We start from the raw sequence: 60,948 nt of genomic DNA on the forward strand, positions 1-60,948 counted from the left end.
CTTTGAACTTTTAAGCAGTGACAAAACTAAAAGACCATGGAGACTTTTCACATTGGATGGAAGGCATTTTGCATTATGGGATGACCAAAAGCCTTTGGGAGCCAGGGAATAGAATGTGAAGATCTGAATGAGAATGGTTCCCATTGGCTCATATCTATGAATACCTAGTCCCCAGTTGGTGGAACTGTTTAGGAAGGATTAGGAGGTGGGGTCTCATTAAGGGGTGGGCCCCTGGGGATACGCTGTGATGCCTCAAAAACCCACAGTCCTCCCAGGCAGTTTTCTCTGCCTACTGTTTATGGATCGAGATATGAGCACTCAACTGCTCCTGCCATCACGCCTTTCTCTACCATTATGGACTTTAACCCTCGGAAACTCTAAATCAGATTAACAGCTTCCTTTCATGAATTGCTTTGGTTGTGCTGTTTTGTCACAGCATTAAAAGAGTGACTAAGGCAGATTGTGACACAGATGTCCCATTTACAGCTGAGCACTCCACAGCCCCTTGACACATCGATAGGTTGCAGGTCTCTCTATTAATCAGCATCTACCGCAGAAAAGAAACTTCTCTGATATGGGACGGCATTTTAAAGGTGTTTTTTAAAATAGGCTAGAGGTTGTCTCGAGTTAGAGGAGGACAATAGGGACTGGGAGCTGTGTGACGTGAGAGATCTTTGTGGGATTACAACAATGTCCTCAAGCAAGATTGTGGCGGTGGTGACACAAGACTGAGTTTTACTGGAAACCATTAAACCGAACAATTAAAACTGATGAGCCCACGCAAGTCACAGCTCAGTAAAACAGTGTGGAAGCACAAGCTGCATGATAACCCCCCTCGCTTTGTTTCTCAAGCTTGCTTAAGTTTGTGTGTAACTATTTGGGATCCCAGATGTCTAGTCTCCCAGCTCCCGTAATAAAAGCAATTCTCAGGGAAATACTAGCTTCAGTCTCCCAGCCTCCGACACTGCTACAGAAATAATTAGAATTATTATATACATTATAAATATATTTATAAATGTAATTATTAAATACAGAATTAATTCCCTAGTCTTAGGGCAACGGAGGAGTCTTGAAGGTACACTGTGGCGTTAGCTATAGCTGGCAAAGGTGCAATTCACCAAGGGGGTTGCTGAGAAAGCCTGAAGTGGTCATCAGAACAAAGGCCTTTAACTGACAGCTGCATGTCACACAGGGTCATCCTTCCCTGTGCAAGTGTGTCTGAAGCACAGGGACTCAGGACTCAGGACTCAGGGCGGAAGAGAAAACTATCTACAAAATGGCAAGGAGGTGGTCCAGAGTAGAATGTGAAACTCTTTAAATAAAAGTTATCCCCAACCATTTCAGAAAACATCCTTTTTTTAAAAAAATAAAATCTCAATAAATATCAAAGAGTCAAAAAATATTCAGCTATCATGTTATGGTCACATGACTACTGAATTAAGAACCAATAGCTTAGAAAGCTCCTCACTTCCATAGAATAAGAAACACACTTATAAACAGTACCTGAGTAAAAGAAAGGACTACTTGGGACAGTAGGAAACAGACTCACTGAGTGGGGACTACGGTTGAAGAAAAGTTTTAATCAGCTAAGGTATTACCATAAGATGCCAGAAAAAGAAGAGAGTAAGTCCCAATTAAATCAGTAGATGAAAATAATAAAAACAAAAGATACAAATGAAACAAGGAAGTAGACAAACTAGAGAAAAATTAAGTCTTCTTTTTTGCACTCTATGCACAAAGCTTAATTTTAGTTTTGCTTGTCTATTTCAGCATATATCAAGAATCAAAAGTAGCTTAGAAAAAAACTGTCAGGAGGTGGGACTATAATGAGAAGTTCATGCGCACAAAATCAGATGGTAGTCATCTCTGCAGGAGACTGGGAGAAGACTGTCTGCTCTGTAAAAAGGCAGGAAGGAGGTTCCTGGGGTAGTGGACATGTTTTCTCTCTCTCTCTCTCTCTCTCTCTCTCTCTCTCTCTCTCTCTCTCTCTCTCTCTCTGTGTGTGTGTGTGTGTGTGTGTGTATGTGTGTATTATCCATGTGAACACTGAACAGCCTGAACAGCCTACTCTCTGGCCATTTTGTCATGTGTTCACACCCACCAGTTCTAAAGGTAGAGGAAAGAGCCATGTCCTAAGTCGCACATGCAGGGTGCTGGAGTACTCTGAGCTGCAGGCTTCAGAAGTACCCCCACTACCTTCAGTTCAAACTAGTACAAGCCCCCATGAGGAGAGCCACTGTGGCATAAGCGTACAGTCTCTCTTGTGACAACAGACATGTAAGAAAGCGGCTGCTTCGAACTCACCTCCTTCAATGAGAGCCCAAAGGTCTTGGGACAAAGATTTTGGAATCTATGTGCATTACTTAATGATTAAACGTGCTACCATTGCAAGTTTCTAACGTTTGCAAGCAAGGATGGGCATTTCTGGTCATACTCAAAGCTAGAGACAAAAGAATCTGCCAAGGTTGGCATTCTTTTCAGACGTGCTTACCGCACGGAACAAACTCCAGCATTGCACCTGGAGGTTTATCTATTTATTCCAGCTCAAGTTCACACCCTGAAATCCAGTCCATTGTATGAACCATTGGCTTTTTTGTTGACAGAAAATCCATTATCTGTACTGGGAATTTGTCTTCAAGTTAAAGAGTAATCCCCTTGATTCTCAGAATTCTTGAAACACAGGCACAGCACATCCCCACTGCTTTAAGTGAACTTTTTGTCAGTATTTTCTTGGATTTTTTTCCCTCACTGTTTAAAGAGACCAAGATCCAACTCCAAGGTTACACAACCCTTGAAGCTGTCCTTGCTCTTCTCAGGCTGGTGGTTCTGACCTACCGTGGCCATACTCAGACACTCCTTCGGTTCTGTCTGCAAGTACCGTTTCCTATAGTCTGAAGTGAGAAGTCTCTGCGTTTGTCCTTTCTAACAAAGTCTGTTAACTTGTAGCTATTTGTATGACTTAATTTCTTAATAAAGAATATTAAAGTAGTCTCAATAAATGCTTACTGGGATACTTTGTAGGTATTCATGAAACAAATTCAAATTCTGGTTTAAAAAACTTTCATACAATTATCCTTAGATGCCACCTAGTCATTGGCTGTATCTAGTCATTCTAATTATTTTTATTTGGTTCTTTTTGGTTTTGTTGGAGACAGAGTTATCCAGGAACTCCTTCTGGGGATTAGCCTGGCCATGAACTCACAGAGATCCACCTGGCTCTACCTCCAAAGTACTGGAATTAAAGACATGCAACACCATGCTCCTCATTTTTTAAAAAAATTCTTTAGTATTTTATGTCTATTGGTCCTTTGTATGTCGTCAATATTCCTGTAAGACGTGCGCATATTCAAGCAAAATAAAGTCTTTATCACAATATAACCTTGAAGCTGGCTTTTCTTCCTGTGTCAAGCATAAAGGGTGTACCATTTATCAGTCTCTGGGGAGGAGGAAACCACAGAGAAGGATAAATAATGACCTCAAAGTGGGCATGAGTCAAGGTAAGATGAATCAAGAGATCAAAGCATAAAACGCGGGTCCTGAAGGCTGAGCCTGACCTTCCGCTCACTTGTTAGCAGTTGAGAAGGTTGGGGCACCACATTTACCATAGTCCCTCAGTGCTGGTAAAAACATCGAGTGTCTGCAAAAATCGGATAGAGCGAATCTGAGGGACTGCTGGAAAACGGGTTTCATCGCACCTCTCTTTCTAGCGTCTCCTACATTGTGCCTGCTCCCTCTGTGGTCTGCTCCCTGTGGTGACCATGCCTGGGTGGAGCTGCCTGGTGACAGGAGCAGGAGGGTTTCTGGGCCAGAGAATCATCCACTTGTTGACTCAGGAGGAAGAGCTGCAGGAGATCAGGGCCCTGGACAAAGTCTTCAGACCAGAAACCAGGGAGGAATTCGCTAGTAAGTAAACCAGAGGCTCTGTTTGTGTGACGGCTGCGAATGCTGACTGGGCATTGAGAGGGCTTGGTGTTTAGCAAATATGGAGCACTTGGGGCCTAATGCTTCTCCCATGCTCACACCCATCAGGAAGACTCACAATGACAGAGCATAAAACACACCCTGCCACGAGGCCAACGTCTGGTTTGTCCCAGATCTACAGAAGGTGGTCATGGGGGCAACTGATGACCCTCCAGGCCTCTGGCCTTCTTCCCATTTGGAAATATCGCATCTGTTCTCTCTTTTTTAAAGTGCATTATAGATTTGTAGATTTGTACTATCATAGATTTGCCTACATTGCTACAGCGTAAGCAATGTCACGGGGTTGAAGACCTTATCGGTAGATTGCTGCCTTCCTACTGGTCTTGGTTGTTCCTTTTCTCATTTTGTTTTACAGAGGAAGCCATTTAGCTTTCTCCCATTTAATTGGAACTATATATATATGTAGAATCTGCAAGTGAAGGAGAGACAGAGAGCAGAGAGACGACAGCAGACAAAACACACAGAGCAGTATAAAGGACAGAGTCAGGGGAGGGCCAGCAAGGTCACAGGTGCTTCCCCTGAATTCCTCCGCTGCCTTTCGCCACCGCCCCTCTCTGTCCTTCGTCTTGACAAAAAAAAAAAAAAAAATGCCTGCTGCAGACTTTGCAGAAGGAGCAGCACGGTAATTCTTGGCTGTTATCACGGTCCCTGGGGCAAGGCCAAGGTCTGGTTTGAAAGTGTAGCAAGATAACCCTGCTGGGAAGTAGAAAAAGAGACTCAGCCAGGAGGACAGCGTCAGGGATGGGTGTAGGTTGCCCACGTCATGACGCTCGGTGCTTGTAATTCAGCTGATGGCATGACGGTCAGTGTCTCCTGTGGGTGTTAGAGAAGCAGGCAGATACTGCCTGACCCACTGCCCTGGCTTCATGTCTGCAATGCAGTCTCTTAGACGGTGGCTTGTGTGCAGTGCACACTTCTGACAGCTGCCACATGCTGACCGTCGTTCAGTCATACCCATCACTGGTGCCCGTTCTGAGATCTCTCTTTGCCGCTCAAGCTTCCCCTCGTAATTGAGCTGACTCTCCACTGGGACTGAGCACAGACCCAGAAAGCATCAGTCCTATCAGGGCAGGGTTGAATTCTCCATCTTTGTGCCTCCCGCTTCTGGGCCCTCCTCACTGGAGCTCTGGAGGACACAGTCTGAGGAACCTGTTCCTGGTCCAGTTACGCTTACGTCTTCATGCCTGGACATTCACAACCTGAGAGCCCTGTTACAGCTTCCCACGCAGGACTCTACCTCTGCTTCTCCCTCAGCCCAAATCCACAAGTGACTCCCCTTCTCTGTCAATCAAATCCTACTTCTCCCTTTTTACATTTGGCTGCCACCACTTCTCTGGTTGCTTTAATGAGTTTATGAATTTCCGTAACTCTGTTTTCATGTGCAAAGCACAAATGACATCTTACTGATCAGATTCATTTCTACAAAAGGATGGGGGTGGAAACGACACTCCCTCCTTCCCTACAAATGCTGCATTCTGACTGCTGTGCATTTATTGTTCCTTCAGCAGAAAGGCCTCCTCCCCAGGACCCCCTGGCTCTGACTGCCCTTGAAGGCCAGGGCCTACTCTGTCAGGAAACTTCCATCCCATGCAGAAAGGTTTCCCAATGACCTGCTTTGTGCTCCTCAGAGCTGCAGACAAAAGTCAAGGTGACCGTGCTGGAGGGAGACATTCTGGATGCCCAGTGCCTGCGGAGAGCCTGCCAGGGCATCTCTGTTGTCATCCATACTGCGGCCATCATTGATGTCTTGGGTGTCATTCCCAGACAGACCATCATGGATATCAATCTGAAAGGTACAGTACCTCAGGAAGATAAGGAGTGAGCGGGAAAATGAAAACAGAAAAATAGGTTTGACATGGGCGGGGGCGAGGGGGAGCGGGACCCTTACTTTGCTGTCCTTGCTCACTTTTTTCAGAGAGCAGAGCCCATAGCTGCTAGTCTCGGTATTTCTTTAAATTTTTATTTTATTTTTAGTTTGTGTTTGCATGCATGTCTGAGCACCATTTGCATGGGTGGGCTGCCCATGAGGTAAGAAAAGAGCATCAGATCCCCTAGAATTGGAGTTACAGAGGTTGTGAGTAGCCATGTGGGTACTAGGAATTGAACTCAGATCCCCTGAAAGAGCAGTCAGTGCTCTTAAGTGATCTGCCATCCTGCTGACCCTTAGTCTCAACAGTTTCTGTGAGGAAAACAGGCTGAGAGGGAAAGGAACATGGTCAAGGCCCCAGAGACAGAAAGAGACTGAAGATTTAAAGTCATACTCCTGTCCTTTCAAATGCCAGAAAAGCAGCTCTCCTCCTCCACGCCAGCACACTGGACTTCAACTCCAAATCTTTCTTTTCCATCTGACCCCCTTACAGGTCAGATTCAGACCTGACTGGTGTTAGATAGCTCAGCTTGCGTTATTTTAGCACTGGGAGAGCCGCCCTGTCCACCTGAAGGAAGGTGTCCCTTGCACAGACTATAGGAAAGCTTCTCCACAGATGTCGGCAAGGAAGAATGACCCAGCACGTCCCTGGCCACTTTGCTTACTTAGGAGCCATTATTTTCCGTGTCTTTAGCACTAGCTTCTCAGGCCACTGTGGATCTCCTCTGGAGGACGTGGGTAATTTCCTGTACTCAGTGGGCCTTTCTACATCATTTAAGTTAAATTTAAGTTTGAGTGAACCAGGAAAGTTTGCATAGGATTTCTCGGAACTGTTCTCACTCTGAGCACCGAGGACCCATCTCTCTTTGACTATCACACTCTCTGCGAAGTCCCCCTGTATGTTCCTTATGCTGATTTTTCATTTAATCACTCCAATACTCCTTTACAAAAGAAAATGATGGATTTAGAATTTCCAGAAACATCTAAAAGAAATCGTTTCCAGTTTAGAATCCAGCTCCATGTCCCTGACATGACACACACATCCCTGTAAGAAGGTGTCAAAAGCCTCAGGTATTCCTCAACCATCTCTCATGTATAACAATTATCTGTTGCATTTCCCAGCAGGAATATGAAGTAGCAGGGATACTGATTAAGGCATTATTTTACTAAATCATTGTCACAGATGGGGAAAATATTTCACAATGAATGCTACCCACCCCCTCCCAAAATTTAATCATCTAAGTCCAAATTTAATTAAGAAATATATCTAACTTAAGATAATGAAGTGATTTCTCCAGGAAATCAAGTTGCAGAGGGACTTATTAATAAATGGGTGAATGGTAAGAGCCATATTATCTCCTGGCCCAGGACATTCCTTCCTCGAGGGATGAAGTCCTTGCCTCTCCTCCCGGATCTGCAGGTCTGTACTATGTCTATAGTATTCTGCCATTACAGGAATGACCAGCAGTAGGAACACATTCTTTTTCAGTTCCCCAGCAGGCTCGACAGAAAATAATGAAATGTAACAAACAGCAAATTCTCGTTCTTAAAGCTATGTTGCCAAAGTACACCGTAGGAAGCCTTTCTTCTTCGCCAGAATCAAAGTTCGCAGGCAGAGACAGACAGAGCCCTGTAAAGGCTGGAGGGCTAGAAACCATGATGAGCAGGCAGCACATGTCACCCTTTTCCTTTTTTGTTGCTCGTGAGTCCAGGCCCCTGCTGATTCAGGAACAGCAAAGAACGCAGCAGGGAGCTGGGATTAGGGTGGAAAGGAACAGGAATCATGTGGACTCCATGGTTGATTTCCTGACCCTGACAGCGTGTTGTCTGTGCTTAGGAACCCAGAACCTGTTGGAGGCCTGTGTCCAGGCTAGTGTGCCAGCCTTCATCTACACCAGCTCGGTTGATGTTGCAGGGCCCAACTCCTACAAGGAGATCGTCGTGAATGGCCATGAAGAAGAACAACGTGAAAATACGTGGTCTGATCCATACCCATACAGCAAGAAGATGGCTGAGAAGGCCGTGCTGGCAGCCAATGGGTGCATCCTAAAAGATGGTGGCACTTTCCATACTTGTTCCTTAAGGCCTATGTACATCTATGGAGAGAAAAGTCCATTTATTACTATCACAATTATCAGGGCCCTCAAAAATAATGGTACTCTGGATATTTTGAGCAAATTCTCCATAGCCAACCCAGTATATGTAGGCAATGTGGCCTGGGCACACATTCTGGCTGCTAGGGGCCTACAAGACCCCAAGAAGTCACCAAACATCCAAGGACAGTTCTACTACATCTCAGATGACACTCCTCACCAAAGCTATGATGATTTATATTACAATCTGAGCAAGAAATGGGGCTTCCACCTTGATTCCAGCTGGATCCCTCCTCTGCCCCTGCTGTACTGGTTTGGCTTCCTGCTGGAAGTTGTGAGCTTTCTGCTGCGTCCAATCTACAACTACCGGCCTCCCTTAAATCGTCACATGATCGCACTGTCAAATAGTGTGTTCACCTTCTCCTACAAGAAAGCTCAGCGAGATCTGGGCTATGAGCCGCCTGTCAGCTGGGAGGAAGCCAGGGAGAAAACTTCAGAGTGGATCGGGTCCCTAGTGGAGCAGCAGAAGGGGACACTGAACACAAAGATTCAGTGATGTGACAATGGCAGGGACATGGCCCTGGGAGCCATCAGGAAATATGTGTCAGGCCCTCCAGAAGGGACAAAGGCACAACCCAGGTCTTGTTGCCTTCTTTGATATAGAGATCAACCTAGTGCCTTTTTCAAGTCTCCAGAAGCTTTGCCAGTCACTGCCCTAGCCCCAGACTTTCTCCCTTTGGCACCTGCCCTGTGGCATGGGAGCTGCTGTGCCTTAGCTGTTGTGACTAAAGGCTTTGACGCTTGCAATTTCCTGTCACCTAGAGCTCAGTATTGGTTTCTTTCCACTCTCAAGTCCTGTGTCACATCCTGCCTTTGAGAAAACCCCATGAAACTCAACTGAAACAGCAATAAATATTGCAATGCCTCGTGTGAAGACAGCGTCTTTCTATTAATTGGGCGTTGTTATGATTTCCCTTCCATAGCCAGGCTTGGCCCATCCAGATCACAAATGGAACCTAGACCTGGCGTTGACTCATGTGGGCACTGACTACATGACATTACCTCAATTCACACTTCCCAGACGGGAAGCAGGTATTCCCATTCCCACGTCATATATGAGGGATCTTCCTCTCCATCCCCTGATGGGATGATGGAACGTTCACTTCACCCGAGAGACTGACGTGAAATGTCTCATCTTCCCACTAAACCTTGCAGCCCATCCTTGCTTTCTATGGGGACAGCATCCCTGAAGAGAGGGGTGACTCTTCTTTGGAAGAGCTCCAACTCTCTTGGCTTCCTTTCTGCCTACATAAACTGACACACAAGGCTCCCCAGAACCTTGAAGGGTACCTTGGAAACTGTGTACTCCTTAATAAATGGCCCTGGAGAGAGAAGGGCAGGAGAGGGAGAGGTCCTCTCAGCCACCACCTCCAATGTCAAGGTCCTGGAAGCTTGTAGAACACACCTGGATATATTTGTGACAGCTATTTTAGTCATTAATTACCCCATATTCTACCTTCAAACTTACACACTAAGGACAACCCTAAGTTCCTGGAAGGTTAATAGGAACAGAACAGATTCAATCAAACATGTGCTCCTTCTCAACCTAGAATCTGAAAGCTATTATCCCAACTCCAGAATTGATTCACTCCTGTCATCTTGCACGTCTCCATCACCCTTCCGCAGGGACTCCTCTGACATTGTGCCTTTGGCTTTACTTCCATTTCTCCCCTTATCCTTTTCCATATTCTCCGAGGAGAGGAAGCCAGTCGGGAAATGACTAGTAACCTAAATATGAACACAACTATTAACTAACGGTTAACCAACAGTTGTCAGCTACTTTAGGTAGAGGTAAATACTCCTGAACATAAGCCTTTGAAACACAAGTAAAATACAAGAAGGGGCAGCAAAGACACAGGAAAATGGAAGCTGCCCCAGCCTGTGAGTCCCCTTCCCTTTTCCCCTGGATTATGCCGTCTGTGGTCATGGAATAAGAGAAGCATAGGGAAGTGCTCCCCCACTGGTTTAAGTGTGGTGTACATATGACTGAAGGAATAGAACTGAGCAGAAGGTGTCCGGGAAAGCTTCAGGAAACAGGTAGGACTTGGAAAGATGAATCAGGTGGATCCATGCAGGGTGGACAGCCTGAGAGATGGTGCAGAGGAGGAATGTGGGGGTGGGAGGGGTAGAGCCAAAATGAGTGAAGACACTGGACACCACTTAAGCAGGGTTTGTTGAGAGATAGTGGATGTCCTGGGTGCCAGTCAGAGTCAGGCACTAAACAAGGGTGGCTTCTGGGAACCTAGCAGAGTGTCCAGTGGATGATCTGTTTAAGAGGTCATTTCCAGGAATGTGGTAGAATATCAAGGGCTTGATTTTGATCTCCAAATACTGGAGTGTGAGCTTTGGGAAGCTCAAGGAAGAGGGTGGTGTGGAATCATCTTTCTCGGAAAGATGGTGATGTGTCTGTTCTTTTCATGTTGCTTTGACCCAAGAATACATTTTACCACATTTTAACCTACTACATGTTTTCAATCGACTGAAGATTCTTTTTAAAAAGTCAATTGGGGGGGCAATGTGAAGTATATAAACTAAGAAAGCCCATCTGTGGGCTGATCACTTACCTCTGGCCTCCAGTTGCATCTCTGTTCCTAATTCACGGTATAGTTTGGAGACAAAACATGAGATCTGGTCTTGGCTGTAGACAGGAAGGCATATAATGCTTGAGAAAGGTCATATCTGGACAAAGACTTAAAAGCCCTTGCCATTGGGCTGCATGATGGTAAATGGGTGGGATTTCACCATTGTAAAAGGAAAAATAATCCAGGTATGCTGTGGGATGGTCTTTCTATATGCTGTGAATATGTGTTGCTCTCATTGGTTGATAAATAAAACTGCTTTGACCCATGGAAAGGCAGGATAGAGCCAGTTGGAAAATCCAAGCAGAGATACAAGAGAAGAAGAGCAGAGCCTGGAAGATGCCAATCATCCACCAAGGAAGCAAGACAGGTAGAAAATGAGGTAACAAGGCACAAACCAGATGACAAAGCATAGATTTAAAAAATGGATTAATTCAAATGAAAGAGCCAACTAATAATAAGCCTGAGACATCAGTCAAGCATTTATAAATAATAGTAAGTCTCTGACTGATTATTCAGGGACTGGGGCAGGAGAGAAACCTCCCATCACACAGTTAGATGTATTGGAGCCTACAAAGGCCCATGTGAGAAGTGTGTGATCCTGAGGCAGCAATGAAAACAAGTCTGAATCTTGCCAGTGGTGGTGCAAGTCTTTAATCCTAGCACTTGGGAGGCAGAGACAGGTGGATCTTTGTGAGTTTAAGTCCAGCCTGGTCTACAAGAGCTAGTTCCAGGACAGGCTCCAAAGTCACAGAGAAGCCCTGTCTCAAAAACAAAAACAAACAAAAAGAACGAAAGAAGAAAGAGAGAGAAAAAGAGAGAAATAAAAGAAAACAAGCCTACACAAAGCAGAGATTTCAGCTGCAGAATTGGATGAGAACCCTGCAATGGCATAAGGGACACAGATGTTTGATCAAATTGGCGCTCCAAAGTGTATCAGTTAAATCCATGTAAATCCTTATAAAGCTTAAAAAGTAAATTCAAACACAAAAGAACAGAGCTAGGCAGGGAAACTAAACTGAATGCTGAGAGAAAGGAGGCAGAGTCAGGAGAAGCCCTGGAGCTGTAACCAGAGACAGACACACTGGAAACTTGCAGGTAAGCCACGAGCCTCATGGTAAAATATAAAATAATGGAAATGGGTTAATTTAATATGTAAGAGTTTGCTAGGAATATGCTATAATGATTTGCCAAGCAGTGATTTAATTAATGCAGTTTCTGTGTGATTATTTCAGGAGTCTGGGTGGCCAGGAAATGAACAAGTGGCCTCTAACTACAGATGTTAATATAAAAATGCTAAGAAGAAAGAAAAGGGTCACTATGTAATAATTAAGGTAAAGTTGTAACCTGAAAATCACAGGAGGCCAAGGCACACAGACTTATAAAGCAAAAGCAGTGAGCAGACCTAAATGTCTTCATGGATTTGCTCATTTCTTTGAAGTGTTGCAGTCTGTTGCTAAGTCATCTGTAATTGTATGCAGTACTTCTGTAGTATCATTTATAGTATCTCCTTTGGCATATTCAAGCACAGCACAATTTGGTGGAAAATGTCCTGGTAATAAATAACTCAACTCGTGTGTACAATAAAGCTTGGGACACAACTGCACCGAAACTCCTTGAAAAGTTCATATGACATCCACCATAAGGATGGGTTCCATAGACTGACTACATGTGACATCTTCCATAAAGGTGGGTTCTGTAGATTGAGAAGCTCTTGATCAGGGTCTGGGGGAGAATTTGGTGTGATCTCAGCCACACAGATAGTGCAAAGGTCACCAGGTTATTAACCACAGCCTCTCCCAACCTTCAGGTAGAAAACAGATCATATATCTTTTCCTTTGAAGAGGCAAGCCTGTGTGTTTGACATTCAGAGTCATCCTAGTGCTCATTTGTGAGCACAAGAACCTCCGTGCCTCCCCCAGTTGTGAGCCGCCATGTGTATTCTGGGGATCTAACCTGGGTCCTACACCAGAGCAATAAGTGCTCTTAACTGCTGAGTCATTACTCCAGCAATTTTAATGTACTGGGACAATAACTTAGGTAACCCTAAAGTCAAAGAGATGAAAGCCGTGCTGAAACAGAATGTCTGGCTCTCATTCTGCTTCCAGTTGCCTCGTGGAGCCAAATGGGAAGAAACTCTTAATCAAAAACAATTTCTAAGTATCTGTTAATACAAGGTAAATCTTTTACAACTAGCTTAGTTAATGATGTCAAGAAAACTGGAAAAATTACTTTGAGTGAGCTAACCCATACCCAGAAAGACAAATGCTACATGTGTAGGGTTCAGAACTAAATCTTTAGATTTGTGTGTTTAACTTGGAGTAACACTTTTGGCCACTGAAAGAGAGGAAGAAAGAGAGTAAGTATGTAGGATATGGGTCATAGAACACAGGTAATATGAAAGGGAAAGGATATAATGAAGAGGAAGAGTTAAGTGAGAAGGGGATTAGGAGGGTAGAACAGAAGATCTTGGGAAGAAATAATTAATACTAAGATACTTGAAAAAGTCATATGGAAACCTGCTAATTTGTGTATATACAAGTTTGTTGCTCTACTCAGGATAATGCTGTTCCTCTCAGGAAACACAGATTGCCAAATTATGCTATTGCTCCTGGTTGCCCATCAGAACTTATGGTAAGACCTTATTGCTGTATACACCATACCCTTCAGTCATAGGATACGGAAAAATTAAGCTGGCACTATCCAGAAAGCTTCCTGCCTGCTGGCTAGCTTTCATAAGGTGTCATGAAGTCTACAGGGAGAAAGAAAGCATTGCCATTCCTGTACAACTGTGAATGCTGTTAGCTACAATAATAACCAACCTGGAAACATATGTATGCCTTTGATGCAAAGCTGGTGCAAATGGTATGGGAGTAGCCAACAACATTCTTGTTAGATATAAGGACCACACCCAAGCAAAACTGCATACCTTGTCCTGCAGATCTGATGAAGAATCCATGGTTGTAACATGAGGGGGCCTGCTTGTTGGGGTTTCTGTCCTGCCCGGTACCCCAACAAGCCAGCAAGCCCCAAAGAAAATCACACAGAGAGCTCCATAAGTTATAAAATTGATTGGCCTATTAGCTCAGTCTTCTAATTTGCTCTTGTAGCTTATATTAACCCATTATTCTTGTCTATGTTAGCCACATGGCTCCATACCTTTCACAGCCAGGCAGATTACATCCTGCCTCTTCAGTGGTCTGCACAGGAGTGGGGGGAATGGGCTTCCTTCTTCCCAGAGTACTCCTGTTCTCATCACCCCGCCTCTCTACTTCCTGTCTGGTTGGCTCGCCTATACTTCCTGCCTGGCCAATCAGCATTTATTTCAAACATGATTGACAGAATACAGACAATTCTCCTGCACCACGTGGTTCTGGAGCTCATAGGATTGGGGAGAAGCTGCTACTATTACTTTGCTAGATAGACATAGTATTAAACTGTTCTCTAAATACATATCTCTGTACTCAAGGACGAGTGCAGCCCTTAGTCCTCATCAGAGAAGTTTTGCTGTGCAGTGGACAGCAAAACAGAAATTCCCAACTGGTCAAAGTACAGAAAACAGGTACTCAGCTCTAAGTGGGACATCTATGTCACATGCTATCTTAGAGTTTCTGTTGCTGTGATCAAACACCATGACCAAAAGCAAGGTGGGGAGGAAAGGATTTACTTGACTTGTACTTCCAAACCGTTACTCATCATAAAAGGAAGCCAGGACAGAAAGTCTTAACAGGGAAGGAACACAGAAGCAGAAGCTGATGCAGAAGCCATCTTCCGAAACCTCAGAGAACACTAGGGAAGAGGCCACAGAAAGAATATAAGAGTCAAGGTCAGTAAGAAACCAAGCCAAACTTTTTCCTGGACGTGACAGGGCTATTGTACTTATGATGTCATATCAGCTGTGCTTGCTTCTACAAACCTACACGAGATTAAGTCAGTTAACAATCACATCTTGGAATGGGGAAGGGCTCAGTGCCCTCACCTCTAGCTGAGAAGCTTTTGCCAGCTGATGACTACTAGGAAAGACAAAGTCAGCTTTCTTTGGGGATGTGCTCCCAGTAGCTTGACTGAACTTCGGTGGGTGGCATACCACCCATAATTATATGGGCAGTACAAATTGGGTGGGTAGGGTTTTTTCTAAGAATATGATATTGGAAAGGGGTGGGGAATAGGGAGTTAGAGCCTGAAGAAGTTGGGTAGAAGAGTGGGGATGAACATGATCAAAATACATTGCATACATGCATACAGTCCCCAAATGATTTATTTAAAATAGTCTGTTTTTCAAAGAACGATTGAGAGAGTCCAAAACTATTGACATAGTTTCCTGTATTTTTCAGTATTGATTATTTAGGATACAGTGTACATGTGTTCCGTTTTTCCACTACAGATTCCTGAGTGTCATTTGAAACGAAATTTAATTAGGAAGGAAAGTTGGGAGCACTTGGAATCCTGCATCTGGCACAGCTGGAAAAGCTGGGAGCCCCAAAAGCAGGAGTGACAAGACCGAACTGGCAGCCAGAAAGAAGCATGCAGCTTTCCTGGCAGGAGGGAGCCCCTGCTCACTCACTTAACCCCAGCTGCCCAGCCAGGCAGCTACACATTCTCTCAACTGCCAGAATGGAATTCAGGGCAAGATGTTTTCCTCCTCAATTCTAGATGATATTTAGGGCATAAGGTCATGGTGGTTTTCTGGTGTTTTCCTCCCCCCATATCTCTTTCTATTCAACTGGTCATAGCAAGGACATGTTATATAAACACAGATGTTAGGACTGCAAAGTTTTTTTTTTATTTTTTGCAACAGGGAACAGACATTCTGCAGGCGTGGTAGGATGCCCACCACATCACAAGGAGCACACCTGCTGGACTTTACAAGGGAGTTATCCAAACCAACCCGGTGCTGTCTATGTTGGCTATTTTGCTTAGAAACCTAGCTATAGCCAAATTTTTTTCTTCACATTAACAGATAAAAGAGTTAAGCCTAAATCTCTATTCCAAATTGTGTGATTAAATTACTCTAAGATCAAATTTAAATAATCTCCTTCTGAAAAGAACTCTCCTGATTTTTTTTAAAAAAAGTAGATATTCAAGGTGGTGATAAAACAAGAGAGATTTGTCTCTCTGTTGACTTCTTCCCCACTTGCAATATTACATTCTCTTAAATGTGTAGACATTCCTGAAATATTCATTGGCACAGAAGACAAGAATAAGGATTTAAAGGATTTTAATAGTCTCTGTCTCACATTTTCTTTGTCCTACAAGATTAGTATACTCGAACTTTCAAATGAATTAAAAACTCAAGATTTTAGAAACAGTGAACTATCCACATGGCTCTGTGGGGTTAGATGATATATCTTCTTATGCATTTGAAATTGTCAAATCAGAACATTTAGCTCATAACCCAAATACTGGAATGATTACAGTCATAATCTAACATTCTACCTGGTGTGTAATGAACATCTGTCACAGGTTCCAAGCCCTACAGGAGAGCCCTACGGCTTGCTGGTCCACAAGCCTGATGTAGTCAGAGAGTTAAAGAAAAATCAGAGATCCTATTTCATAAACAGGATGGACAACATTTGGGGTATACCAGAGGCTAAACTGCATAAGCCTATACCCATGCAAGCACATTCACATACAATACACAAGCACATGCACACACAAGTGTAGTCACATGAACACAAACATATTAAGGATTTCTTCTAAATTTTGAAAGGACAGAAAGGACCCATCAAGTAAGAAAAAGAGAAACTGGGATCACCGTTTGCGGTTGGTGTGTTTGCCCAGGCTCTGGCCCTGCCTCTCCATCTGAGGTTGTCCTTCCTCCTGAGGCTTCATCACAGCCTTAGTTCCCCAATTGAGGTTGGAGGGCCACCCAGGCTCTGGCCTGAGCTCTTCTTCACCATTTGAGGTTGGAAACCTTACTCATGCTCTGAACCTTATCCCAAGTTTCCCTGCCAGCCCAGGAAGTTAGATGGTAACCCCATAGTCAGTCTCCCCCAAACTCTTGTCCCTCACAGTTCTTCCTTATTTGCAATACACACATGGTCAATGTAGTAGGCCACCTAGGTTCCCGTGGTTCACAGCTTTGTTTTGTTTGTTTCGTTTTTGTTCACATGCTATAGTCTATAAGTTTTCTCTTCCAAAGAACACAGACTACTTTACACTGTAGAACCTTGGCGTGTCGACCTCCTTAGTTAGAGATAAGCTTGCTCAACATTGTTTTAGTACATATAAGTACCTCCTTCTCTTTAGTCTACTTCTAAGCAGAACTTCTGTATCTCACCCCTTCCCTTTACTTTTGTGTCTGCCATTCCTTCCTGTGCACAGTCCCCTTCTTTACCTCCAGTAGAGCAGCCTAATACCAACCACTAACACTAATAATATTGAGAGATTATTTCTCTCACAATAATCCATATACACCATACGACGGGACTGTCTTCTATTTCCTATTTCCTATAGCATTTTATATTATAGAATGACTGTGTTGTCAACTCACACTCTGTGGTGTGTTTATTGCTGGACCGTGACTATAGTTGCAGACAGTACTCAACTTCAGTAGGTGTCTGGGGATACAACCTGGTGCCATGAACAACAGACTAACAGAAGAAAGTGTCACCTCAAGCCCACCACAGCCTAGTTTTTTCTGAACACTTTTCCATTAAAAGCAGAAACTGAATTGAAAAACAACAAAAATTTTATCAACAATCTGATCCCAGATAGGCAGGTCCCAAGGTCTTAAAAGCACGTGAAAAACCAAGACAACTTGTTGAATTATGGCTATGATACTGTGTAGATATGAAAAATAGTAAGCATGCTGTCTTTGAGGCCCCTGGATGTTGTAAGGAGGCTGCTTGTTTGTCTCCTGACTGCTCAGCCCTGAAATAATAAAGTTTTGGCATTTGTCCCCAGCAGGGCTACATGGCTTCTCTCTCCTTTGCCTCCTTTCTCCCAGCATTCAGTTTAGTTTTCCCCATCTAGCTAAATTCTGACCTGCTATAGGTCCAAAGCAGTCCTTTATTAACCAATGGTATTCACAGCATACAGAGGGGAATCCCACATCACCTAGAGAAAACTGGTGCTGGCTAGTCCTATAGTGTACTATAAATGTAACTTTTATGTACTATCTTATATATTAATTTATTAGTCTGCATCTCTGATGGAAGCTGAAAACTTGATGCCTATAGCAATGAATTCATTACATATTGATCTCCATGAGTTCCATGGAATCCAAAGATAAGAGACAAGCATTTATGATAGCCTGTTCTGGGTGACTCTGGGTGACTAACATCTTAATTGGTATTTGGACATGCTTGACCCCCATGATGAGCAGAGGCCTCATAGCAAATCAGAAGTAAGTACCAAGCTCCCAAGCTAGAAGGAACCCCAGCAGTTCTTCTGGGATATGCACCCTAGGTTTGACTACTTGAACCTTAAACCACACTACATCCTTGTTATTGGGGGCTTCCCAAATCATTGCTGGCCCGTAATTGACCATGTGAGGAGAAATATTAAGTAGTACACATGGCTGAACAGAAACACTCCCCTAGCTTTAATTATTTATCCATTCACAAATATTATGACCTGAAACGCCGTCTTCCCCTGGAATTCCTAAAATTAATTGACTAATGTAGCTTCGTCTTTTTGACTCCTTATGCTATAAGTATTATTATTGGTGTTTATTATTTCAAATATGTAATTGATGTATTTGCAGGAGTTGTTGCCTAACTTCATTTATTTTTCCCTCTAGATGTCTGTGTAAGATATGTTGGTTAATTAAGAGTAAGGCCGATGGTCAAAATGTAGTCACTTTGCTTTATTTTGGGAGCTTATCTCTACATTTCTACCTGTAGATCACCAGCATCAAGGTATTGACTGTGAAACTGCTTCAGAGCTGAGCATGGGTCTTGGTGGTCATAGCTGCTGTTGCTGATCTACAAGAAAGCTGTAGGGCTCTCAGACCTAGAAGGCACGGGGTTATTTTAGAGAAGAGAGGAATGAAAATCTCAAGAGCCCAAAGCCTTAGCCTGTAGTAACCTTCGGAATTCAAGACCATCTCAGCGGTGTGAAACAAGCTTCACTGTTGATAGTAATGACTGATATCCCAAATATAGTAGCTTAATATTTCACTATATAGAATGTTCCAATTATATCAGAAGATTAAGCAAACAAGAGGTCAAGACATAAAAACACAAAGCCAAGTGTGCTGGGTAGTTTTTATGTCAATTTGACACAAGGCTAGGACCATGTAGGGAAAGGGAATCTAAATTAAGAAAATGCCTCGATAGCAATTGGTCTGTAGTCATGCCTGGAGAGCATTTCATCAATTGAGAATTGATGCAAGAGGGCTCAGCTCACTGTGGGCAGTGCAACTCTTAGGCAGGTAGCCTGGATGATGTAAGAAAGCAGATTGAGCAAGCCGTGAAGAGTAAGCCAATACGCAACTCTCTCTTCCATGACCTCTGCACCAACTTCTGCCTCCAGGTTCCTCTGTTTGAGTTCTTGTCCTGACTTCCCTCAGTGATGAACTATGATGTGGAGCTGTAAACTGAAATAAATGCTTTCCTCACCGTCTCGTTTTTAGTCAAGGTGTTTTTATCACATCAATAGAAACCCTAAGACCCCAAGAGCGCCCCAATTCATCTGAACAAGTTACCTCAGAATTGTTCTAGCCAAAAGGCCTTGAGAGTTCTTAAAGGAACTCAGCCACTGTAGGTGTCAGGGAAGAAAAATGTCCAGTTGAATAAGAACAGTAAGAAATGCTACATCTGTGGCCATGCAGCCTAAGAAGGACCTGTGAAAACTGGGCATGAGAAGAGCCACAGCAGTATGCCTGGCATTAAAAAGAAACAAACAAATTCTGCCCCTTCAGAAGAGAGGAAGTTAACAAGAGCCTGCTGTATTACAACAAGAATTCGCTGACTTGCTTGCCATAAGGTTCTCTGAGGTAACAGACAGCAAATGGGACAGACCCAGAGGTGATCAATTAGTGTGTCCCAGGAGCCCACTGGTTCCCTGTGCATTGTCTGGGGTCTGAGCCAGGCAGGAGTCAAGGGGAGCATTTTTGAAGTCTGTCTAAAGGGCAGGTAAAGTACGCTGAGCCTGTGAATGGATGACAGAACTGTGATGGAGGATTTGGCGGATCTCTGACAGAGAGTTAGATTCTTATTTAGTCAGAGCCAGAAAATATTAGTTTTGTCAGAACATCCCGGGAAGAATTTTATGGCGGTCAAGAAAGAATTTGCCTGGAGTGACGGGGAGCATGCGTGTCACCGAGACACGTTCTGTAGTAATATTTCATTTGTGTTTTGCCAGCTCAAGCTTTCTGCTTACTCAGTTAATACTATTTCCTTCTTAGGTCTCTGAGAAAGCTAAAGATTAGATAGTTAGAGTTGTAGTTTACCAGACTCAGAAAGCAAGTTATGATAGAAAGACTTTGGACTTCACCAAGATAGGTGGAGTATTTTCTCTGAATTTGTCAAATGCAAATGGACTAGAATTGTTGATGTACTTATTGCCTGTATATATTGTTTCTAGTCATTGTACTTATTGTATATAGTTTTTCTTACATTAGTTATACATTTCCCTTTTTAACATTAGACAAAAAGTGGAAATGTAGTGATAATTCCGTTGTATTTTAATAAATGAAGCTTGCCTGAAGTTCAGAGAGTAAAACAGTCGCACTGATCAGCCTTACAGACCAGGCAGTACTGACACACACCTTTAATCCCAGTAGCCACACTAGCTTGCCATGGAAACCAAGAGGTAATGGTGCACGCCTTTAATCCCAGCACTAGAGAGGAATAGAAGATGGGAGGAGACAGTTCTTAGTCACAGTCTCATTCTGAGATGCAGGATAGCTATTTCGGACTGAGGAAAGAGCCAGTGGCTGGCTGTTTTGTTTTTCTGGCCTTCGGTTTGAACTCCAACTTTTGTCTCTGGGTTTTTATTAGTCGTGCTACAACATTCCACCAGGACAGTTTTAAAAGTGGAGGTTCTGTGTCATGGACCTTTATACTTAGTTATTACAACCGACCTCTAGGGTGCCCTTTAAAGGGAAAGTATCAGTACTTCCTTGACTGGTTTAGTGCTCTGGTAAGGGCTCTCTTTCTGCTGATTTCAGCCGTTTTCTGGAAAGGAATGCTGACCCTTCCCAGGTGAAACTCATTAGTAACCCCATGGAGTTTGACAGCCACTGGATTAGTTAGTAACACCTAGTAAAGTCCCTTTGAGAATGACTGAGACCAATCACTTACTGACTCTCCTGTAGGGTACATAGGGCCCCTAACTGAATGATTTCAGTCTGGGAGCCTTAGTAAGGGCCTGGTATTATTTGTTTCAAAGTATCATAACTGTTTGCTATTGCTATTATTCTTTCCTATTGGTGTTCAAGACCAAGTTGGTGGCCAATCATTAACCTTGAATTGCTAATTTAACCATAGCTGGGGGATGGGGGTAACCTATCGTCACCATCTTCAGGGATGGGTCAAAGTCTTATTGACCATTCAGGCAAGAGAGACCTTTTCTTCGATGATTCCCCTCTTCCCAGGAAATTCTGGTTAGTGTTCACCCATTAGTGCCTCCACGGTATCTGTTCACACTGGAGTTTTTAGAGGCACCTGCCCACCCCTGGGTTCTCACTGACCTTCCAAAGCTAAGCTCCAAGTGTTGGCATTCTTTTTTTTTTTTTTTGTCCCTATCACTTAGACATCCATACTTGGACTGTAGAAGGACTTTGACAAATCTTTAAGTGGGGTTGAGAGGTTTTCGTTATAACTTCTGTGTAAATTTACATAAAAATAGATAGAAATTAGATTTTAAAACAGTCATATAAGTTGCGTATTATGTGTTCTTTTGCGAATTTTTCTTTATTCTTAAGATTTCATTTGTGTATACAGTGAAGAATGATCACATTCATCCCCCATCCCCTCTCCTCAAACACTCCCCAAGCATCTCTGCCCCAACTTGCCCCTTGCCCCTCCCAACTCTGTGTCCTTTTTAGGATAATATCCACATGAATAAGTATGGAACTATCCATTGGAGCAGGAGACATATATCCGTGGTCATGGTCATAAATCTCAGTCTGCAAACCTTCTCCAGCCTCTAAAATATACCCAAAATGTGAAAGGGGATGGTGCAAAGAGAGCCACCAGCCCTCTTAAGATCTCTTGAAGCCTAGTGCCCCCCCACACTGTCTTCCAATCAACAGAAACACAGCCAGCTGTAGCCCCCTGCTGGTCCTTCTTGGGCCTTCACAGCCCTCTGCCTGACTCCACCCTTAACCTTGACAACAAAGAAAGAGCTGACCATCATTATTCTGGCTCCCCACAGGTTTATGGGAACCCCTTTCTGTAAGATGTTTCGGTTTCATTTTAAGTTGAACAAATCTATTTTCTTTTGTACCTTTTAATTTTAGGCAGGTCTTTGGGCTGTAGGACAAGATGTTCTCTTTAGTTCAAGAGTAGCCTTTGGCCAAAAGAAGCTCTCCTCGGCTGGTTCCGACAAAACAAGAGATGCCTAGGTTTTAGTGTTAGTTTGTCACAAAGGAGAATCACTCAACGAAGTGCCCTGATTACCTTGACTGTTGTGGGAAGCCCCACCCTGATTGTGGGCGGCACCCTCTGGTAGCAGCCCAAATAAAAAAACGTCCTGCCCTGGAGGAGCATCTGGCCCATTGCTGGCTTTGGTTCCTTCTTGCATCAGAGTTGATTGGCAGTGCTGCTGCTGGCTCCTTTGTAGATAGCAGAAACCATCTTTTCCAAGCCTGCTTCACGAACTAGGGACCTGCTGGGTCTCAGGAACCTTCCACACTTCCAGCTCCAGGTTGGGACTACTGGCACATCGGCCTTGAGGCTACGTAAGTACTGTTTTTCTCCCCACAGCGACCAACAGCTATTGTAGGATCATTCAAACTGCTGAGGCATTTAGCCTCAAGAACCAGGTAACCACTAGTTCCTGAGGTGTGACTTAACTGTTGGTACTCTTTTAAAAGCTGATTTAATAAGTTCTGAGAGATAGATAGATAGATAGATGATAGATAGATAGATAGATAGATAGATAGATAGATAGATAGATAGATAGATAGATAGACAGACAGACAGACAGGCATCCTCTTGGTTCTGTTGCTCTATAGAACCCTGACCCAAACACACCACACTATGCTATTACTAACTGCCAAGCATGCTATTTGTGAATGGTACTATCCCCCATCAATCACAGCATTTTATAACCAGAACTTCTAAGTTAAAAGCCTGGACTGGAGCAGCCACCCTAACATACCAAGTAATTGCTAAAAAGCAGAGGGGAGAAAAAATCTCTTCGACATGGCTCGGGGCCGGGGAGGAGGGCAAAGAAAAACAGATAATAGCACTCGGTGACCCCCAAGTTCATCTTCACGGTACTGCTATGAGCTCAGAATAAGCAGAGGAAGAACTGCTATAGGAGCCATCGGTACACAGAGTTACAGCCATGCTTGTCAAGATGTGAGCTAACTGATCATTGTCTCGGGCCAGCTTCTGCAGTGTTGCCCAAGGAAGATCGCCTTGCTTAAGGTGACAAGGTGATTCTCAGAAATGGATTGCTCACTGTCATGGGTCATTGCCCTCCTCTTTCGTTGATATATAATATCAGGGTATCAGAGAAAATTCAATATATTAGAGGAAATAAATATATTGATATGTCCTGAAAGGTGCCTGGTAAGGGCTAGAGACAGCCTTTCTTCCATTCCCTATTTTCTTCCTGTAGGTCCCATTTCACAATCATTTATTAAAAGTTATCACTGAAATGTAGAGACAGCTACAACATCTGAGGAGTTCTGTGCACAGAAACACACAGACTAGTAAAAAGGGGTGAAACCTTGGTCATTGTTAGCAGAGGGTGCTGGCTCAGGCTGATGCAGACAGAGGATCCCTGATGTGGGAGGAAAGGACCCAGAGCAGCGGGTCAGACTGATGCTAGATGGAGCTCAGAACAACAACTGGGGTTTGACCTCAGGCCTCCACCGTCAGCAGCGCCTCCAAGAAAAATGACACAAGCCCAACAGGGGTTATCTTTCTGTCTCCTGGTCACCAAAAGCACAATCCATTAACGGGAAAGGCACTAGTAAGAGACAGTGGAAGCCGAGGTGTAACATGAAGGAATTCTTTCATTGGCATTGTCCAAATGGATGGCGACAGTAGCTGGCTGAGCAGAGTGATTTGGTTTTCAAAACTGCACAGTGACGAACACACTAGGGTTAGTACAGGGCGCATGGCTGCAGAAGGCAGGCTCTGCCTGGTCAAAACGGACACCAGGTTATCCTCCAAGTGGGTGAGCAGCGTAGTGGACTGGATTGAAAAGTGCACTCAGGTCATTAACCTGGCACTAAAAACATTTAAATATAAGAGTCGAGAAGGTCACAAACTTGAATTGTTTAAACTGGCATTATATGATAAACTGAACCACTTTTTCTTGATGTTGATTTCGTGGTATTGGTTGAGGAGGGAGTGGTCTCTAGCTGAGCTGTGCTCCCTGGTGAAGTCCTCCTAGCGTAAAATGTGCTGCTGAATTCTTAATGGAGGCTAACTGGAAACGGTGGTGGGATGAAGGTTCACAGCAGCTTTTCCCAAGCTCCTTCCACTTTTGCTGCTCCTGTGGGAGCAGAGGGTGAATCTAACAGAGAAATCTTTCTCCAGCCTGGTGTGCAAAACAGTCGCCATGCAAGTCAGAGGTTAGAAAAATGGCATGTGTGTGTGTGTGTGTGTGTGTGTGTGTGTGTGTGGTGTGTGTGTGTGTGCGTGCGCATGTGTGTGTGCGCATGCACATGAGCGAGTGCACACAAAATATGTGTGCAAGTGTGTGACTTTCTTGCTTCTCATATCACTTCAAAGATCAGCTCCCAATGCACCAAGATTACTGTCTGAGGACCAGGATTCAAGCAACTGAAAGTGGTGTGCTAGGGACAGTGCCCATGGGAACTTGTACCACACTTCCTCGGGCTCTGAGGGGGTGGTTGACACTGGGGTTAACAGCGATTGCTGCTATATTGGCTAGTGGTCCAGATAGCCCACCATTTCGACAAGATGTAGTTAACCCTACTACTACGTGGGGGAGAGGTTACTTATTAGGCTACCATTGCTGCCTGCAATCTAGATGAGCCAGTGGCCTCACCTCATGCCCCTTCCAAGCCTGAAAATGTTTTGGTGTTGGGAAACTGGGAGAAAAAGGAGGAGCCCCTGAGAGAGCAGAAAGGAATAACTGGGTTCTAACATGAAGGGGAACTTACCTTAGATCTCCACCTCCAGCAAATCTGGGTCATAACCCAATGACACCAGATTTCTGGAAGGATGAAAGTGTAAGCTTGCCAAAAACCTTGCTTTGTAACCTGACGGCGAGGGAAAAGGAAGTGTGGTGGCTGATTCTGGCCTTCGAAAATGTCTTCACATAGCATAAAGCACAGAACATACTAAATAAAGGTTAAATGGAATTCCATTGATATGGCACATTCTTGAGTACATTTCTGTTTGACATGAGGGATTTAGAGATTTGTGATATATATATATATATATATATATATATATATATGTATGGATATAGATATAGATGTCTGTGGATTTGCTATTACCACCTAAATGGTTTTTTTTCTCTATGGTACGTGATTCAAATTTCACTCCAAAATGGGTTGTACCTCCTTATGGGCAGAGCCTTCCTAGCCCAAATGTCGTCTGTCCCACACCCTCAAGGAAGAAGTGCTGAGGTATTTCAAAAGACAGATCTTACGAGGCCACCTATCCAGTCAGACAACACTTGGATCCTCTGAATCCTATCTCGCTTCAACAAAATTGTCCATGGTTCAAGTGACACCCATAAATGAAGTCTTCAAAAACAGATGCCCAATAACAGGCTTCCTGTGTTTCCAGGTCACTGGACCTGTGCAGGTCCCCAGAGGATATTCCCCAAGGGCATAAAAACTCTGGATCTCTTTCGTTGGGCCTCACCTTTTGTAGCCAACAAAGTAAACATTTCTCCAAGTTCCACGAACTGCTTATGTAACTTGATTGTGTGCAGCACGTTTGGGGCCCTTTCTGAAGCACACCCTGGGCTTGCAACAGGCGTCTGGGAAAGCAGAAATCTTGGGACACAACCACGCCCTGAAGGTCTTACAGTTTTGTGGTATACATTGAAACGCATTGCTTAGTGCTGTGGAGAAACCTCCCCATGTCTTGCCATCTGAGTTATGAGAGGTTGGTGGGAGAAACTGGGCTTGAGTAATCACTGACTCTCTCTTTCCAGTCACCTCCAGAATCACCCCACATCACCCTTGTTCTCACTGGGTCTGCTTCCTGTGGTGGCCATGCCTGGGTGGAGCTGCCTGGTGACAGGAGCAGGAGGCTTTCTGGGCCAGAGGATCGTCCACTTGCTGGTGCAGGAGAAGGACCTGGAAGAGGTCAGAGTCCTGGACAAGGTCTTCAGGCCAGAAACCAGGGAGGAATTCTTCAGTAAGTCAACTTGAGGATCTGGCGTTGTTGGGTCCACAGGGGCTGCGCAAAGATGGAGGACAGACCCATCAAAGTCTATTAAACCAGAAGCGAACTTTATTCCAGAAAAAGATTTAAAGAAAAAAAAATCTCCGTGGGGCACACAAAGCTTCTCAGCTAGCTGAGACCACAGTTGGAGATGGATTTGTGTGACTGTGGCAATGGGCTGTTTGTGAACTCCCCCTTTTCATAGCAAGAAGCAAGTACTAGGCATGAATAGAAGAAGAATTTCTACAATCTTGAGGTGAAACTCAGATACAAGTTGCCTTCTTTACAGCTTCCATTAACAAGGTTTTTCAGTTAAACTGATATTTGTACTTTGCCCATTGTTTCTCTCTGGCACTTTCTGATGGTGTTTACCTATGCTCTGCCCCTCCCCTGATACTGACAGCTGTGTTTAACAGGGAAGGGTATGGGATAATGCACAGCCAAGAAGTCACGTACATTCCATTAAAGGTGAACTTAGCTCACATCAGTTGTTGGTCAAGAGTGGCCCAGGGGTTATCTAAAAGCCGGCCCTGAGTTTGCACAGGGATTCTTCAGCCTTGCAGACAGAGCTATGGGTTGTAAAGCAAAATAAACCACTCTTAATTATCAATCCTTAAACTACTGAGAAAGCCTGCTCTCATTCTCCTAGGCTTACAACTTTATATTTCTTTATTTCCCTGTTCTTACGTCTGGAACCTACACTTCTATATTCTTAGTATTGGACTCTTCAGGCATGCGACTGCATAACCATAGCTGACCGGATGCCTGGATGTCTAGAGAGCTCCTCCCTTGTCAAGTAAATAAAAAACGCTGGCAGTCAAAACACTTCCCCACATCCACATTCATGAGGAAGAAACAGACCACACAGCATAAAAGACACTGTACAGTAGGGGAAGACTGACAGGTTCTCTCTCCCGTCTGCTCTTTAATGCTGACTTGCCAATCGCCAGATAATATCCATAAAGATCATTAAGCTGGAGGGTTTGGTGCTAGCTCCCTGTCTCTCCTAATTGCTACCAGTTTAGTTGTTTGTTTTGTTCTGGTTTGCTCTGTTGCCGTGGGGGCGTGGGTGGGGGGTGTCGTTCATCTAGCGTCTTGGGTAGAGGGCGTATGAAAGGAGTAAAAAGATGTAAAAGGGAGAGAAATAGACAGAGGCAGAGATAGGAAAGGAGAAGGGGCAGCCAGGCAGACAGGAAAGGACAGAGAAGGAGAATGAGCTCTGAGGAAGTGAATTTCTGAGCAATTACACGAGGTCACACCCAGGGACCAACACAGAGCCAGTGTGAGCAGGACTGCGCATGCCTCACCTGGACTGTTCTTACATTCGTCCCATCTTTCCTCCCTGGAGTTTGTCATCACGAAGAAGAAGATGGCAGAATTCACTGGGCCGGGCCTTTATTCCTTGGCCAATTTGTTATCTCGAGCGCAACTGGAAGAGCTGCTGTCATGGGATAGTTTAACCACCTCTTCAACCCCTGTTATTAAACGAACCTTGCAGGGAAAGTAGGAAAGGATGCTCACTCACCTGGGCAGCAAGGACTTTGAGCTGGGAAAATAAAGATGACTATAGCAATGTCATCTGATTAATGAGGATCACAGTTCAAGCCAGAGGTTCCCCACTTAAGCTCCATTATTTTGTCGTGGCCCCAGAATGTTCAGTGTGTCTATATGTGCCTCACCCCCCTCCACAGCTTCAAGTGTAAACGTCTACTACTTAGGGATCTGCCCTACACACAGGACGCCCCCCCCCAAGCCCTTTGAGACAACTCTTACCCTCTACACTACTTTCTTATCTCCGACCTCTTCCAATGTCAGTTTACTCCTCCATTGGCCTGAGTGCTGTTTCCATTAACCACGTACTAACACACAGTCAATTCTATTAGCTAGAATCCCAATGTCTCAGCAATATTTGTAAGGAGCCAGGCCTTGGTCTGGAGGAAGAGCGCCATAGTGAGTACCGTTAGGGGGAATGGATAGAGGCCCTGCATAACGGTAAGAGCTGAGACTTCTGTACGTGTGTGCGTGTGTGTGTGTGTGTGTGTGTGTGTGTGTGTGTGTGTGTGTGTGCTTTCTGTGCCGGCCTTTCTGGTGCAGTCTGTGGCAATAGCTCATTAGCTCTGTACAACCTTCCTGGAATGTAGTTACTGTGTTCCCCCTGCCCCCACCACTATCTCTGAGGATAAAAAGGCACAGAAGTTAACTGACTTGCCCGAATACCACAGCTAAAATCAACCGACTGAATGGGAACCCAGGAAACTGAGCTGCAACCTTTATACGCTTCACATTCTCTGTGAGTAGAAGCTTCTTGGAGTCTCAGTCTCTCTCTCTCTCTCTCTCTCTCTCTCTCTCTCTCTCTCTCTCTCTCTCTCTCAAAGTTCTCATGAGAGCAACACTCCACCACGTGGCTGTACAAATACTTGCCATACCTAGGTCTCCTAGATAAGGTTGCAGCTATGGCTCCACCAGGAAACACTCTAAGAGGCTTCTCCTGGGATCTCAGGGTCCCCAAATTGCTCATGGATAAGAGTCTATTTTAATAGAGGTCTGGATTCCTCCTGTCTTGTCAAGGCGACATCCCTGAACCAGTTTGTCTAAATCAGTGGCGAAAGAGAAGGAGGACGGCATGGGCAGATAGGATCATAATCCGGGAATTTAACACTCTGCCAGGTACCAGTTTTCTCCTGAGAAGTCCCCTGTTTGGCTCTCTCTCCTTCGGGGCTTTTCCGCAGTTGCATGAAGAGAAGAGGGGTTACAGAGAGGATACACTTATTAGAGACTTAGGAGCAAGCCATTGTATTTGTGTCTCTGGAGGTGTTTCCTCAGCTCGGATTTCTCCTGCCCTCCTCGCTGCTATTTGGCTCCCTTGGCAATTTCAGTTCAGTGACTTTAATCCGCCTCTGAAAACCTGATTCCAAGCAACCCCAGAGAATGGGCCAATGGCACCGGTGGAGATAGGACAAGTGAGGCTCCTCAGTTGGTGCCGCCATACCTGTGCCCCCACTTTCCTCATCCGAGGGCCAGGCTCTAGGAAGTGTGCAGAGGAAGGAAGGAAACTCCTGAAGTTGGGTGCAAATTAAGAAGCCAAAGCAAGCACAGGCATGGGTGAAGACAGCATGTGGCACACAGTTCATTTAGTGAGCTGAGTGGCAAAATGACAGACAGTGTTCTCTGTGGGTTGCAGAAGAACCCAAAGGTACTGGCGTTGTACCTACTGCCTTGGCATAGGCGGCTATAAGGGAGTCCCTGGAGAGCCTGTTACAACATGGACTTCTGATTTTTTGATAGTATCTCATAGAAGATAGTCCATTGTGTCTATACTTGAACCCATCCTATGTCCTGAAACTTCCACTATAGACCAGTCTGGCCTTGAACTCACAGAGATCTGCCTACCACTGCCTCCCAAGTGCTGGGATTAAAAGTATGTGCAATTCCCTGCCTGGGAGCCTATCCTATTATTGCCAGCACCTCTACTTTCCTGAGTCTTTTAAGCCAAGCAATTGGTGCTGTGTTACCTCTTCCTTTTGTGCTCAGCACAAGCCCAGAAAATATCAGGCTCTGACAAGGGGAGTATTGGGGGGGAGACACGTGTACCTAAGATTCATATCTGTGTGACTACTTTCTCTACTCCCCTCTGCTAGGAACAGGGTCTTCCTCATCATAACCCTTGGACAGACATTCTGATCGCTAATCTCATTTCTACCCAGTCCGCTCCAATCCCCATTAACTCCTGAATCTCCTTGAATGGATCAACTTCTCCCCACTTTCTAGAACAAGTTTCACACCCTAGGCACATTTGATTGCTTGCTAACCGATTTGTTTCCTGCAGTGGGAAAGAATGCTTTCACTTCCTTCCATGTATCAGGCTTCCTCTCCGAAGTCTTCGCTACCTGTAGCAATTCTTGATAACCTAGACAACTGGCTGACACCTGTGCGCAGGGAACATCCCAGCCCACAGGAAAGCCTCCCAATGACCTGCCGTGTGTTCCACAGACCTACAGACAAAGACCAAGGTGACCATGCTGGAGGGAGACATTCTGGATGCCCAGTACCTGAGGAGAGCCTGCCAGGGCATCTCTGTTGTCATCCATTCTGCAGCCGTCATTGATGTCATGGGTGAGAGTCCCCGAGAGACTGTCATGGATGTTAATCTGAAAGGTACAGTATCTGGAGGAAAGGTGAAACTTGGGAGCTGAAACTGTCAACACAGATCGGGAAGGAGTTCACTCATCAGGGAACACCACTGAGTCGAATGCCTCTGCTCAGCAGACCCAGCTGGAAGAGCTCAGGGCTATGGCATGGCTATGACCCAGGCCATAGAAAGTCGGTGACCTCGGATGTAAATCACACCTATGCCACTTCAACTTCAAGCTACCCGTTGTCCTCCATGTCCAGGAGACTGGATTCCAACTCCAGGCAGTTGATAACCATCCACCCAGGGCCTCCCTAGGGTCAGACCTAGCCTAGACCCTGCAGGCAGCTGCTCTGCAAGCTCTTAGTTCTGAGAGAGCTTCAGGCCTCGCACGGGTCTGCCATTCTGGGAATTCCCAGCAGGGAACACTCAGCTCCTCTTAGTTTTCCACCCAGAGGAACAGATGAGGTCAGTCAGTGCTGGCTTCCAGAATGAAAATTAGAAGAAATATTCATCACCTCTTCTTTGTATAACTGAGTAAATAAAGCCACAGACAAAAGCAAGAATGCTTTAACATCATGCATACAATCTGGAACACCAGTGGCATCACTACGTCCCCCCAAACCCAGCAATTATTAGCCTATGACTCAGACTAGTTGTCCTTGTGACAGTTTAGATTATCATCAAATGACAAAAAAAAGACCGGTAACTTTGAAATGTCTATGTAACATGCACATCACCTGTACACAATTGTATTTGACCTTGGACCATTTTATTTCTTGACAACAATTCTTAGTAAAAAATGGACTCATTAGGAATGGACAAGCAAGAAGCTTAGGTGACTTTGAAAAATAAAAGAAAGCCAGTAACACACGCTCATGCATGCAAACACTCACAGGACAGTGAACATAAAAACCTGCAGATTCTTGTTCTTGGCCATCCACCTGCTGTCCCTGGGTTATAGCATGGTAGCTGTGAGTACAGGGATCAGAAAATGCATGTGATGTGTAAGGGTTGCTTGCTTAGACAAAAGATGAAAAGAATTATAAAGGTGTGCACATGGTGCCCCCTGGATTATCTGTCTCGTGACCCTGACAGCATGTTGTCTATGCTTAGGTACACAGAAGCTGTTGGAGGCCTGTGTCCAGGCTAGTGTGCCAGCCTTCATCTACACCAGCTCGATTGAGGTTGCAGGGCCCAGCTCCTACAAGGAGATCGTCGTGAATGGCAATGAAGAAGAACAACATGAAAATACAAGCTTTCATCCATACCCATACAGCAAGAAGATGGGTGAGAAGGCCGTCCTGGCAGCCAATGGACGCACCCTGAAAGATGGTGGCACTTTGCTTACTTGTTCCTTAAGGCCTATGTACATCTATGGGGAGGGAAGCCAATTCCTTTCTGATACAATAATTAAAGCCCTCAAGAATAATGATATTCTGGGTATTGTTGGCAAATTCTCCACAGCCAACCCAGTGTATGTGAGCAATGCGGCCTGGGCACACATTCTGGCTGCCAGGGGCCTACGAGATCCCAAGAAGTCACCAAACATCCAAAGACAGTTCTACTACATCTCAGATGACACTCCTCACCAAAGCTATGATGATTTAAATTACAACCTGAGCAAGAAATGGGGTTTCCACCGTGATTCCAGGTGGGTCCCTCCTCTGCCCCTGCTGTACTGGCTTGGCTTCCTGCTGGAAGTTGTGAGCTTCCTGCTGCGTCCAATCTACAACTACCAGCCTCCCTTCAACCGCCACTTGGTCACAGTGTCAAATACTGTGTTCACCTTCTCCTACAAAAAAGCTCAGCGAGACCTGGGCTATGAGCCGCCTGTCAGCTGGGAGGAAGCCAGGGAGAAAACTTCAGAGTGGATCGGGTCCCTAGTGGAGCAGCACAAGGGGACACTGAACACAAAGACTCAGTGATGTGACAATGGCAGGGTCATGGCCCTGGGTGCCATCAGGAAATATTTGTCAGGTCCTTCAGAAAGGACAGAGGCACAACCCAGGTCCTGCTGCCTCCCTTTTACACAGAGACCAACTCAGTCTCTTCCTTAAGTCACCACAGCTCTGCCAATCACTGTCCTACCTACAGGCTTCCCTCAGCACCTGCCCAACCACACACAGGCTGTGGAGGCTCAGCTAATTCCAAACTATTCAGCAGCCCATGGACCTAAGAGCTCTCATTGCTTAACCTCCCCATAACATATGTCTCATTCTGAGAAATTTCCCACTGCTTTATAAAAAACAAGTAGAGGAACAATAAACATTTGTTAATACTTTATCTGCAGTCGGTGCTTTTCTCTTCTATTCCCCTATCCTGTACAGACAAGGCCATGCTAGGATCAGAAAGGGATTGGAGATCTAAGGTAGACAGAGGAAAATCAGGGCAGGGTGAGGGATATGAGACTAATCCCTGCCCATTGTCGTCGGGGGTGTTCTCGATGACTAGATTACTGTATTTAATGTAATAGGGACCCACCCCGAGAGAAGCAAGGCTAAAATCACAATGTCTCCAGGAGATTCTCCAGTGGGGACAGGAGGAGACTCCCTCCAATGAACGCTCGCAGAGTTACAGCTTTCCTCACAGCTAAATCTGCACATGTCTGTCTGATGGTTTGTGTTCCAGTTTTCCTGTAAAACTGTTGATAGGAGAACAGTGGGCAGAGGCTAAGAATGTTTCTCTCTCTAGCTCTGGACAGAACTGTAAAGAAACCCACTTCCCCTTGCAAGCTACTGCCTCAGAGTTTTCTCTTTCTAAAGCACAGAGAATTGTATCTCAAATCCCAGACTCCTGGGACCAGTTGTGGATAAGCTTAGCCATCAGAAGGTAGCTGTAGGTTGATAGTCCGGGATTGGCAGCAGTTGCTGGAGGTGGGAGGGATATCCCCCTTTCCAAGCATGGTGGCACCAGCTGCCTATAAGGGGATATTGAGAATGGGCAATGGGCTCCAGCACAGCCTAATTTGGAGGAAGCCGTGCTACTGAGTTTGTGGTTGGAAAGTTCTCAGTAGCTGTTGTTAGGAATTTTGAAACCTTTGTGGGTTAAAAAAAAAAAGTGAAAGGTGTAGTTGCTTTTTTTTGTTGTTGTTGTTGTTTTACTCTTTATATTTGGGGGATCACCATCCAGCTCACAGGGACTTTTTCTGACTTATGAATTCCTGGCCTTAGCCTGCCTTGCTTTTAGCCATCATTTCTTAACTGATATTATCCCATCTACCTTTTGCCTCTGGGCTTTTATCTTGCTCTATTCTGTATACCTTTCTTTACATCTTACTCTGTAGCTTGCTGTGTAGCTGGGTGACTGGTATCCTCTCCCCTTCTCCATTTCTCGCTCCTCCATCCCTCTTCCCAGATTTCTCCTCCCAGTTATTCTCTCTGCCTGCCAGTCCAGCTCATCCATTCTCCTGCCTAGCTATTGGCCGCTCAGCTCTTTATTAGACCATCAGGTGTCACAGACAGGCACAGTAGCGCCATTTTACAGAGTTTAACAAATGAAACATTAAAGAAAGCAACACACCTTGGCATCATTAGATGCATATAAAGCAGCATAATGGAACGTAACACATCTTTAACTAATATTCCACAGTGAAGAGTGCTTGCTTCTGAGAACCTTGCTTAAGGCAGCGGCCCCAGGGCATGGAAACACAGTGCATACAGTTCTGGGTAAGAAACATGTGCATTAGGATTGCTGCCCCTTGGGAGTCTCTTCTCCACGTGCCTGAACTGTACAGAACCCAGACTCCAGACTCCATGTGGACACTCTCCCCTACTGTGGGTGTAAGGTTCCACACCTGGGGCTGAACACAACACTGGTACTCTCTCCCTTGGGTGTGCAAGGAAGCTGAATTGGGTTTTGGAAGTTTGTCTTCTACAAATCCATTCGTAATTCCTCGAGAAGGGTTATGACAAACAGAAATCAGGGGTTTGGAGTTGTTAAAGTGTGAACTTTAGCCAAAGCCTGCTGCTCTGCCCCTAGAGGCCCTGGGAAGGGACAGCCTGCACTAACATTTTATATAGCATGTCTTTTCTGTGCCTGACAAGTTTGTGTCTGGGTCTGTGAAGACTGTCCTAATGAAGGAAAGAACAAGGTAGTTACAACAGTTCTCTCTACAAATGTCCCCTCCAGCCCACTCTGGTAAGAAGTAACAAGGCCCTTAACAAAAGTGTCAGATCCCTGACCCCATGACATACACAGACCTCACAGGGAACCATAACAGAAGAACATATCCCATTTCTGGTATGGTATGAACTCCAACAACTCCTCTGTGACAGGGACATAAGGGCTTTGTCACCCCATATCCTGTGTTATGTCACATATACTATAGGGTCTGCCCTCCTCACACATGCAAAAGACGATGCCTAGCCCTTAGTGGCACTCTGGGGAGGAACCCTCACTAAACACTGTGCCTCAAGGGTTCCACAACACTAACCCAGCACTGAGTCTCACTCCAGCTACTAAGAAGATTCTCTAATAAAATAAACTAAAACAAGGCATTCAGCAAACTTCATCTACCCTTGGAGTTCTGAACAGTAAATGACTTGGGTATCTGTTATGGCTATATTCTTGTGTCAACTGAAGTTTTCATTATGCATAGTATAAGTTACAGTTCTTGTTATACCTAACCTAAAGTCAATTTTGTAAATGTGCATGTATAACTATATGAACATTATTGCTAAATTATGCATTTCTTTATTTTGTGTGCGCATGCATGTCTGTGTGTGTGCCTATGAACCACAGCAAATGTGTATAGAAGTCAAAGGCCAACATGTTGCAATTAATCCCAGGGATTGAATTCAGATTATTACTCTTTCGTGAAGGAGGCTCTACCTGCTAAACCATCTCACCAACCCTTAAACTGAAGTTGGCAATGGATGCAGAGACTGTGTCTCTGTCTGATAGGCCCGAGGCCTTTCCTCTTTCCTCTGTTGGTTCTCAAAAAATAAATATATTAGGGAAGGTTCTTAATCAACCTACTCAGGCTGAAATGTTAGCATTTACGAGTTAATTCTTAGCACAGTCTATTACCTCTCAGATATGTCTCTGAGTTCAAGGTCAACCTGATTCACAAAGCCAGTTTGAGGACAGATAGAACTACATAAAGAAACCTTGGAGGGGGGGGGAGAGAGAGAGAGAGAGAGAGAGAGAGAGAGAGAGAGAGAGAGAGGGGGAGAGAGAATTAATTGTCAAAGGAGATAAAAGGGAAAATTATATTAACTCTATCTGTTGTTCCTAAATTAGATATTTGCAAAATGTAAAAGATAACACTTTCAAAAAAGGTAAAAGGGAAAATTATATTAACTCTATCTGTTGTTCCTAAATTAGATATTTGCAAAATGTAAAAGATACCACTTTCAAAAGAGGTAACAGGCTAGCAGGGTGCTTCCTTCCACCCTTCCTCTTTCCATTCCCTGGGGAATACTGGAACCTTTCAGAGGATCAGCTTTGCCCTCCTCCCATCCCTCTGTGTAAAGCTCTCTACCTGGGACCCCAGTGGACTCCAGTAGGTGATTTTCACTCACCCACTTCCTGGGCACCCCATCTCTTGATGTAGTCGGGAACCATTGGCTCTTTCCTGGAGCCCCTCTCGAACATTTTACCTAACCCACCTCTATTACCCTTTGCCACCCACCAACCTGCAGAAGCACTGTCTACTAGGCAACCCACAGCCTCCACTCCCTCCTAATGTCAAGAGAGGCCAACAGAAACCAAACTACAAAGTACCCCCACAACAAAGACCCAAAATCAACATCTAAAATCACCTCAGTCATCACAAACCCAGAGGCCTAGGCACCAGTGTGAAAACACAAGGACTTCAAAGCAGCAATCATGAATATGTTCAAGGACTTTAAAAAGGACATGAAAAACATTTTATCAAAGTCTACGAAAATACAAAGTAACAGTCAAGGACATGATGAAAACAGCTCAAGACATGAAAAGTCGAGATGGAGTTGCTAAAGCAAAGCCAAACAGAGATAAAACTGGAAATGAAAACTTTGGGAAGTGAAACTAAAACCTCAGAGCACAAAACACAGAAGAGGGAGTCTCCAGTGTTGAAGCCAAGGTAGAAGAGATGGAAACCTCAGTTATAGAAAAACACAAAATCTCTGCAGAATTTAGCAACCTTTGCTGGGTCGCTAGGCACGGTGCTTGTGACAATTTCTGTCGTCCCCACAGTTCCAGCATTATAATGTCCATCTCAGTGTGAACAGTCTCTGTTCAACTACGTGTGACACTGTAGCATTGGGATTCTCGTCTGTCCTTGCCGGAGTCTGCATGTTTATTTTAATTTAAAAATTGCTTCCCAATAATGAAATGGTAAATTTTTATTTTAAAAACTTTATTTATGAAGAATAGACTAGAAATATTTTGTTTTGGTTTTTTTCAGAATCAAAATTCTTCATCAGGAACATACACACACACACACACACACACACACACACACACACACACACACACGGAGAGAGAGAGAGAGAGAGAGACAGAAACAGAGAAAGATCTGTGACAACTGGAAGACTAAAAACCTTGACAACCAGACAGAAGATGTCACCATTTCCTCTTCTATGGCTCATGAGTCCGGTCATGGTCCTGCTGATCCAGGAGCAGCAAATAATACAGCAGGGAGCTGGGATTAGGGAGGAAAGGAACAGGAATCATGTGGACTCCATGGTTGATTTCCTGACCCTGACAGTGTGTTGTCTGTTATGGGGAGGCCTAGGTCCAGGCTAGTGTGCCTGCCCCCATCTATACCTGTTCAGTAGATGCTGCAGGGCTCAACTCCTACAAGGAGATCATGCTGAATTGCCATGAGAAGGAACAATGTGAAAAAAACGATCCATATCCATGAGGCAAGAAAATGGGTGAGAAGGAAGAGTTGGAAACCAATGGGTGAACTTGGCTTTCACCCATGGTGAAATGGTGGCACGTTGAACACTTGTGCCTTAAGGCACATTCCAACACAATGACCAGGGCCCTAAAAATCATGGTTTTAGGGATGTTAATGACAAATTCTTTACAGACAACCCAGTGTATAGTGCAAGGTGACTTGGGCACTCATTCTGGCTGCCAGGGGACTATGAGACACCAAGAAGTCATCAAACATCCAAGGACAATTCTACTACATCTCAGATGACACTCCTCACCAAAGCTATGATGATTTAAATTGCAACCTAAGCAAGAAATGGGGCTTCCGCCCTAATCCCAGGTGGATTCCTCCTCTGCCCCTGCTGTACTGGCTTGGCTTCCTGCTGGAAGTTGTGATGAGCTTCCTGCTGCGTCCAATCTACAACTACCGGCCTCCCTTCAACCACCACTTGGTCACAGTGTCAAATACTGTGTTCACCTTCTCCTACAAGAAAGCTCAGCGAGATCTGGGCTATGAGCCTCTTGTCAGCTGGGAGGAAGCCAGGGAGAAAACTTCAGAGTTGGTTGGGTCACTAATGGAGCAGCAGAAGGGGACAATGAACACAAAGACTCAGTGATGTGACAATGGCAGGGTCATGGCCTTGGGAGCCATCAGGAAATATGTGTCAGGTCCTCCAGAAGGAACAGAGGCACAACCCAGGTCCTGCTGCCTCCCTTTCACACGGAGACCAATTCAGTCCCTTCCTTGAGTCACCACAGCTCTGCTGGTCACTCCCCAGTCACAGGCTTCCCTTAGCACCTGCCCTTAGCACACGGGCTGTGGTGCTTCAGCTAATTCCAAACTATTCAGACCCCATGGACCTGAGAGCTCTCTTCATTGGTTTCACCTACGCACTAAAAGCACGGGTTGTCTGTGTGAAATTCCATTGCTTTATGAAACTCCATCAAAGCAACAATAAATATTTGGCAATACTTCACCTGTAGAAGGTGTTTTTCTATTCTCTTCCCCTTCTGTGGCCAGACAAGGCATTCCTAGAGTCAGAAGTGTCATGGATCTGAGGTGGTCAGGGGAAAATAAGGGCAGGGTGAGGAGTATGAGACTAATCCCTGCCCATTTTCTTTGGGGATGTTCTAGATGACTAGATTACTGTATTTAATGTAATAGGGACCCACCCCGAGAGAAGCAAGGCTAAAGTCACAATGTCTCCAGGAGATTCTCCAGTGGGGACAGGAGGAGACTCCCTCCAATGAACGCTCGCAGAGTTACAGCTTTCCTCACAGCTAAATCTACACATGTCTGTCTGATGGTTTGTGTTCCAGTTTTCCTGTAAAACTGTTGATAGGAGAACAGTGGGCAGAGGCTAAGAATGTTTCTCTCTCTAGCTCTGGACAGAACTGTAAAGAAACCCACTTCCCCTTGCAAGCTACTGCCTCAGAGTTTTCTCTTTCTAAAGCACAGAGAATTGCTACGGCTGAAAACTGAAATGCTTTACTCTAATCTTTCCCAAGCATTCCCAGGCTTTCTGTGGATTCAGTTATCCACGTGGGTGCCATTTTGTAACATGAGGGGAGCCTGCTTGTTTGGGGGTTTCTTTCCCGCCCTGCCCCCATAGAGCTGTTTAGTCCCATTGAAAAATCACACACGGATCTCTGTAAATTATAATGCTGATTGGCCCATTAGGTCAGGCTACTTATTAGCTAACTCTCACATCTTGATTAACCCATTATTCTGATCTATTTTAGCCATGTGGCTCAGTACCTTTTTCAGTGGGGCAGCTTACATCCTGCTGCTTCAGTGGTCTGGGCAGGAGTGGGAGGAATCAACTTCCTCCTCCCCAGAATTCTCCTGTTCTCCTTGCATCATTTCCACTTCCTGTCTGGTTTTTCTGCCTACACCTCCTGCCTGGCCAATCAGCGTTTTATTTAAAACATGATTGACAGAATACAGACAATTCTCCCGCACCACATGTCCTTGTGGCACGATTGAACATCCTTTGGATATATACCCAAAAGTGGTATTACTGGGTCTTGAGGAAAGTTGTTTCCTAATTTTCTGAGAAATTGTCACACTGACATTCAAAGGGGCTGTACCAGCTTGCATTCCCACCAGCAATGCAGAAGTGTTCTCTTTTCCCCACAACCTGACCAGCATAAGTTGTCATCAGTGTTTTTGATCTTGACCATTCTTACAGGTGTAAGATGAAATCTCAGAGTTGTTTTGATTTGCATTTCTCTGATAACTAAGGATGTTGAACATTTCCTTAAGTGTCTTTCAGCCATTTTAGATTTCTCTTTTGAGAATTCTCTGTTTAAGTTGTATTCCATTTTTTTATTGGATTATGTGTTCCTTTGATGATGAATTTCTTGAGTTCTTTGTATATTTTGGAAATCAGACCTCTGTCTGATGTGGGGTTAGTGAAGATCTTTTCCCATTCTGTAGGCTGTCATTCTGTCTTGTTGATGGTGCCCTTTGCTTTACAGAAGCTTTTCAGTTTCAGGAGGTCCCATTTATTAATTGTTTCTCTCAGTGTCTGTGCTTGCTGGGGTTCTATTTAGGAAGTGGTCTCCTGTGCCAATGAATTCAAGTGTACTTCCCACTTTCTCTTCTGTAAGGTTCAGTGTGGATGGCTTTATGTTGAGGTCTTTGATTCATTTGAACTTGAATTTTGTATATGGTGATGCATATGGTTCTATTCATTCTTCTACAAATTGATATCCAGTTATGCCAGCATCACTTGTTAAATATGCCTTCTTTTTTCCATTTGATATTTTTTTGCTTCTTTGTCAAAAATCAGGTGTTTGAAGATGTGTGGATTGATATCTGAGTCTTCTATATGGTTCCATTGGTCCTCCTGTCTGTTCTTATGCTAAAAACCAGGCTGTTTTCAGTACTGTAGCTCTGTAGTAGAGTTTGAAGTCAGGGATTGTTATGCCTCCAGATGTTCTTTTACTGTACAGGATTGTTTTTGCTATCCTTGTTTATTTGCTTTTCTATGTGAAGTTGAGTACCATTCTTTTGATGTCTGTGAAGAATTTTGCTGTAATTTTGATGGGAATTGTGCTGAATCTGTAGATTGCTTTTGGTAAGATTGCCATTTTTACTATGTCAATTCTGCCTATCCAAGAGCATGGGAGATCTTTCCACTTTCTGGTATCTTCTTCAATTTCTTTCATCAAAAATCTAAAGTTCTTGTCTTACAAGTCTTCCACTTGTTTGGTTAGAGTTACTCCAAGATATTTTATACTATTTATGCCTATTGTGAAGGGTGTTGAATCTCTGATTTCTTCCCCAACCCTTTTTTCATCTGTGTACAGGAGGGCTACTGATTTTTTGGTGTTAATCTTGTATCCTGCTACATTACTGAAAGTGTTATTCCTTTGCAATGACTTTAAGGACTAACCACACCCACTTCCAGCCACTTCTGACTTCGTTGCCATCTTGGCTTTCCCCTTTTCTGTCCATCTCTTGCCGTGTGCACATGTGTTTTCTGTCTCTCTCTCTATGTCTGTCTATGTCTCCCTTTCTTTAAGTAATAAATGTTTAGCTTTATATGTAGCCTTATGTCCATTTACTCTGCCATCCACTGCATCCAGCCGCCTGACTCTGCCGCTCGTCCAGGGACCCTGCACTGCCCTGACGACAGCCTCTGCCTGGCTCGCAGGCTGCCTGGGGCATCCCATCATCATATTTTTTTTAAAAGAACAATATTTGGTGCCACGGACTCGAGAGATTCACCCACTCCAATTTCTGATTTGAATCAGAACCAAGGGCCTTCCTCAACACCGCCAACTGCCTGGACTCATTCCTACAAACAACACCGGCTTCTAATTGTAAGTTTCCTCACTCCAGCCAGCTTATCTGAGCCTTTTTAACCCGGGATTGACCAGTCCTCCTGGTGTTTCTGGGCTCTGGGGGTACTTCTCCGCCCTGTCGCTGGCGTTCATTATGGCTTGCATCCTGTTAAGCCCATGCATTCCCTCACCTGGTGGCCCGGGGCCTCCAGTCTCCTTCCTCTCTTATTTCATTCTTTTCTTCTTTCTCATCTTCCTCACAGACGAAAAGGCTGATCCGGTTCGGCCTATACCACCCCACACGTGGATTGGGGATGCTCACCCACGTGTCCTGGGTGGTCGATTCATTTGCATCTCACCTAAACGGGGAGCCATTCCCCATAAGCTTGAGATACCACGGTTTTTGCGAGTTTTTCATGGTCTTAACCTGGGAAAGCAAGTCGTACCAGTCTAAATATGCCTTAAATTGTCTGTTTATGCAGGTTTTTCACGATTCAGACTCTGGATAACAACCAGGAGGCCCCTGGCTTTTAAAATTCCCGCGGTTTCTCCATTCAAGCAACAACACGTGTCCGCCACCATGTTCATTGGGGTCAGGTGACTTTGTCGCTAGATTCACTGAAAATCAGATCACGCGACCAAGCTCTCCCACTGTTATGTATGTCCTGCTTTCCCTTCCCCCTCCTCAGTGTTCACTGAAATCCTCTCCTTAACTGTGATTACAGGTGTTTTGCATACAGACATGCTTTCTGATAAGGCCCATCAGAAGCATGCACTCTGCGTAATTCCTGTTCAATCTTTCTATGTATAATGATTGTTCATTTCATCTCATTTCAGACTACAAAATCCTAAGTCTCATATTTTAAACTGGTATGCACTTTTAAGCTGTTTTCTACCATTGTCAGTTCTGCCACTAATCTTAATGTTACAAACAGTATTTTTCTTTCTGTCTGTCTTTTTACAAATGTAAATCTTACCTATTAAGAGTCAATACAGTCAAACTCAGATCCAACCTTCCAGATAGATTCTATACTGCAGCAATACCTAATAATCAGCCCTCAACTGCTCAGAGATCTGGGGAATGTGATATTTAAATATTTAATTACTAAATAACTTTTCATAACAAAAAGAGACAGGTTGGCTCCTAGCAAGCACTCTGTTTCCTCCGAGAAGACATAAGACAAACCGTCAAAGACCAGCATCCATCTGCAGTTTGCTTCAACTGCCAAGCGCTGACCATTGGGCAAAAAACTGCCTTTCACCTAAACTGGAGACCTCCAAACGTGGACAAAATCACTGGAATCGACAGCCTAGCTGCGCAGGTAAGGTAGGCCTGTCTTTCTACAGATTTCTTAGCCCACAGGGTCTTCTGAAGCCTGACAGGCTCTGCACTAAACAGCAAAGGTCAAATACAACCTTCAGGGACCATAGAGGACCCAAAAGAGTAGCTCTAGATGCCAACCAAATAAGTTCTCTGTCATTTTTTAATAAGTAACTCAAGTAAAATCTTATCCTTCTCAAAAATCTCTAACAGTCTGATAGCTAAAAGGTTTTGCCAGGTTGTCTCACCAAATAAAAATACTTTTCATTGTAATTTCTGTTTTTATAAACCCAAGGAGTTCTTAATACAATGTATATGTCTAAAATTTCTGTTTTTCTTATGAGTTCCAGGGAGCCAAATTAAAGAACCCACCATAAACAGGTCAGATACAAACCCCTCAATTCCCTGGTCCTAAAATTTTTTTCTCAATTTAACTTTGTCCTCTGTTCTGCCAATACCCTAACCAGGTACAAGGGACACCAGACATTTCCATGCCACAGACACCTGTCCTGTCAGGAGCAGAGACCAACTATGCCAGGATGTGACCAGCACCCAGCTTCTCTCAGATCTCCCCCCCCCACAAAGACGACACCCAAAAATCAGCCGGAAGCAGCCTTGAGAATTCGCCGCCCCAATTCCTTCAAACTGTAATGTCTAACCTTCTACTTTTTATTATAAAAAGGATCCGGGAATGTTATTCCTTTGCGGTCACTTTAAGAACTAACCACGCCCACCCCAGCCACTTCTGACCTCCCTCGTCGCCATCTTTTCTCTCTTGTGTGTTTGTCTTGTGTCGTGTGTACATGTGTCTTTGTTTCTCTCTATGTTTTTCTTATGTTTTTCTGTTTTCCTCTTCTTTAAGCAATAAATGTCTCCCTCTTCTTTAAATAATACTATGTCCTGTGAGCCTTTTATCCGCCATAACCACCCGCCTGACTCCCCCGGCACATGGCGCTGCCACCCTGGAGATCTTGCAGGGACCCACAGCCATCCTTGTCGGACTAGAAGCTGCTCCGCGAGCCGCCCGGGGCATCCCAGCATCATATTTTTTTTAAAGAACAATAGAAAGTGTTTATGAGTTTTAGAAGTTCCTCGATAGAATCTTTGGGATCGCCTATGTAAACTATCATATCATCAGAAAATAGTGAGAGTTTGACTTCTTTTTTTTTCAATTTGTATCCCCTTGATTTCCTTTTGATGTCTTATTGCTCTAGCTAGGACCTCAAGAACTATACTGAATAGATATGGAGAGAGTGGACAACCTTGTCTTGTTCCTGATTTCAGTGGAATAACTGAAATGGAGTTTCTCTCCATTTTGTTATTTTGATGTTGGCTGTTGACTTGCTGTATATTGCCTGTATTATGTTTATGTATGATCCTTGTATCTCTGTTCTCTCCAAGACCTTTATCATGAAGGGATGTTGTATTTTGTCATGATCATCTAATAAGATGATCGTGTGGTTTTATTTTTCAGCTTCTTTATATGGTGGATTATGTAGACAGATTTTCACGTGTTGAACCATTCCTGCATCTGTGAAATGAAGCCAACTTGATTATGATGGATGATGGTTCTGATGTGTTCTTGGATTTGATTTGTCAGTATTTTATTTAGTATTTTTGCAGCAATGTTCATGAGTTAGATTGGTCTGTAATTTTCTTTCTTAGTATTGTCTTTCTGTGGTTTGGGTATCAGGGAAATTGTAGCCTCACAAAAAGAGTTTGGCAATGTTCCTTCTGTTTCTATTATGTGGAATAATTTCAGGAGTATTGGTATTAGTTCTTCGAAAGTCTTGTAGAATTCTGAGCTGAAACCATCTGGTCCTGGACTTTTTTTGGTTGAGAGCCTTTTGATGACTGTTTCTATTTCTTTAGCAGTTATTGGTCTGTTTAATTTGCTTACTTGGTCTTGATTTAATTTTGCTAAGTGATATTTATCCAGAAAGTTGTCCATTTCCTTTAAGTATTATAATTTTGTGGAGCACAGGTTTTTGTAATATGACCTGATGATTCTCTGGATTTCCTCCATGTTGTTGTTATGTCCCCCTTTTCATTTCTGATTTTGTTAACTTGGATAGTCTCTATCTGCCTTTTGGTCGGTTTGGATAAAGGCTTGTCTATTTTGTTGATTTTCTCCAAGAACCAACGCTTTGTCTCATTGATTCTTTGTATTGTTTTCTTTGTTTCTATTTTGTTGATTTCAGCTCTCAATTTGATTATTTTCTGCCATCTAGTTCTCTTAGGTGAGATTGCTTCTTTTTGTTGTAAAGTTATCAAATGTTTTGTGAATTCACTAGTGTGGAATTTTTCCAGCTTCTTTATGTAGGCATTTAGTGCTATGAACTTTTCTTTTAACACTGTCTTTTATTTTATCCCATAAATTTGGGTATGATGTGTGATCATTTTGGCGTTTTACTCTTTATATTTGGAGGCTCACCATCCAACTCCCAAATTAACACAGGGACTTATTCTGACTTATGAATTCCTGGCCTTAGCCTGCTTTGTTTTTAGCCAGCATTTCTTAACTGATATTATCCCATCTACCTTTTGCCTCTGGGCTTTTGTCTTGCTCTATTCTATATACCTTTCTTTACATCGTACTCTGTAGCTTGCTGTGTAGCTGGGTGACTGGTATCCTCTCCCTTTCTCCATTTCTCACTCCTCCATCCCTCTTCCCAGATTTCTCCTCCCAGTTATTCTCTCTGCCTGCCAGTCCAGCTCATCCATTCTTCTGCCTAACTATTGGCCACTCAGCTCTTTATTAGACCATCAGGTGTCATAGACAGGCACAGTAGCACCATCTTACAGAGTTTAACAAATGAAACATTAAAGAAAGCAACACATCTTGGCATCATTAGATGCATATAAAGCAGCATAATGGAATGTAACACATCTTTAACTAATATTCCACAGTGAAGAGTGCTTGCTTCTGAGAACCTTGCTTAAGGCAGCGGCCCCAGGGCATGAGAACACATTGCATACAGTTCTGGGTAAGAAACATGTGCATTAGAATTGCTGCCTCATGGGAGTCTCTTCTCCCCTTGCCTGAACTGCACAGGACACAGACTCCAGACTCCATGCAGACACTCTCCCCTACTGTGGGTGTAAGGTTCCACACCTGGGGCTGAACACAACACTGGCACTCTCTCCCTTGGGTGTGCAAGGAAGCTGAATGGGGTTTTTGAAGTTTGTGTTCTACACATCCATTTGTAATTCCCCAAAAAGGGTTATGACGAACAGAAATCAGGGTTGCTTAAGTGTGAGCTTTAGCCAAAGCCTGCTGCTCTGCCCCCCAGAGGCCCTGGGAAGGAACAGCCTGCACTAACTTTTTAAAGAGCATGTCTTTTCTGAGTCTGCCCTTGTCACATTGCTTTGTAATGTAACCTGTGAAGACCAACCTCTTGAAGGAAAGAACAATGTAGCTCAGAGAGGAAATAAATTGTCCCCTCCAAACCACTCCGGTAATGAGGTACAAGGCCCTTACCAGAAGTATCTGGCTTCTGACCCCCAACATACATAGGTCTAGCAGGGTTCAAAGTAGGTAACATATCCCATTTCCAGTGTGGAAGGAACTTCAACAGCCCCTCCGGGAAGAGGTTCTGAAGCAGGTCAATCAAACTGAAATATTAGCATTTAGGAGTTAATTCTTAGCGCATGCAATTACATCTCAGGCAGATCTCTGAGTTCAAGACTAGCCCGGTCCACAAAGTCAGTTTGAAAAAAGTCAGAACTACACATAGAAACTCTGTCTCAAGAGAGACAGAGAGAGAGAGAGAGGAGACAAAGGGAGCTAATTCTCAAAGGAGATTAAAGGGGGAAATACATTCACCATTGTTGCTAGTTTAGAGGTATGCCAAAAGTAAAAGACACCACTTTCAAAGGTGGATATAGGCTTGCTGGGTGCTCCCCTCCCAGCCTGACACCCTCCATTCCCTGGAGACGCCTGGATCCTTGCAGCAATTCCACCTTCTTCCCTTCTCCCATCCCTCTGTGTCAGCAAACTATGCCTATGAAAGCTCTCTACCTGGGACCCCAGTGGACTCGGGTAGGTGATTTCCACTCTCCTTCCTGTCCTCCATTACATTCTCTCCACCCTCACACTAGCCCTGTAGCAGCCTGCTTGCAGGAGCCTGTCCATCAGTCCTACTTCCTTTTCTGGGGACCGTACCAAGCATTGCAGCAGACCCATGCTTCCTCATGCCTGTGGACCCTCTCACTCCACTGCCTCCTCCCTTCTAGCCTAGCCCCATTCCTTCCTGTCAGCACCCACTTTCCACCTGGCCCCCAGAGGCTACACCTGGCAGGGATTCACACAGGGGAGCCCTGCTGTCCTCTCTGTCCTCATTTATGATCTCCCCACTTTCACCCTCAGATTGCTGACAGCCTGCTTATAGGAGCCACCTCCCAGCTCAGCTCCATTCACCAGAGACTCCAGCTCTTACTAAGACCCAGGGTCCCCTTGCCCTTCAAGCCTGTCTCATCAGATTATTCTTTGCCTTAGTTCAACCTAATGCAGAAGGCCCTCTTTTTACCACACCTCCAAATCCCTGAGCACCCCATCTCTTGATGTAGTCGGAAACCCTTTGGCTCTTTCCTGGAGCCCCTCACGGGCATTTTACCTAGCCCACCTCTATTACCCTTTGCCACCCACCAACCTGCAGAAGCACTGTCCACTAGGCAACTCACAGTCTCCACTCCCTCCTAAAGTCAAGAGAGGCCAACAGAAACCAAACTACAAAGTACCCCCACAACAAAGACCCAAAAACAACATCTAAAATCACCTCAGTCATCACAAACCCAGAGGCCTAGGCACCAGTGTGAAAACACGAGGACTTCAAAGCAGCAATCATGAATATGTTCAAGGACTTTAAAAAGGACATGAAAAACATTTTATCAAAGTCTACGAAAATGCAAAGTAACAGTCAAGGACATGATGAAAACAGCTCAAGACATGAAAAGTCGAGATGGAGTTGCTAAAGCAAAGCCAAACAGAGATAAAACTGGAAATGAAAACTTTGGGAAGTGAAACTAAAACCTCAGAGCACAAAACACGGAAGAGGGAGTCTCCAGTGTTGAAGCCAAGGAAGAAGAGATGGAAACCTCAGTCATAGAAAGTGTAAAATCTCTGCAGAGCTTGGCAAACTTTGCTGGGTCACTAGGCATGGTACTTGTGACAATTTCTGTCATCCCCACAATTCCAGCATTATAATGTCCATCTCAGTGTGCAATTGCCTCTGTAAAACTTTGTGTGGCACTGCAGCATTGGGATCCTCACCTGTCCTTGGTGGTGACTACATTTTGGGTTTTTTTTGTTGTTGTTTGTTTGTTTTGTTTTGTTTTGTTGGTAATTTAAAAATTGCTGCCTGGTTGTGGTAGCACACGCCTTTAATCCCAGCACTCAGTAGGCAGAGGCAGGCGGATCTCTGTAAATTCTAGGCCAGACTGGTCTACCCAGTGAGTTTCAGACAGGTTCCTACACATAGAAACTCTGTCTCAGAAAAGAAAGAAAGAGAAAGAGAGGGGGTGAAAGGAGGGAGGAAAAGAAAAAAATTGCTTCCTGATAAATGACAAAATGACAATTGTCAGTTTTTAAACTGTATTGACAAAGCAAAGACTAGAAATACTTTGTTCTTTTCTGAATCAAAGTACTTTGTCAGAATTGTGTGCACGCGCACACACACACACACACACACACACACACACACACACACACTCTGAGAGAGAGAGAGACAGAGAAACAGAGAGACAGACAGAGACCTGTAAAGGCTGGAGGGCTAGAAACCATGATGAGCAGGCAGCACATGTCACCCTTTTCCTTTTTTGTTGCTCGTGAGCCCAGGCCCCTGCTGATCCAGGAACAGCAAAGAACGCAGCAGGGAGCTGGGATTAGGGTGGAAAGGAACAGGAATCATGTGGACTCCATGGTTGATTTCCTGACCCTGACAGCGTGTTGTCTGTGCTTAGGTACCCAGAACCTGTTGGAGGCCTGTGTCAAGGCTAGTGTGCCAGCCTTCATCTACACCAGCTCGGTTGATGTTGCAGGGCCCAACTGCTACAAGGAGATCATCCTGAATGGCCATGAGCAAGAACAACGTGAAAATACATGGTCTGATCCATACCCATACAGCAAAAAGATGGGTGAGAAGGCAGTGCTGGCAGCCAATGGGCGCACCCTGAAAGATGGTGGCACTTTGCATACTTGTGCCTTAAGACCCACAAACATTTTATTTATTTACTTATTTATTTGTTTACAAAAATTTCCACATCCTCCTCTCCTCCCCATACCCTCCCATTCCCCCCACTCCCTGTCCTCCTCCTTCTCCAGTCCTAAGAGCAGCCAGGGTTTCCTGCTCTGTGGGAAGTTTAAGTTCCTCCTCCCTCCATCCAGGTCTAGGAAGGTGAGCATCTAAACAGACTAGGATCCCAAAAAGCCAGTACATGCAGACGAAACAAGACCCAGTTCCATTGTCAATGGCTTCTCAGTCAGCCCCCATGTCAGCCACATTCAGAGAATCCGGTTCGATCACATGCTCGTTCAGTCCCAGTCCAGCTGGCCTTGGTGAGCTCTCATTCGATCAGTCCCCTTGTATCAGAGGGTGAATGCAACCCTCGCGGTCCTGATTTCCTTTTTCATGTTCTCCCTCCTTCTGTTCTTCATTTGGACCTTGGGGGCTCAGTCCAGTGCTCAAATGTGGGTCTCCGTCTCTATCTCCATCCATCGTTGGATGAAGGTTCCCTCTGGTCTTGCCTTCCTTGCTCGCGTTCTCCCTCCTTCTGCTTCTCATTTGTACCTAGGGAGTTAAGTCCAGTGTTCCAATATGTGTCTCTGTCTCTATCTCCATCCATCGCCAGATGAAGGTTCTATGGTGTTATGTAAAATATTCATCAGTATGGTTATGGGCCAAGGCCAATTCAGGCACCCTCTCCTCTGTTGCCCAGGGAACAATCTGGGGACTTCCCCTTGGGCCTGCGAACCCCTCCAGAATCAAGTCTCTTAACACCCTAAAATGGCTCCCTTAGTTGAGATAAATACTTCCCTGCTCCCATATCCATCCTTCTTCCCTCCCCCCATCCCATTTCCCCAAGCCATCCCCAATCCTCCCACTCTCCCTTCTCTCTAACCATCTCTCCTTACTTCCACCCCCCACAACCCGTGCACCCAAGTTTGCCTGGCAATCTTGTCTACTTCCAATATCCAGGAGGATAACTATATGATTTTCTTCAGGTTCACCTTCTTATTTAGCTTCTCTAGGATCACGAATTGTAGGCTCAAAGACCTTTAACTATGGCTAGAATCCACTTATGAGTGCGTACATACCATATTCCTCTTTTTAGGTCTGGGTTACCTCACTCAGTAAAGTGTTTTCTAGTTCCATCCATTTGCACGCAAAATTCAAGATGTCATTGTTTTTTACTGCTAAGTAAAACTCTAATGTGTATACCACACCTTCTTTAACCATTCTTCTATTGAGGGGCACCTAGGTTGTTTCCATGTTCTGGCTATTACAAATAGTCCTGCTATGAACATAGTTGAACAAATGCTTTTGTAGTATGATAGGGCATCTCTTGGGTATATTCCCAAGAGTGGAATTGCTGGGTCCTGAGGGAGGTTGACTCCCAGTTTCCTGAGAAACCGCCATACTGATTTCCACAGTGGCTGCACAAGTTTGCATTCCCACCAACAATGGATGAGTGTTCCCCTCACTCCACATCCTCTCCAGCATAGGCTATCATTGGTGTTTTTGAGTTTAGCTATTCTGACAGGTGTAAGATGGTATCTCAAAGTTGTTTTGATTTGCATTTCCCTGATCGCTAAGGAGGTTGAGCATGACCTTAAGTGTTTTTTGGCCATTCGAAGTTCATCTGTTGTAAATTCTCTGTTCAGTTCAGTACCCCATTTTTTAGTTGGGTTAATTAGGGTTTTAGTGTCTAGTTTCTTGAGTTCTTTGTATATTTTGGAGATCAGACCTTTGTCTGGTGAGGGGTTGGTGAAGATCTTCTCCCAGTCAGAAGGTAGTCTTTTTGTCTTACTGACAGTGTCCTTTGCTTTACAGAAGCTTCAGTTTCAGTAGGTCCCATTTATTCATTGTTTCTCTTATTGTCTGTGCTACTGGGGTTCTACTTAGGAAGTGGTCTCCTGTGCCTATATCTTGTAGACTACTTCCCGCTTTCTCTTCTATCAGGTTCAAAGTGGTCAGATTAATGTTGATGTCTTTAATCCATTTGGACTTGAGTTTTGTGCATGGTGATAGATATGGATCTACTTTCATTCTTCTACAGGTTGACATTCAGTTATGCCAGCACCATTTGTTAAAGATGCTTTCCTTCTTCCGTTGTATACCTTTAGCTCCCTTGTCGAAAATCAGGTGCTCATAGGTTTGTGGGTGAATATCCGGGTCTTCTATTCGATTCCATAGGTCGACTTCTCTGTTTTTATGCCAATGCCAAACTGTTTTCAATACTGTAGCTCTATAATAGAGTTTGAAGTCAGGGATTGTAATGCCTCCAGAAGTTCCTTTATTGTATAAGATTGTTTTGGCTATCCTGGGTTTTTTGTTTTGCCATATAAACTTGATCATTGTTCTCTCAAGGTCTGTGAAGAAGTTTGATGGGATTTTGATGGGGATTGCTGTCCCGCGCTACTGTCTCGCCAGCAAGAACGACGCAGGGCACGTAGGATCCTTCTGCAGAACAGCTTTTTAATGCATCTTGAGAGCGAGAGCATAAGCCAACATGGCGGAGACCCAGAGCGAGGCCAACCCAGCCCTTATATAGGAAACAGTCCCCGCCTCAGACGTGTCACTCTCAGATTGGTCAGCTGCCCATCATCCCAGATGACGCCTCGGGAGAGGCAGGGACTACAGCGTTGGAAATTTACCAACACATGCGCGTTATCCTGTTCACCGGGCGGTGGAACCGGATGTCAGCGCCATCTTGGAATGGCGAATGTGGTTGCGGTCCTCTACATCTCCCCCTTTTTTTTTTACTTCTTTGCAGAAAGGCAATTCCCTCAGAAGGCAAAAATAGAGGTCGCACTTCCCAAAGTGGAAACATTATAATGGGCTTGCACGGAATCTACCCTTAGGTTCATGACACCTGGAACTTATCCGGCCTGCCCTCTGCCATTTTTCTGGGAAAGGGAATATACAGCAGGAAACCCTTATGCAGCGCGACATATCTCTCAGAGAGGGCCATTCTCTGTGCGATGCTCTTTAGCTCGACAACCTTCAGGGCTAGCTAAGCCAAGCACTCCACCCTGTGCAATGGACCACTGTCCTAGGGGTGCAGGAGCTGGTTGGCATAAACCTTACTGCTTCAGCATAGATAACCACACATCAGTAGAGGTTCCCTGTTCCAGGGCAGCGAGCGCTTGTGCAATAACCACACTTTGTCCCTATGACTTTGGGATTTGAGTCAGCAGACCATCCAGAGGAGAAACACTGATCCACAGCATAGGGCTGTTCCAAACATTCCCACCCCCACCCAATCTTAAAGTAGGAGATGAAGGACACAACCCAGGACTGGAATCCTTCAGCTAAGCTTATAAATAGAGGGTAGGGGAGCCCCAGAGTCTTATTGGTTGTAAAATAAAAAAAAACGAGGAAACACTGCCACTCTATGGCTGACTGGTGTCGGTTTCAGGAAGGCTGAGAGTATCCCCCATCGCTGCTTCTTCGTAACCTGCTCCTTCGTAACCGTTGTCATCCATCCGTAAAATGGTAGGAGGAACAGAAGCCAAATTTTCAGGCGAGTTCGCGTGTTGTGGGTCACCCCTCACCGTTCGGGTCAGTCTTTCTGGCACCCAGAATGGATTTTCCTGGTCCTGCGGGAACACACAAACAGCTCCCCTGGATCTCAACAGGATGGGATCTGGGCCTTTCCATTCATTAGAAAACACATCTTTCCATATAACCAAATCCTTGGGCCGCTGCGGATCTGAACTATGACGTGTTGCAGCATTCTGGCCATTATCATCCAGATTTAAAAAATTTATAGTGAACAGAGCCATGGCAATGGCTACTCTTGGTGTCGGGGGTAATTCCTTCAATATTCTCCCTTTTTGTTTAAGTAGATAAGATTTGAGTGTGCGATGTGCTCGCTCTACAATACCTTGCCCCTGGGGGTTATAAGGCAGGCCTGTAATGTGTGTGACTTGCATCTGTGCACAAAATTGTTTAAACTTTTGAGAAGTATAGGCAGGCCCATTATCCGTCTTTAAAGATGTGGGCTTGCCCCAAGCACTCCATGCCTCAAGACAATGTTGAATGACATAAGAGGTTTTTTCTCCTGTAAGTGGTGTGGCATGAATAACGCCAGAGCATGTGTCAATTGACACATGCACATACTGAAGTTTTCCAAAGGCAGTGATATGAGTCACATCCATCTGCCATATTTGCAAAGGCGCAATCCCTCTGGTGTTTACGCCAGTGTGTCTGACAGGGAGAAACTGGCAACAATTGTGACATTAGGTTACAATATCACAAGCCTCCTTTCTGGTAAGAGAAAAACGTTTACGCAGGGTTTCAGCTGTAACATGAAAATTATCATGAAAGGTTTTAGCGGTCTGTAACAGGGAGGCAAGAGCTACCGCAGCAAGCTGCGTAGCACGATCAGCCAGATCATTACCTAAACTCATGGGGCCCGGGAGCCCCGAATGTGCTCTTATGTGTGTGATAAAAAATGGAGCTCTCCTATTTAGTAAACAGTCCTGTATCCTCTGGAAAAGAGCTGCCACTGTACTAGTAGGTTTTATAATTCCAGCGGTCTCTAATAATTTAACAGCATTAACCACATAGGCAGAATCAGAAACAATATTAAGAGGACAATGAAATTTTTGAAGAACCTCTAAAACCACCATACATTCCACCACCTGGGGTGAGGTGGCAGAAAAGTTCTTTGTATATATTTTAGAATCCACAACATAGGCTCCCACACCATTTTTGGAGCCATCTGTATACACCATCACTCCGTCTTTTAGCGGGGCAGAAGACATAACTCGGGGAAACACAATGGGATGACATGCAGCAAACTGCAGCAGAGGGTGTTTGGGATAATGATTATCAATTTTTCCTGAAAAGGTGGTAAGCAAAATTGCCCAATCGTCAGAGGTGGCGGCCAAAGTTTGTATCTGAAAGGAGGTATAGGGAACTATCATAACCGCTGGATGCTTACCAAAATGACTAATTGTCTGGCCCTTTAAAAGGGCGTTTTTGTGACTGCATGATGGCTGTAGCCAAACCCGCATTCGTCAGGGTCCTCCTAGTTCTCTACAGACCCTGAGCCAGTCCTGTAACCCTTTATTTTTCCTGGGGGCTATGGTCGCACGGCACTCCTGCGTAGCTTGCTCAAAAATGAGCTGCTCGATGAGTGGCGTGGCCATATCAGTGTCGCCAAAAATGCGTCCTGCTGCCTCAGTCATTCTAGCCACAAAATCTGAAAAAGGCTCCTGAGTCCCTTGTATAATCTTGGTGAGCGGGGTGCTTCCTTCTCCCTTTTTAGACAAAGCTTTCCATGCTCTTGTAGCTGTATTGGCTATCTGGCGGTAGGCGTCATAAAGGTAGTCTGTCTGGGCAGCGGTGAAGCGCCCTTGCCCGGTCAGGAGGTCAAAAGTCCATTGTTGTTGTTCTGGAGTTAAGGCTTGAGCGTTAGCTCTGGCCTGTTCCTGGGCCGCCTCATGCCACAGAGCTTTCCACTCCAAATATTGACCCATGCTGACAAGCGACGCTTTTGCAACTGTCTCCCAGTCTGCCGGAGTCATGGCACTCAAGGCTAATCTGTCCAATTGGGCTAATGTGAAATTAGCGGTCACTCCATATTTTCTAACTGACTCTGCTAATTCTTTTATTTGGTTGTACTCCACAGGCGCATACACCCGTCCATTTTCCCCTTCGTAAACGGGGAAGGCCAGGTGCAGCTTTCTCTTGACCTTGTCAGGGATAAATGAAAAAGTCTTTGGCCCAAGGTGTTCCTCATAAGGAGGCGCCGAAGGGGCAGTTGGGCGAGGGCACAGCTTGTAAGGAGGCTGATGGGCCCTTTGGGATGACCTCATGGCCCTACCGCTGGTTAATTCTGCCTCCTCCTCTGTATCTAGTTCTTCTACCTCTTCTCCTGAGCCAGAACTTTCATGCTCACTTTCATGGTCACTTTCAATTTGCAGAGCTTCAAGCTCCTGCAGAGGATATAAACTACTGTCCTTTCCTTTTTCTTATTGTTGGTTCCAGAAATCTTTCGACCTTGTAAATCAGTCTTCTCCCCCATTCTTATTTTCTTAAAACCACTGGGGGGTCTTTTTTCCTTATTTGAGACTGTGCGTGCACCTAACCTCTCAGTGTACTCAGTTTCTGAAATGCTATCCTGGACTTCCTCCGTTGCAGCAACCGCCTGGCAGGATTCATCTTTTAAGCAATCTTTGGTGAAAAATAAGAGGACTACTAAAAGAGGTAGCAAGGCCCCTACGAAACCTTCCCAATGCGGAAACAAGTCAAACTCAAAACCGAAAAATCCAGGAAAAGCCATATCTCTCTGAGTATACAGGCCTGCAGTTCTGAATCCTCCTTGTGTCCAAGGGGTCTCCGGCGGTGCGAGCAGTTGTCAGGGTCCCTCAGCGTCCCGGGTTTCGGCACCAGATGTCCCACGCTACTGTCTCGCCAGCAAGAACGACGCAGGGCATGTAGGATCCTTCTGCAGAACAGCTTTTTAATGCATCTTGAGAGCGAGAGCATAAGCCAACATGGCGGAGACCCAGAGCGAGGCCAACCCAGCCATTATATAGGAAACAGTCCCCGCCTTGGACGTGTCACTCTCAGATTGGTCAGCTGCCCATCATCCCAGATGACGCCTCGGGAGAGGCAGGGACTACAGCATTGGAAATTTACCAACACATGCGCGTTATCCTGTTCACCGGGCGGTGGAACCGGATGTCAGCGCCATCTTGGAATGGCGAATGTGGTTGCGGTCCTCTACAGATTGCATTGAATCTATAGATTGCTTTTGGTAGAATTGCCATTTTTACTATGTTGATTGTCCCAATCCAAGAGCAGGGGAGGTCTTTCCATTTTCTAGTATCCTCCTCAATTTCTTTCTTTAAAGACTTAAAGTTCTTGTCAAATAGGTCTTTCACTTCCTTGGTTAGAGTTACCCCAAGATATTTTATGCTATTTGTGGCTATCGTGAAAGGTGATGTTTCTCTGATTTCCCTCTCTGTTTCTTTATCTTTTGTGTATAGGAGGGCAACCGATTTTTTGGAGTTGATCTTGTATCCTGCCAAATTACTAAAAGTGTTTATCAGCTGTAGGAGTTTTTTGGTAGAGTTTTTGGGTCGCTTATGTACATTATCATATCGTCTGCAAATAATGAAAGTTTAACTTCATCCTTTCCAATTCGAATCCCCTTGATCCCCTTATGTTGTCTTATTGCTATTTCTAGAACTTCAAGCACTATATTGAAGAGGTATGGAGAGAGTGGACAGCCTCGTCGTGTTCCTGATTTTAGTGGAATGGCTTTGAGTTTCTCTCCATTCAATTTGATGTTAGCTGTTGGCTTGCTGTGTATTGCTTTTATTATATTTAGGTTTGATCCTTGTATCCCCAATCTCTCCAATACCTTTATCATAAAGGGGTGTTGAATTTTGTCAAATGCTTTTTCAGCATCCAATGAAATGATCATATGGTTTTTGTCTTTCAGTTTATTTATATGATGGATTACATTGATAGATTTGCATATGTTGAACCAGCCCTGCATCTCTGGGGTGAAGCCCACTTGATCATAATGGATAATTTTTCTAATGTGTTCTTGGATTCGGTTTGCCAGTATTTTATTGAGAATTTTTGCGTCGATGTTCATGAGTGAGATTGGCCTGTAATTCTCTTTCTTGGTTGTATCTTTGTGTGGTTTTGGTATCAGGGTAACAGTAGCTTCATAAAAAGAGTTTGGCAATGACTCTTCTGTTTCTATATTGTGAAATACATTAAGGAGTGTAGGTATTAGCTCTTCCTGGAAGTTCTGGTAGAATTCTGCATTGATTCTCCAAATTTCCTCTGTGTCTGTGGTTATGTCCCCCTTTTCATTTCTGATCTTATTAATTTGCATATTCTCTCTCTGCCGTTTGATTAGTTTAGATAGGGGTTTGTCAATCTTGTTGATTTTCTCCAAGAACCAGCTTTTTGTTTCATTGATTCTTTGGATTGTTTTCTGTGTTTCTATTTTGTTGATTTCAGCCCTCAGTTTGATTATTTCCAGTCTTCTACTCCTCCTGGATGAATCAGCTTCTTTTTTTTCTAGAGCTTTCAAGTGTGCTGTTAAGTGTCCAATGTGTGATTTTTCCATTTTCTTTAATTGGGCACTTAGTGCTATGAACTTTCCTCTTAGCACTGCTTTCATAGTGTCCCATAGGTTTGAGTATGTTGTGTCTTTGTTTTCATTAAATTCAAGGAAGACTTTAATTTCTTTCTTTATTTCTTCCTTGACCCAGGGGTGATTTAGTAGTTGACTGTTCAACTTCCATGAGTTTGTTTGGCTTCCTGGGGGTAGCATTGTTGTTGAATTCTAACTTTAATCCATGGTGATCTGACAAGACACAGGTGGTTACTAATATTATTTTGTATCTGTGGAAGTTTGCTTTGTTACCGAGTATGTGGTCAGTTTTCGAGAAGGTTCCATGAGCTGCAGAGAAGACGGTGTATTCTTTCCTATTTGGGTGGAGCGTTCTATAGATGTCTGTTAAGTCCATTTGATTCAATACCTCCAATAATTCTCTTATTTCTCTGTTAGGTTTCTGTCTGATTGACCTGTCCATTGGTGAGAGAGGTGTGTTGAAGTCTCCTACTATTAGTATGTGTGGTTTGATGACTGCCTTGAGTTCTAGAAGTGTTTCTTTTACATACGTGGGTGCCTTTATATTAGGGGCATAGATATTCAGGATTGAGACTTCTTCCTGATGAATTGTTCCTGTTATGAGTATGAAATGTTCATCTCCATCTCTTCTGATTGATTTTAGTTTGAAGTCGATTTTGTTAGATATAAGAATGGCCACACCCACTTGGTTTTTAGGTCCATTTGCTTGGAAAACCTTTTCCCAACCCTTTACTCTGAGTAGGTGTCTGTCTTTGTGGTTGAGGTGTGTTTCTTGTAAACAGCAGAATGTTGGATCCTGTTTTTGTATCCAATCTGTAAGTCTGTGCCTTTTTATAGGTGAATTGAGTCCATTGATATTAAGGGATATTAATGACCAGTGGTTGTTGACTCCGGTCATTTTTGGGGGGGGGGTAGTAGAGTGTATGTGTTTCCCTTCTTTGAGTTGTGTTTGTGAAGGGTCGCTAGATGTCTGAGTTATTGTAGGCAGTGTTGGGAATGTTGGATTCCTTGGGTTGTGATTTTCCTTCTAATACTCTCTGTAAAGCTGGATTTGTAGCTACATATTGTTTAAATTTGTTTTTATCCTGGAATATTTTGTTTTCTCTGTTGATAGTGAATGATAGCTTGGCTGGGTATAGTAGTCTGGGCTTGTATCCATGGTCTCTTAGTTTCCGAAGTACCTCTATCCAGGACCTTCTGGCTTTCATGGTTTCCATAGAGAAGTCTGGTGTAAGTCTGATAGGTTTACCTTTATAAGTCACTTGACCTTTTTCCTTTGCAGCTCTTAATATTCTTTCTTTAATCTGTATGTTTTGTGTTTTCATTATTATATGACGAGGGGATGACTTCTTTTTGATCCAGTTTATTCGGTGTTCTGTATGCTTCTTGAACCTTCATAGAAATATCGTTCTTTAGGTTGGGAAAGTTTTCTTCTATAATTTTGTTGAATATATTTTCTGGACCTTTGATCTGCAATTCTTCTCCTTCTTCTAACCCCTATTATTCTTAGATTTGGTTTTTTTATTATGTCCCAGATTTCCTGAATGTTTTCTGATAAGAATTTGTTGGATTTGCTGTTTTCTTTGGTCAGAGCGTTTATTTTCTCTATAGTGTCTTCATAATCTGAGATTCGTTCTTCTATCTCTTGTATTCTATTGGTTATGCTTGTTTCTGAAGTCTCTGTTTGTTTACCTAGATTTTCCATATCCAGCCGGCCTTCGGTTTGTGTTTTCTTCATTGCCTCCATTTCAGTTTTCAGTTCTTGAACTGTTTCCAGTACCTGTTTGATTGTTTTTTCTTGGTTTCGCAGGGTGTCGTTTACGAATTTACTCATTTCTTCAAACTTTTTGTTACATTTTTCTTCCATTTCTTTAAGTGAGTTATTCATACCCTGTTTAAGGGACTCTATTGCTTTCATAATGACACTGTCTTCCACTTCTTCCGGAATAGGGTGTTCAAGTCCTTCTGTAGTAAGATTGCTGGGATCTAGTGTTTTCATGTTGTTTTTCAGATTGTTGGAGGAATTCTTGCCTTGGCGCCTGCCCATCTCTTCCTTCAGATGCTCTCCAATGGCTCTTCCCTCTGCTGGAACTTCTGGTACAGGATCAGTGCCCCTTGCTGACCAGGAATCTCCCTGACTGCAGTCCTACCTTGGTACAGGCAGGCTATTAAAATGAAGGAGCTCCCTCCTGCCCGGTTGCACTCACTGCCCTCTCCCGGTGTCCACACAGGCTGGGCTGGGGATTTTAGGCCCCGAAAAAGGGAGGGAGGAAGGGAAGGGGTTCCTGGCTGAATGCCGGGATGGGATAGGAGGAGAGAGGGCTTAGCTGGGGGAAACCGCCCCTTCCGAATACCCAGGGAGATAAGGGTGGTGGGGAAATTGTGTGTTCCCTTGCCGGGCTTCTGTGGCGGGTCAGGAGCACACTTACCCCTCCATTGTATCTTCTGGTACCAAGACCCATATACATTTATGGAGAGAGGATCTCTTTCCTTTCTGAGGAATGGTTATGGCCCTCAAAAATAATGGTATTCTGGACGTTACTGTCAAATTCTCCACAGTCATCCCAGTGTACATGGTCTATGCAGCCTGAGCACACATTTGCCAGGGGACACCAAGAAGTTACCAAACTTCCAAGGACAGTTCTACTACATCTCAGATGACACTCCTCACCAAAGCTGTGATGATTTAAATTACACTCTGAGCAAGGGCTGGAACCTCCGCCTCGATTCCAGTTGGAGCTCTTCTCTGTCCCTGCTGTACCAGCTCCTGTTCTCAGCTGACTTTCCTTGGAAAGGAGTCAACATAGTTCACCAGGGAAACTGTTCTAAAAGCCTCCATGTTCCTCCTGAATCCTGTAGTCTATGCCGCTTAGTCAGAGGAACAGCAGAGCCCCAGATTATGGGTTGTTGCTTCCCGATAGAGCCCCCTTACATTTCCTGGCTTCTCTCCCCCAAGTCCTGCACGTGATACTCCACAGAATCAAGAGAAATCTTGAGGAACACCTGGGATGCCACATTTGCCTTAACAAATGATCCTAGTCAGAAGAGGAGAAGCAGAAATATTCTCAGCCTCTATTTCAGCTGTACAGGGCTATCCTCTGAGCCAAACAGCAGCTATCTTAGCAAGTGCCACTATGCCTACATACAGATCATTCCAGCTGCACTAGTCAACCATTGACATGGTTTTGCAGAAGAAGGGGCAGGAAGCACCATGGGACCCTCATTTGAGTGTCCAGTTGTTGATGGAGGAGGCCGCTTGTTCATTTCCCCATCACCCAGCAGATCATACCCAAAATAATCACACAAAAATTATATTATTTAAATCACTGCTTGGCTCATTAGTTCTAGTGCCGTATTGGCTAACTCTTACATATTAATTTAACCCATTTCTATTAATCTGTGTATGGCTATGTGGCTACGGCTTACCGGCTAAAGTTCTGGTATCTCTCTCAGGCAGGGGTACATCCCATATCTCTGACTCTGCCCTTCTTTCTCCCAGCATGTAGCCTAGCTTTCCCCCACTAGTTCTGTTCTTCCTTGCCATAGGCTCGAAGAAGAAGTTCTTTATTCATTACCCAATAAAAGCAACACACAGACAGAAAGACCTCCCACACCATCTCCCATTTTCTGTTTAAACAAAATGGAGGGCTTTAACATAGTAAAAATGCATATAGCAAAACAGATATCAAGCAAAAATTACAATTACAATATTTCTATTTACTTTATCTTTTATCATAACTAAGAAAAACTATAACTATAACTATCTATCTATTCTTCAACTCCATCAAAGACTCCAAAAGGATATAATATTACCTAAATAAACAGGAAGTACATTGTCAGCAACTTCCAAAACTCTAGAATTGACAGAGACTTGTCGCTTACCTGGACAGTAACACAAAGTTGTTCTGTACTGTTGGGGCATCCATCTTCAACCTACAGAGGCATAGTATCCAGTAAATTTTTCCATAAAGCAGGAAACATCAAAGACAGTTCTGCCTATATTGGTAGTATGTCAGTAACTTTCTTATGTGTCCTGCAGAATGTCTGGAAGAGTCTTTCATTAAGCAGGAACCCTGAAGGATGGTCTCATCTTTAGGTAAGTTCAGCAGTCATTTCCCTGCAGGTCTTACATGTCCAGTTCATCATGCAATCTAGGCAAGAGCAGTTTCTTGCCCAAATAGCTAAGCAACACTATAAGGAGACTTTTCAATGCCCATCTTTCTCTTGAAGTAGATTCATCCTGCCAGAAGCAGATGTGTCTCACTGCCATAAAAAGGCTTAAGTTTTTAAAGATTTTAAATGCCATGTTATGTAGTCTTTGAAAGTGTTTAAGAATGCCTATCCACCTGAAATGCATCTCTGTACATCTAGGAAACCTAACTAATATGACTACAAACTTGACTATTATAGGCG

The 60,948-nt window shown here is 44.2% G+C and overlaps 2 protein-coding genes, 1 long non-coding RNA gene and 2 pseudogenes across 7 annotated transcripts; 4 read left to right on the forward strand and 1 right to left on the reverse strand.

The window, feature by feature from the left end:
- Positions 1–3,496: 3,496 nt before the first annotated feature.
- On the forward strand, positions 3,497–8,875 carry LOC125405592 (3 beta-hydroxysteroid dehydrogenase/Delta 5-->4-isomerase type 1). Of its 2 annotated transcripts, none has more exons than XM_085677927.2 (3): positions 3,497–3,903; positions 5,610–5,774; positions 7,764–8,875. In XM_085677927.2, the coding sequence occupies exons 1-3, from the start codon at positions 3,759–3,761 to the stop codon at positions 8,495–8,497; spliced, it is 1,044 nt and encodes a 347-aa protein (XP_085534053.2). In that variant the 5' UTR covers positions 3,497–3,758; the 3' UTR covers positions 8,498–8,875. The 2 variants fall into 2 exon arrangements, with proteins under 2 accessions (XP_085534053.2, XP_048298132.3); XM_048442175.3 differs by having other exon boundaries at positions 3,499–3,903; positions 7,686–8,875.
- Positions 5,925–13,842, reverse strand: LOC146891283 (uncharacterized). The gene is made up of 3 exons (XR_015735359.1): positions 13,740–13,842; positions 10,566–10,639; positions 5,925–7,944 (listed from the first exon to the last, which is right to left on the reverse strand). It is a non-coding gene; the product is annotated as an uncharacterized LOC146891283 (long non-coding RNA).
- Positions 13,843–22,225: 8,383 nt separating this feature from the next.
- On the forward strand, positions 22,226–32,492 carry LOC125405591 (3 beta-hydroxysteroid dehydrogenase/Delta 5-->4-isomerase type 2-like). 4 transcript variants are annotated; one of them, XM_087897705.1, is made up of 4 exons: positions 22,226–22,435; positions 25,845–26,050; positions 30,068–30,232; positions 31,323–32,492. In XM_087897705.1, the coding sequence occupies exons 2-4, from the start codon at positions 25,906–25,908 to the stop codon at positions 32,132–32,134; spliced, it is 1,122 nt and encodes a 373-aa protein (XP_087753831.1). In that variant the 5' UTR covers positions 22,226–22,435; positions 25,845–25,905; the 3' UTR covers positions 32,135–32,492. The 4 variants fall into 4 exon arrangements, with proteins under 4 accessions (XP_087753831.1, XP_048298130.2, XP_048298129.2 ...); XM_048442172.3 differs by having other exon boundaries at positions 22,227–22,431; XM_048442173.3 differs by lacking the exon at positions 25,845–26,050 and having other exon boundaries at positions 22,226–22,431.
- A 1,391-nt stretch (positions 32,493–33,883) lies between these two features.
- LOC146891284 (3 beta-hydroxysteroid dehydrogenase/Delta 5-->4-isomerase type 1 pseudogene) lies at positions 33,884–37,849 on the forward strand (annotated as a pseudogene).
- Positions 37,850–47,966: 10,117 nt separating this feature from the next.
- LOC148119421 (3 beta-hydroxysteroid dehydrogenase/Delta 5-->4-isomerase type 1 pseudogene) lies at positions 47,967–59,503 on the forward strand (annotated as a pseudogene).
- Positions 59,504–60,948: the final 1,445 nt, after the last annotated feature.

Source organism: Myodes glareolus, chromosome 17 (genome assembly GCF_982192425.1).
Source record: "Myodes glareolus chromosome 17, mMyoGla1.1, whole genome shotgun sequence".
NCBI classification, from domain to species: domain Eukaryota; kingdom Metazoa; phylum Chordata; class Mammalia; order Rodentia; family Cricetidae; genus Myodes; species Myodes glareolus.

Excerpts from the sequence above, each read along its gene's own strand:
- LOC125405592 (XM_048442175.3), top strand. The coding sequence starts at position 3,759 with ATGCCTGGGTGGAGCTGCCTGGTGACAGGAGCAGGAGGGTTTCTGGGC. Across the intron at positions 3,904-5,609 it reads AACCAGGGAGGAATTCGCTA|AGCTGCAGACAAAAGTCAAG; the intron begins GTAAGTAAACCA and ends TGTGCTCCTCAG. Across the intron at positions 5,775-7,685 it reads CATGGATATCAATCTGAAAG|GAACCCAGAACCTGTTGGAG; the intron begins GTACAGTACCTC and ends GTCTGTGCTTAG.
- LOC125405591 (XM_087897705.1), top strand. The coding sequence starts at position 25,906 with ATGCCTGGGTGGAGCTGCCTGGTGACAGGAGCAGGAGGCTTTCTGGGC. Across the intron at positions 26,051-30,067 it reads AACCAGGGAGGAATTCTTCA|ACCTACAGACAAAGACCAAG; the intron begins GTAAGTCAACTT and ends TGTGTTCCACAG. Across the intron at positions 30,233-31,322 it reads CATGGATGTTAATCTGAAAG|GTACACAGAAGCTGTTGGAG; the intron begins GTACAGTATCTG and ends GTCTATGCTTAG.